Source organism: Pinus tabuliformis, chromosome X (assembly GCF_031772625.1).
Source record: "Pinus tabuliformis cultivar Carrire ecotype Pingquan chromosome X, CPIR1, whole genome shotgun sequence".
Lineage (NCBI taxonomy): Eukaryota > Viridiplantae > Streptophyta > Pinopsida > Pinales > Pinaceae > Pinus > Pinus tabuliformis.
In genome coordinates, this window is record NC_142308.1 from 935,528,217 (window position 1) to 935,600,305 (window position 72,089).

General features: G+C 37.6%; 2 non-coding genes across 2 annotated transcripts; both read left to right on the forward strand.

Moving 5' to 3' along the window:
• Positions 1-38,313: 38,313 nt before the first annotated feature.
• LOC149142756 (small nucleolar RNA snoR97) lies at positions 38,314-38,419 on the forward strand. The gene has a single exon (XR_016265354.1). It is a non-coding gene; the product is annotated as a small nucleolar RNA snoR97 (small nucleolar RNA).
• A 1,249-nt stretch (positions 38,420-39,668) lies between these two features.
• On the forward strand, positions 39,669-39,774 carry LOC149142757 (small nucleolar RNA snoR97). The gene has a single exon (XR_016265321.1). It is a non-coding gene; the product is annotated as a small nucleolar RNA snoR97 (small nucleolar RNA).
• Positions 39,775-72,089: the final 32,315 nt, after the last annotated feature.

Here is a 72,089-nt window from a genome sequence, read left to right on the forward strand (position 1 = left end):
GCTGACAAATATCTATAACACACAGCGGAATGATTGGGATTTGTGAGTACCTGCGGTGCTATGGGCCTATAGGACAACCTGTAAGAAGCTAACAAGACAAACGTTGTTCAAATTAGTCTCCAGGGTCAAAGCAGTAATGCCTATGGAATACATTGTGTTGAGTTTGTGCATAGCAACCTTGATAGATATGGTGGATCACAAGGGCTTGGAAGAATGGCTCGTGCAGCTCATGGAGCTAGAGGAGGATCGATTTTTGGCAGGATTCCACCAACAAGTACAAAAGGAACGTGAAAAAGCATGGCATGATCACCATATTAAGCTTCACACATTCAAGGTAAATGATCTTGTGTTGTTATATGATAGTAAGTTCACTAAATTTCCAGGTAAATTTCAAATGCATTGGTTAGGACCATATATTGTCAAGGAAATTACAAATGGTGGTGCAATTCAGCTCGTGAAGCTGAATGGGGAGCCCTTCCCGGGAAGAGTGAATGGAAGTAGGTTGAAGCTATATATGGGGGATCCTGCACAATGACTATATGGCAGCAGAATAGTCTTAGTGCTCTAGGTAGTTGTAAGGGAGCATGGGACAATAAACTACACTGCCCGGTTTGGAGGACCAGGTAGCGAGTAAGCTACGCAACGATGGACGAGGATGCACTAGATGAAGCTACGCCCAGGTAGCTACGTGAGAGGGAAAGGTACCGCACAACCCAATAAGAAAATGACCATTGGATTTACTATCCATGATGGGATGGCCAGAAAGCGGTTAAGAGGAGCGAGGAGGCGGCAATTAAGGAAAAAATCTATTAAGATCTGCTGCCAAAGTAGAATTTATTATCAGAATTTGGCGAGAACAGTCGGATTTGAATTCAAATCCCCCTATAAATTGAGCATGCTGGTCCAGCAGAGAACACTTTGCATTCTAAGAATTGTTGGAGACTTTTTTTGTCTAACGCATATGAACCGAGTGTTCTGAGAGTGGAGCTGTAGTTGAAGTTGCAGCTGACCACACCACCGAAGGTTCGGGAACAAAGAGAAGCGGCTATCAAAGAATCCATGGCTCACCTAGATGTCATAGTTCAGGGTTTCGTCCAACTTTTCACTTAGGCAATGGTCCTATGGGATACACTGTAGGGGGATCCTACGCTATAGCAGTTAAACACAACAATCAGGGAAGCGCAGAAGCAGTATGATGAGATCAGTACAACAACGCGAATGTTGGCACCAATCCACCACTTCGCACACTTGCAGGAAGGCAAGACAAAATTGATGCAGATCCAAGAGTTGCAGAAAAAGCAGTCCTTGCTCAGAGCCCTGCTTGAGCCTTGGACAGAGGAAGCTTGCTAGTTTTCATAGAACATTCTTGAGAAGCTAAAGGAAATGCAACAGACATAGAGGACTACACAATTGGAAGTAGAGGGGCCAACCATAGAGAAATTGGTCCAGGAAGTCCAACAAGCAGCAGAACAGAGTATCGCGGAGCTTCAGGCATTGACCAAGACATTCAGCAAGCTCCGCTGGAAAGTTGAACAACCAGCTGAGTGAATCGAGGGCAAGTCACGATCTTTGTGTTGGGGGCCTATTGGGATGAGGCCCCTTGGGTCAGTTTGGGGTTAGTTAATCCAAATTTTGTATACATTTTTGTAAAATATGTAAAGTCTCCGTGATATGTGGAAGTGGAGGGCGTAGATGAATAAGAGTCAAAGGGCTCAGCCCCCTGTTTTGGGTAAATTTTGAATTGGTTTTGAGATTCACCCATGGTCCATGAGCCATGACATTGTATTGAAAAGTCGATAAATAGTTGAGTCTTAGCGAGTCTTAGGGGACAAGTTTTGATAGAGAATTGAGTACATTGAAGAGTTTTTTTGGGCAATAGCTAAGGCAGGAAGGCTCTGCTTCCTGTGCTTAGATACAGAAGGGAAGGCTCCTACAGCTGAGTGCGCAAGAGCCCTGGGTAGAGTCCATAGCTAAGTGCGCAGACCCCTATAGCTATGTGCACATGGTAAAGAGTATGTAATCGGCGAACTGAAGATCAATAAGGAAGACCTTTTGCAAAATTACTATGTATTTCCATTGCATATGTTTATGTTATATGTTACTAATTAATGTTATTTTCTATGGAATAATGATTGAATGCTATGAGACTTTACTGTATCTGTCTTAATAATGTATGAAATAAATGCTTAGTTACTTCGGCGAAGTTACATGGGGTTTCTCTGATGTTTTCAAATGAATTAAGTAGATCTACGCAAACTCCAGTCTAGGGTTACTTTTTGATACGCGTAAATAGGTAAATTAATTGTTTAAGGTCCGCAAGGATGGATCATGGACCTTCGCGAAGGTCTGAAGGCCACTTTAACGAGCCCTAGAAGTCTATCGATCTGCGTGGAGGCAGATCCAAGGCACTGGAAGACATCACACTGGTCTCTAGATACAGAAACTTGGTTCTTGTATCCCCCAATACTGCTTCGGGTGAGACTACAACCTGCGCTACGCGGGTTGTTTCCGAAAGGGCCGAAAGTGTAGGGTTTTGTTGGTTGGCGCAACTAACTATAAACTTGGGCCAGGACCCCCTAAGCCAATAGTGATGCAAAAATAAGAATAAAATCATGTAATATCATAGAAAATAATTCAGTTATTGAACTATAATGGTGTTTTGTAGGTTCTTGTGGGTTATGCTCAACTCGAAGGGTCCCTGTAATCATAATATGAAAATATTCAAAAATGATAAACAGGGAAAAATAAATTGAAAGAGTTCAAAGTAACCCAACACCAAAGTGACTTCGACATTTTTAAACATTTTCCTTTCCTATTTATTGACTTGATCCAAACTTCTTTTTAACTATCCACTACACTAATATCTCTTATTACTACTAAGTATCAAAACATCAATTTCCATCTTATATTGTCAAATGTTGTTTAGGATTTGCTACCATATCAAGAACATTTCTATGGATTCTTCCATCAAGTCAAACTTAGTCTTCTTCATTCTGAATAATCATATTGATTTAAGAAATGAACTCACCATTGAAGCCAATGGTTTTCTTCCAATTCACCACCGCTTGAAGAAATTTGGCTTGTGGATTCACATATATTTAGAACAACTTTAACTACTTTCAAGTATAGCAATCCTGACCACATCTAAAGTAAATATGAGAGTAATTTCTCTTACTGTATTTGTGTGCAAGTGCATATGCACCAAGCATTGGCTTATTAGTTTTTAAAAGAGGTCTTCAAAGAGAAATAAATTGCCAAAGAATGGCATGCAAAATTATATATATATATATATAGAAATATCTATATATATATATATATATATATATATATATATATATACAAAGTCTTGTTTGATGCAAAGAGGAAACATAATGCTCACAAAAGCAGATGTGATCACAAGTTACAGGAGTTGGATGTTTGTTACCATTTTCAGACTTAAAAACAACCATTTCAAAAAGGCCCATGTCAAGTAGGGTGTCCCACAATGGCTCAGAATACTTATCAAACAAAATAAAATACAGTGAAAAAATAAAGTTTAAAAAACAGTAAGAAGAAAGAAAGAAAAGTTTAAAAAAAATATCATTTGCATTCTGCTTTTCAGGTGCTAGATCTAGCAAGATATCATTTCTCTTCTACATGTACAATAATGTCTCCCTTAGTTAAATGGCAGGTCCAATGGACTTTCATGCCTATGAGTCTTGTTAACATTGAATTTGTCAATTTTGGCACATTTGTGAGTGCATATTTTGCTTCTAGTGTTTAAGATCAAGTGTGTTCTACTTCCATAGATTGGCAGACTCACATAAGGGCCATATTTAGTAATTCAGTTTTATTTTAAATAGTGTTCCCATGCATGCACATTACATGCAACACTTGGAGCATACATGGGACACTGATTACATAAAATGTGTACTTTATGATCTTGAGATCTACTATTTTGAGATAGTCAGTAGAAACTTACTATTTTAAAAAACTCATTACAGTTTTGGATACTCTTTTGGAGGAGATAGATAACATAATTTTATCAATGTCCAACAAATCACATATCAATGGGATGGCTACATACAACAATGTTGATACAATTTGGAAGCACAAAAGAAACTCCTTTATAAAGGAAAATGAAAAATGTAAAGTATTGATATAAGCTAAGACCTTAACACTAAACTTGGAGCATGCATGGGAGACTGATTACATAAAATGTGTACTTTCTGATCTTGAGATCTGCTATTTTAAGATAGTTTCTACTATTAGAATCTTATTGTTTTGGAAAAATCATTAGGATTTTGGATAACCTTTTGGAGGAGATCGATAAGATAATTTTATCAATGTCCAAAAAATGACCACAAAAGAAGGTCAATGGGATTTCTAAGTACACAATGTTGATACAATCTGAAAAAACAGAAGCAAATCCTTTATAAAGGAAGATGCAAAAGGTACTGATGTAACCTAAGACCTGAACACTAAACACTAAACACTGAAAGTGGAGAGTGTATCTAGAACACTAAATACTGAAGGTGGATTGTAAATCTTGTGATATTCAGGATAGTTCCTTTGTATTGATCCATTCTTGCTCTATAAGATTATTTTAATTCAGATAAGGATTGGTAATTCTCTAGTCCTCCCACTTCTATTCTCCAACTTGCATTCTTCTCTAGCTCATTGTTATGGATAGGTTTAATACTTTAATTTGAAATCTGAATTGATAGGCTTAAAGTGACATTTGCATCGTAAATTATCTTCTATTCCCTCCATGCCCATTGGAGAAAAGGTAATGGTCCAAAAAATACATAAAAGGAATAATTTACTTCGCTGAGTTTTGAGTATTTACTTGCAGACCTAAACTTTTAGTCGCAGATCTGAAGTATTTATTACATATTTGAAAGGGAAAAATGTTTATTTAACATTATTATACGTGAATATGATATTTACTTGATGTTCTCAAGTGTTTAGGGGCATAAATATGCATAATTTTATAGATTTCAGAAAAATATATAATCTACAACAAGGGGAAAAGGTTGATTTAACATTAGTATATGTGAATCTGATCTTTACTTGATGTTCTCAGGTGTTTTGGGGCATCTTTACAGATTTTAGAAAGTATATATTGTAGATGTGAAGTCTTTTGCATGGTAAACTTGAATAATGTTTTCCTTTAGATTCCTAGTGATTATGTTCTAAGGCTAGAAAGCACTAGCTCAAAGCAAGAGGGATTATGTGAGGTGACATTGGCCATTTACCTAAGTGTTCATTTGATTCCCTTGGAATTAAACTCCCCATGAGCCAATCCCATTGACCTATCTTTTTCCTTCTCAATCAACTTATAAGCACTTTAGTGCATTCTAAGGAGCCTTCTCTGGTGTAAAAAAACAAGGGGAAAAGGGACTTCCTTTGGTGGCTTGGGATATAAGTACCTTAACCAGAGATCAAGAGGGCTTGGGCCTCTATAACATAGAATCCCAAAGGGTTTCCCTTGCTAGAAAATGGGTGATAAGAGTCTTTTCCCCTGGGTTGTACCACTCTCTCTCACTCAAGGTCTCAATGCTAGGACAAGATGTGCATGAGCACTTTCCTGCACCATTCTAGGCCTTCAAGCAAGTAATTGGGACAAAGGAGGTGTAACCTCCTTTATCCTAAAGTTATTTTTGCTAGACTATCAACCTAGAACAACTTTTTCCAATGAAGCTTCAACAAGATTTATTGCAAAGATAAATGTTGCATGAGAACTAGCTTTACAACTATGTTGATTTATATTTATTTTAAAAAGGGTGAATGGGAAAAACAGTTAAGAGACTAATGAAGGTAGTGTTCATTAACCCAATGTAAAGGGTTCCTTAATCATGACTCCATATTCAAAAGACAGTGCTAGAAAATAAACATTCATCATAAGAAGAAGCCACAAACTACTTTCTTATTTATCAAGTTCATTTAACACTAAAAATCAAATGGGAAAAGCAAGCACAAATCCATTGATTCATTCAATACAAAATATAAGATAGACATTGGAAGACAACATGAATAACTTTCTTGAGTTTCATTATTTCACCAAGGGTAATGTGCCTCAGTCCTGATTACACAATAAATTCAATAATTCTTTGAATTATAATGACAATACCAGATGGAGACCATGAAACCTCGGTCTTGGGCCTTTACTGCTTCTTCCCAAGAGATGGATCTTACAATGGTGCTTACAAAAGAGAAATAAAGAGAATATAAATAATATATACACAAAATAGGCCTATCATCCTAGCATGGGGTCAAGGAACAATACAAAAATCGAGAGGGATAACTCTCTCTCAAAATTTCAACAACCTAGCATTATCAATATTTCTATTCTTTTATTATGTTTCCAAGGGCTAATTATATAGATGTCAGTGAGCCTACTACTATGAATTCTTGATATTTTCTCACTTAGGTCTCCATTCTTACCTTTTTCGACCTCTCTCCCTCAATCTCACAAATTTAAGGGCACATGTGGGAAGTCTAACCAAACTCAATTGCGTCCATTTAGGTGACCCTCATTTAGTACCACAACTTTTTCCAGTTTGTCGATGGGGCAATACCTAAGATGAAGTCACTACTAGAAGTGGCTAAAAAGGTACTTACTGACAAAGTGGCATTTGAAAAAGAGGGGGGGGATTTACTAAGGTGAGATTCTCTGGGGTTTTTTTTATTATATGATCATATACGATATTGATCATTCACCATCCTATCTCACTAACTATTTTACCCCCCTTATGATTCTGAAAGAATTATTAAACATTGATTTATCTATGTATTCATCTAGGCCTTAGGAGTGGGCAAGGCGTGCACTGAGGTTCCACATGGTAATTGAGGGATACACCTGATCATATACATCCTAGGGTGAAGAAATGACCCTTGTGTCATCTACATGTGTTAGTCCAGATGCAACTGCTTTTATCAACCCCTTGTACTTATCTAGTGAGTATACTCTCAGTTAATAATCCCATGAAAATAGAAGGTCATGCCTAATCATTGTGCTCATGGTAGTCATGAAACTCTTGATTGGATGGTCTACAACTAAGTCCTTTTTATTAGTGATTTTCCAACTCTTAAATTTGTTGGTACATGCATCACCATCCATGGAAACAGATGTCCAATCCCTAACCCCTAATAATTCCAATGCTTCAACTAGTATCTTCTTTAGGGCCTTATCTACTCTCTCCACCACCCTGGCCCTGTTCTCCAAGTCCTCTCTCTTATCATCAATATATTTCCTCCCTTGCTTATGGAGGTTGTCAAACTAAATAATATTGCAAGTGATCTATAAGTTTGGGATGTCATAACCACATAGCCCAAAACTGTGCTTTCAATATTTTAAATTATAACTAGCAATTTAGAATCTTCCAAGGTCTTTCAATACCTTGTCCTTGAAGCATCTCTTCTTCTGCTAGTGTTGATGTAATTTTATTCTCCTCATACCATTTCTTCTAAGTTTCATCCATCTTTAAACTTTCTTTTTTGCTCTTCTTTTCTTTTATAAACTAGGTTTTGGGAACTAGTAAAGTGGGTTGTCTTGGTGCATTGGTCTCCTTTCTTCGAATTTCTTAAAAAATTCTCTACCTTCTATTGTAGCTCTACAACATCATCTATTTCTATTTTTCTATCTCTTACATTAAAGAACTAGAAGCCAGCTTTTTTTTAACTTCTCCTACACAAATTAAAATTGTAAATTTTTTTTTCTTTCATTCACCTCACCTAGTTATGAGGATATTTCTATCACTTTGATCCATTCAAACTCCAAATTTGTTATTATTTCCTCCATGGTTTTTCCCTTAGCATTGAAGATGACATTTTTTCTCTTAACTTCCCCAATTAATTGGTGTTTCTCCTCAATCATCTATTGTCTAAAAGGGAAGACAAGGATCATTGACTGCTCTCTAGAAACTTAATCCTTGCATCCTTCTCCTTGAGAATGGTTATAGCTTCAGTGAACACCTACAGGTCCCTTTCTAAGGAGGCCAATCTATCCTGCAACTACTCCTTTTCCACCTACAAATCCCTTTCCATGCCATTCTTGAACAACCCTTACACACTTGTTATATACCATGCTACTAGAGTTGTTTTCCATTTAAACATTATCTTCAAGGAGAAATTCAATTGTTTCAAATGTGACTTAAGCAGATTTCTAGTGCTTAGGACCCATTTCGAGTATGGTTTTTTCAAAAAGGCTCTAGAGTAGTCATGGTATATTATTTTGATTGGTCATCATACATAAGGAGGAGAATTGGTTGAGTAATTCCCTCTGAAGAACTCAAGGTAGTCTATGCATCCCTGTTTGATTTCCTCCTCTTTTCTCCCCTCACTATCTCTAGATGGTCACATTGGTCAAGCAGCTGAATGATGTCCAGCCATAAGTACCAACATTGTGTATACTAGGCACCCCATCTATTACGACTAGAGAAATAACCTAGGAGAAATTGAGGGAGAAAGGGAGATAGTGTTACACAACATTTTGTCACAGTTGTCCCTATACTCCCTATTCCTTGATCTTGGAGGACCTCTACAGTGAAACCTGCATGCTTTGCCTTCATGAAGAAACTCCCATTGTATCCTTCTTCATGAGCAAATAAATTCCCTTTTGCACCATTTCCCTTGAAACTTCTGTTTTGCCCAGTTTACAAGACCAACGCTAATGGCCTTTTTCTCCCCCGCACCGATGTGCAGAGATTAGCACTACTCCTTGTGCCAACCAGAGCGACTGAGCTATGTTCTAGTCACATCGGTCTTGTTTTGGAAAGTTTTTTAAATTAGAGCCAAAGCTTCCAGCTCTAGAAGCTCCGTAACAGAAGTTTGGTAAATGGTTTGGTCGGATGGGGTCGAGGATGACAGTTTGGGCTCCTTTCCCCTATAATGATGGAACTACCTCAAGGGATAAGTCTTTCTCCCATGAGAAGAGGATCCATCTCCCATCCATATTTCCTATATAAACCTCCCTTCTTCCCAAGCACAAACTAGTGTTATAGTTGCAGAGTTTTGGTTGAGTGTTGATGCAATTTTGGTTTGGAGTAGACAACCAAGCTATTACTAGTTGTAGCTATCTAGTTGTGTGAGGGAGAAGTGTGTTTTGGTTTGCAGTGAAGCCTAAAGGGAAGAGGTTTAAAACTATTGTGGATTGAGGCCATCATGGAATGCTAACAAAAGTGTGTGGGAACCTTGTCTTGTTAGAGGAAGACTGCAACGTCAAGACGAATGGTTGTAATCTCTCTTTGATATTAATATATGCAACTATCGATTGCTTTCCTACATATTTTGTAATATTACATATTCATGGCTTAATGTTTCTTGACTTGTTAGGTAGGTTGAATTACAATTTGTTTATTATTATGTTTGTCGTGTGTTGTTGTTTACTTGTTTCAAGTACTTGAATAAGGAAACGAGAGATAACTAGAACGAGCAAGCAAGGACATCATCAAGTGGGATAAGAAGATCAAGAGGTAGGCCCTCTTGATTGGTTCTAACCTAAGGAAATCTTCCATAGAATGTATCTATTGTGGCTAGACCCATTATCGGGCTAGAGGAATTCGTTCGTGTCTGCACGTACAATTTTACTTCACCACAAATTGGCGACTCCGCTGGGGAGGAAAAATGACCAAATGAAAGCATATAATCAGACAAAGAGATGGTGGCGATGGAATGAAACGACCAAGGCTCATCTAGTAGAAATTAGCTGATTAAAATGGCAATCACGAGATGTAAATTGGGCATGGGTTCATTTTTACACAAGCTTGAACCATGGATAACTCTGCTTGGATTCAATTTCATGTTTACACAAACTTGAAACGAAAAACCATGTACCTCGATTGAGTCATTAGGCTGGGGGCATGCGAACTTATTAAAGGATGCGAAACATCATACACCCAGTATAAGTTTACCCCGTTTTTGAGTTCAAACAATAAGGCTCGGCTATCTTTTCGCTTTTAAAGGGTCAGAAAAGAGCTTGAAAGCAGACCCCCCATTTTATTCTCTTTAACGAGTCAAAAAGGGAAAAATACTCAGCAACCTTTTCATTTTTTACGAGTTAGAAAAGAGCTCAAAGGTGACTCACCCTGGAGGAATGAGTGGTATAAAGGGTAGCAACTGGTTCCAGTAATGGTGGAACTGCTCAAAACATGTAATGGTCAAGAGGTTGGCTAATAAAACCACTCATTGTTGCGATTCCTCAAGAAAGGAAAAACAACCAAGTGAAAGCATATAATCGGCCAAAGAGATGGTAGCGATGGAATGAAACAACCAAGGCTCATCTAGTAGAAATTAGCTTATTAAAATGGAAATCACGAGATGTAAATTGGGCATGAGTTCATTTTTACACAAGCTTGAACCATGGATAACTTTGCTTGGATTCAGTTTCATGTTTACACAAGCTTGAAATGAAAAACTATGCTTGAGATAAGTTTGCATGCCCCTATCATAATGACTCAATCAAGGTACATGCCCCCCAAGCTTCATTTCGATCAACTAGGTGAATGGAATGAAGGTTCACTTTCGAGATCTTGGAAAGACTCGACTGGGATTTTACGAGATCTTAATCAAAGACTCGATTTGGACTAGGGATGTGTTTCATTTTTTAACGAGGTTGACACAGTAAAAGAACTATCCTCGAGACCCTTGTTTCATTTTTTAAATAGCTTGACACAATACAAAGAACTATGCTCACACCCTTTGTTTCATTTTTTAACGAGGTTGACACAAGACCAGGAACTATCCTCAGTGATATGATCATGGATCATACAAGAACATGGCTCCCAAGAGGTTTTCACTCTATGGAAGAACCACTCTCTGGGAAGAATACATGTCATTTGGTACCAAAGACAGATCGAGTTCCAATGCCCCCAGTACATAATGTACTATACCATCTGTGTGATCATCCCAGAGTCTACTAGTCAAGGATTCTCCTCAGATTGAAATCCTGGTCCTTTTCCTTCTTTTGGAAATGCTGGTGCTCCTTATATGGCAATGTTGTCCCTCCCCAGGTTAACCATTGGTTTACCTGTATGGTTATTTTCGACCTCGATGGTCCCAAGTGTCCCAACTCCTGCCCTACCATCTCCTTCATTCGAATCACGTCACGATGATTCTAAGGTTGACCCCTCGCCTTCTTCCCCTATTTCTTCACCCTCCTCTTCTACTTCGCTTGGTGAAAGTTTGAAATCCAGTAACCAAGAGGCTAAGAAGAAGAAGAAGAATACGAAGAAGAAGAAGTCAAATAAGTGAGAGGTCAACCGTGCAACTATTACTCCAAATGCACCCCCCGTCGACAAACCTTCTGATCCTTCATGGAAGGTAAAATTCCCTTGCAGGCTGTGTAAGGGTGACCATCTCCTTCGAGACTATCTTGGCATTCCCAAAGTCTTAGAGGTATGGTCTCAAAATCTAGATCGAACATCCCCATCGACCTCTGGAGATCATGTCGATGCTACACCTTCAACTAATGATGGTAAGAAGAAGGGAAAGATTAGATTCCCTTGTAGGTTATGTGAGTAGAGCATCTTCTTCACCTTTGTCCTCTTATGGATAAAGCTTCCAAAGTTTTGGAAAACCTTGTAGCTCCTCAACCCCAAGTTCTTGTTGGTTATCAGAGGCTTTCTCCTAACCCTCTCCCGGTTGTTAAAGAGATTGACTTGGATTCATATTTTTCCCATCCTACTCTTCCTGAGTGAGACTCTCTTGTGTCTGTTCCTGACACACCATTGGTCAAAAAGAGTGTCGACATGGTTCCGCCGCCAATAGCTCACTCTGTTCTGGAGGAGAGTGGTGATCATACTGCTCATGTTCTTCTCGTCTCCTCAGATTCTCATGAATTGAAGCATGACCCTCCCGTCCCGATTTTCAGGAGAGTCCTTATCCTATTCCTATACAATGTGGGGGAAATCATATGATACCCCCACCAAGTAGTTCTGTCGTATTTTTCGATTAGGGTCCATTGACTTCTTTCCGCCTCCCATCTTATGTGCCTTTCCAGATCACAGTACAAGCTTATAATATGGTAGTACTTGGCACTATATTAGATGAAGGTGCATCTGTTAGCATCATGTTTTCTACTACTTGGCAAACTTTGGGTTCCCCATAGCTTGTGCCTGTCACCCAGAATCTGTTGGCTTTCAACGAAGGAACCAGTCAACCTTTAGGGATCCTTTTGAAGTTCCCTATTACTTTGGGAGGAAATACCGTCTATATAGACGTGATGGTAGTCCAAGGTCCCTTATATTTGAATCTTCTCCTTGGATGCGACTATGTTTATATCATGGGAGCTCTTGTTTCTTCACTTTTCCGTGTGGTTTATTTTCCGCGCAAAGGGAGAATTGTGACTATTGATCAAATGTCGTTCATTAGTCACCAGGTGCCTCCCTTGCAACCATCGTCCCCTATGGACTCTGGTTTGCAAGCAGTACCTTCCCCACCATAGGTCAGTTATGTGGCTACCTGTTCCGTCTCCACATCTGCTGATGATCACGCAGATGGTATAGTACATTATGTACTGGGGGCATTGGAACCCGATCTGTCTTTGGTACCAAATGACATGTATTCTTCCCAGAGCGTGGTTCTTCCATCTAGTGAAGACCTCTTGGAAGCCATGTTCTTGTATGGTCCATGATGAGATTACTAAGGATAGTTCCTGGTCTTGTGTCAACCTCGTTAAAAAATGAAACAAAGGGTGTGAGCATAGTTCTTTGCCTTGTGTCAAGCTCTTTAAAAAATGAAACAAGGGTCTCGAGGATAGTTCTTTTACTATGTCAACCTCGTTAAAAAATGAAACACATCCCTAGTCCAAATCGAGTCTTTGATTAAGATCTCATAAAATCCTATTCGAGTCTTTCCAAGATCTTGAAAGTGAACCTTCATTCTGTTCACCTAGTTGATCGAAATGAAGCTTTGGGGGCATGTACCTCGATTGAGTCATTATGCTGGGGGCATGCGAACTTATCTCAAGTATAGTTTTTCATTTCAAGCTTGTGTAAACATGAAACTAAATCCAAGAAAAGTTATCCATGGTTCAATCTTGTGTAAAAATGAACCCATGCCCAATTTACATCTTGTGATTTCCATTTTAATCAGCTAATTTCTACTAGATGAGCCTTGGTTGTTTCATTCCATCGCCACCATCTCTTTGGCCGATTATATTCTTTCACTTGGTTGTTTTTCCTTTCCTGAGGAACTGCAACAATGAGTGGTTTTATTAGCCAGCCTCTTGACCATTACATGTTTTGAGTAGTTCCAACATTACCGAAAGCAGTTGCTACCCTTTATACCACTCGTTCCTCCAGGACAAGTCACCTTTGAGCTCTTTTCTGACTTGTAAAAATTGAAAAGATTGTCGAGTACTTTTCCCTTTTTGACTCGTTAAAGAGAATAAAATGGGGGGTCCGCTTTCAAGCTCTTTTCTGACCCTTTAAAAGAGAAAAGATAGCCGAGCCCTTGTCATTTTGAACTCGTTAAAGGCTGCGAAACATCGTACACCCAGTATAAGTTTACCCCTTTTTCAGGCTAGGAGGCACTATTTATGAAAAAGGTACTCCTTAACTGAAATGGTCAAGTGGTTCTCTCAAGTATTGTTTTCTACCTTTTTGGGCTCGAGAGACACAAACATACGAAAAGGGACCATGTGGAGTTTTCTTTTATGTGTCTTTTTCAAACTCTCTAAACATGAAAAAGATACTGAGTTACACCTTTGTCGGACTCGTTAAACTATTAAACGACATCGGATTCGTCACCATGAAGAACGTGAGCTTCTCCTTCCTAGGGCTCGTTAAACTTACTAGGTTGGATTCATCCAAAGGATGGACTTAGAGTGAAAGCATATGCTATCTCCTTCAAGCTTGCGATTAAAAAATAATCGGGGTACCTGCTAGAGATGGTGGGAGAAAATTTGGAAATCTATCAGTTGTGTCGGCAGCTCACTCTTGAACATGACACTTTCTGTTTCGTGTCAGGTTGGGACATCCTCCTTTGTATCGTTGACTTTCCTGGGTTTGGGCTATTCATTTTTGCCTTCCATTTGATCTCTACCCCATCATCATGACCACCGATACTATGGATCCAAAAGCTGCCAAACTTCCCGCTGTGTCGCCGATATGTTCAAGAGTTGTCCTTCTGTAGTTACGATTACCTTTGATTCTCTGTATCATCCAAAATCATTTTTCATCCTCTCGTCTCGTGTCGATGATGTGGGATTCATTATGGCCCTCCTTCGACATGATCGCTTTCCATCGACTTCAACTCATTATCCGAGAAGTTGACCGAGAGACTCCCTTCCAGTACCTTAGAGCTTGCATGCCCTAATGGCAAGTTCACATCATTGGCTTTCGATCGAGTGATTTCGCGGATGTTCGACTTCAGTTCCTCTATTCACATTCCGTGGATTGTGCTGATAGTACCTTGAGGATCATTGTCATTATTGGTGGTTTCTCTCGCGCTTGTTAACAGTTTACATCATTGACTGGTAATCAAGCGACTTTCTAGCATGTTTGACGTCAACACATCTATTCACATGTTAGAATTTGTAGTTTGTTTGGGTCGTGTTGGAGCGCAATACCCTGGACTCCGATCACAAAAGTCCACATTGCGAAGTGATGTGACATGGTTATGATGATATGCATGTCTCTTTCAGATGGTTGGCTGCAACCAGACCATGAGTTATCATATGTGATCCTTCTTATTATTGGATGGTTGTGACCATACCTTGGTTTCGTTATGATCCTCTTTGACGGATGGCTACGACCATACCTAGATCCATTTACATGATCATTCTCTGGATGGCTGCGTCCATGCCATGATTCATGTATCATTTAACAGAGCTTACAGTTATGTATATGTATATGTACTTGCTTGCAGGTTTTCTGACGGTAGACCGATTCCCTACACTAATTTATAAAGCATTTCATCCCTCACTCCAGCTCGGCCTTCATGCTTTAGGAGGCATCTGTTACACAACATTTTGTCACTGTCCTTGTACTCCTCGTTCCTTGATCCTAGAGGACCTCCACAATGAACCCTACATGCTTTGCCTTCATGAAGAAACTCCCATTGTGTCCCTCTTCATGAGCAGATAAATTCCCTTTTGCACCATTTCCCCTGAAACTTCTGTTTTGCCTAGTTTACAAGACCGATGCTAATGGAATTTGTCTCCCCATGCCGATGTGCAGAGATTAGCTCTACTACTCACACCGACCGGAGCGACTGAGCTGTGTTCTAGTTGTTCCAATCCTATTTTGGAAAGTTTTTTAAGTTAGAGTCGAAGATTCCAGCTCTAGAAGCTCTGTAATGGAAGTCTGGTAAATGGTTGGCCGGATGGGGTCGAGGATGATAGTTTGGGCTCCTTTCCCCTATAATGATGGAACTACCTGAAGGGATAAGTATTTCTCCCATGAGAATAGGATCCATCTCCCATCCATCTTTCCTATATAAACCTCCCTTCTTCCCAAGCACAAACTAGTGTTATATTTGCAGAGTTTTGGTTGATTGTTGATGCTATTTTGGTTTGGAGTAGACAAGCAAGATATTACTAGTTGTAGCTATCTAGTTGTGTGAGGGAGAAGTGTATTTTGGTTTGGAGTGAAGCCTAAAGGGAAGAGCTTTAAAACTATTGTGGATTGAGGCCATCATGGAATGCTAGCAGAGTGTGTGGGAACCTTGTCTTGTTAGAGGAAGACTGCAACGTCAAGACAAATCGTTGTAATCTCTCTCTTATATTAATATATGCAACTATCATTTATTTCCTACATGTTTTGTAATTTTACATATTCATGGCTTAATGTTTCTTGACTTGTTAGGTAGGTTGAATTACAATTTGTCTATTATTATGTTTGTCGTCCGTTGTTGTTTACTTGTTTCGGGTACGTGAATAAGGAAGCGATAGATAGCTGGAACGATCAAGCAAGGACATCATCAAGTGGGATAAGCAGACCAAGAGGTAGGCCCTCTTGATTAGTTCTAACCTAAGGAAATCTTCCATAGAATGTATCTGTTGTGGCTATACCCATTATCGGGCTAGAGGAATTCGTTCATGTCCGCACTTATAATTTTACTTCACCATAGATAGAGATATAAGGGGAAATTCAAATATGGAGATATGGCCTTTTCAACATCCCCTTTAGTTTATCCCCATAATTTCTCAGCTCTAGGTTTCTTATTTCCAACCCCTCCTTTTTCTTGTTGATCCTCTCTATTTATTTTCTTGTCTTCGGCCAGCTCATTTGCAACCCACTCTTCTGCTTTCCTCTTCTCTTCGTCATCTGAGAGGCTTCTTCAGTAGTTATTTTCACTTCCTTAGATTTCTAGTTAGATTCACTAGCTTTTTGATCAAATTCACTAGTTGTTTTCTTCTATGTTGCCTTCCTCTCTTCCTCTACTTTGTAGTGAGCCTATACAATCCTTTCTTCCTTAGTTCCCTTCTTCTCTTCCTCTACTCTCCAAGAAGATTCTCATGTAGATTTATTTTCTTCTTCTACTTTCTAAGAAGATTCTACTTGAACTTCCTTTTCTTCATCCACTTTCTAAGTAGACTCTTTCTAAGTAGAAGTCATTAATTCCCTGCCAAAACACAACTTTGAGGGAAAAGTTGAACATAAAAGAACTAATCCTAAAGATGACAAAGTATGACTCAGACAATTCATGTGAGGATGGCTTTGTAGAAGCTGGTACATAGAATACATGATTTGTTTTAGCTAAAGATGCAATTTGGTGCATTTGCTTTGTTCCTTGCATGCACCATTTCCATGTATAGTGCATTGACAAATGGATGAAAATTAATGCATCTTCTCCTCTCTACAAACATGAGACTGGGATGATAACATTATAGAGGTAGATATTATGGTTTGACTGATTCCATTGTCTTTCATATGTAAGATCTTTTCAAGAAATGGAATTAATGAGGTTAATGGTAGCTTAGTTTGTACATTGCGTAGATATAGTTATTAGCAAATAAAATTCACATTGCAAACACAAAACATACTTTGAATTTCAAGAAACTCTTCCAAAAATATTGTGAAGGTAACAACATAATTGTATTGTACAGAGCTTAAGTAGTGAAGCCACTTTTGTGGGAATAGGCTTCAGGGACACACTGTAAATAAGCTAAATTGTCAAGTCTGAAATATATTTTGGAAACAAAAATACTAAAGAATGTTGAATGTTAATAACAAAACATAAGAAATTTACCTGGAAACCATATACAGGAATATAACCAGTTACCTTGCAGATAATTAGTTACGAGTTTAGGAGTGTTAGTCTAGAAAATGAATATAACCAGTTTAAGAGTGTTAGTATTGAAAATGCAAGGTAGCATGTTACATCATTATGTCACAGGCCAAGGATGCAAAGAATAGAGAAAAGATTAAATAGCATGGTGCAAGTCGATTGTAGGTTCTTTCGAAACGGGTGTTATCACAAAACCTAGCCCTGATAGGTTGTTGTTCAGGTAGACCTTGAGTAACTGTTTCAAACCAAACTTTTGGCTGAGGCTTAGCCTCCTCAACCTGAGAGGGCTCTCTCACTAGGTTAAAGATTTTGATAAAGATTAGATGGCTAACTCTATGAAACAAGTGAAGAAATATGAATGGTTGAACATGATCAGTAAACATCCATTGGGCTTATGGAGTCAAGAAATGCTTCAGTATGACAATAATATTAACTTTGCATGGAATTCAGGGCATCTGGAGTTCAACATATTAGTAACACATCAGAAATATGTAGGAAGACATAGTCTACAAATACATGAAGGAAGTTAGAGCATAGCCAATGAGTTCTAAGTAATCATGCATTCATACTACTGCAAGAAATAAAATGAAGACAACCATAGGACAATTTAAACATTGAACTCCTTCTGAATCCTGAGGAGCAAAGCCAAATCATTGTATTACATTAAAACACAGTCTTCTACAAAAGCACAATATGAGTGTTCTTTGAAAAATTTCCAACCCTTGGTGCATTACATCTTCTCCAATATATAGAGTTCATTACATGACTTAGATTCCTCCTCCAGCATGAGGGGAATTCAAATTCTTCCTACTATGACACCTATTGATACTTAAAACTAACTATTAAATGTAACTGACTGTTAACTGGCAGTTCTAGAGACCTAAAACAATTAGGAGTGTAACTCCTCATTATGATTAAAACAACCTTATCTAGGAATTAAACATTCCTTTTGACACCTATAACTCCATGAATTCGAATTTGATGGTGCTCATAACCCTCCAGCTGGCCCTTGATGCCTCATCCTTTTACTGTTCCTGGAAACTGGGAGACTGTTCCTTGCTCTGTTTTGGTTGAAAAATAGGTGTTGGGACATAGCTTGTATCTTCTTGTAAAAAATGTATTTTGAAAAACTGAAGGAGGCTTTTGTGAACTAATCCATGTTGAACAAAAAAATATCTTGGTTTTTTGAAATACCTTTCCTACTACCCAGAATGTCTTTGAAAAATAGGTGTAAAATAGGAGAAATATGTTTGTGAAAAACTGCACCTACAGCAATTTCGTAGTGCAAGTTTGGTCATCCATTTCTACTAGATCATAATGGATTTGAAGAAAATGGAAGGGGTTTTTGTATTTCAGTATGTTAGGAATGAAAACCTCTTTCACTTTTCAGAGATGAGCTTTCAATTGCTCAGGGATCCCCTTGGAAGTTGACTGCTAAAAACAAGGAGACAGAGTTCCTCCTTTTTAGAGTTTCATCCTTATGCTTGTCTTCGAATCCTTCTGCTGACCATGTTGTATCTTTAATCACATGAAATGCATTAAATCAACCATAGACTCTGATCCTACACTTGCATTAATACACATAACTCCTTTAATGCTACCTGAAGCATCATGAACAGTTCTAGCTACGAAATAATGATCCTTTTCATAACATAAAGCTGGGAGTTCAAGAATGTCTTTCCTGTCTTTGTTTTTCCCTTGCTTGATGTTTATACCTTGTAAGTAATCCCTTTCAGCTACCCATATTCAAAAATATTTCCTTTTTCTTCTCAAAATTGGCCCACAAAATCATTATATGCAGCTACAACAGTTTCGTAGCGCGCTACGAAACTGCTGTGTATTAGGCATCACCTACAGCAGTTTCGTAGCGCACTACGAAACTGCTGTGTAATTTCAAAAACACAGTTTAAGGCCAAAATTTAACTTCCTTGAGTTTTCTTTCCTTTGAAATGACTCTTCCATATGACATGAGGCTGTTCAAAACTAAATAACTTGACACCATTCTTCAAGGTAAACTTCAAAAGGTAGTCTATATCAAAATTTATGATTAAGCCTTACTTGCTATTGAGTTTTTCTTGGCTGAGGATGGCCTTTAGGCTGGTTTAGTTGTATCTTCAGATCTTCTATTTGCCTCTTCATAATTTTGATCCCAGCTCTTAGTTTTCCATTGACCCTTCTGATGTGTCTTGCTTCTTTTATTGCAGGGACTGTCCAAGTGTAGTATTGATCATGACTACTCACTACTTCATATCTTGGAACTTTCCCATCTTCTCAACTAGCTTTTACTCTTTTGAAATTTTCCTTTTCAATTGCATGTTTTCTTGCCCTTTCCTTGAGTTGGGCAATCTCAAGATTGGCAGACATCAATTTCTTTTTTAGTTCCTCAAAGCTACATTCTTCTTCTTGAGTGCTAATTGTCTTGCTTGAGCCTTCAAAGAACTCTGATGTATGTTGACCCTGAGCTTGCCAAGTGCTTCTTATGCATGAAAGGAACAAGAAAATGATCAAGACCAATTCTTCCTTACCTTTCCCTTTTTCTTTGAAATTTTTTCAGTGATAACAACGGGAATGGAGTTCTCATTGTGCAAATTCTAATGATCTAGTGGGTATAACTTTAAATAAGAAACTGATAGTTATGGGGTTGGAATTGTCTCACAATTCATAGAAAGTCCCAAAGTTGTTCACTAGAAAGAAACAAAGTGAGTCGTCAGGTTTATGAAAAGGAACACCCTGTTTACCAGGAAATAACTTTAAATTAGTCAGGCATATTATTTCTCATATTCTTGTACGTGTGTTCTTTGAAAAGCTAACCACCTCCAAATACTCAAGAACAACTTTGGTAAAGTTGATAGGTGTGAAGAACTTTTGAGAAAACCCATCGCTTAATGACAATTGAGTGAGAAATATTTTGAAGGATTTAATCTTACACTCAGTCATAGAAAGGAAGTTTGGATATCTAACATCTTGCCAACAAACCAACTCAAGTGATAATGTGAAAGCCAGGTTAACTATGAAACCTATTTCCCACTTTGTAGTATTGTTGCCTCTTGAATTCCAACATGTATCTGGCTACTTAGATCCACAAAGCTTGTGCCAGGTAAACTCTACATTATAAAATTGTGACATACAAGCTCGACACACGTTCTAGTTTCCCTTTAAACAAGGGTAAGTCAAAATATTATGATAGGATTAACTGTAATTTGATCATACACTGTTGAGGTATTGCATGGAAAAAACAATATACTATCAATGCACTAATGAAGAACTCAAAATAAATGAGTTTCTTGTTGCTACAATAGCACCACTCTTGGGATTCTCCAAAGAGCCACAAATTTAGACACATTTGGAATCTTTACTTGGTTTGCAAAAAGATTAAGCAACAATAGTGATCACTCTTTGCCCTCCCATGGCAGGTCTGTACAGAGTCAGCTATAAATTGATTTTAAAATGAGGTATATGCCCGACAAATAAGAGTCTGACTCTGCAACACTAATTTAGTGGCAAGGAAATATTCAACCGTTAATGCCCGATCTCATACACTGCAAATTTCTAGATAAATGGCTAGCCTAAATCTATCCATTGTTCACATATCCCAAAAAATCATGCATGTCTAGACTCTAGCTATGTGTGAGAGGGGAGGTCACATAAATAATCCATTATCAAAAGAAAAAGTTAAAGCAAAACATTCTATGGAGATTTTAATAAAATTTTGTTACAGACCTTAGAAAGTTTGAAAGGCCAAAACTAAAGCTTCCCTCTCCTTCCACACTTCAGTAAATATGCCCCTTTTCTAGTGTAGATGTGGCCTGTAGAATCAAAATCAGCAAACAAAATATGGAAAGTAAGTTTAACAAATTAAAGTAGCTTTGTTATACCTCTAACAAATGGACTCTGAGAAATTGGATTCATGCTATTCAAAAAAGAAAAAAGAAAAAAACGTAAATTGGATTCATTCTTTACAATAGAAGATATAATGAGATCTAATCACATTTTCCACTGAAATAAAGGTAAGTTGAGTTAGCTCAAGCTCCAAAATGACGACATCCAACTTCTAAGTGGCAGTGACTATATATATCTAGATAGAGGCTATAACATAAGGATATATGTTACATGTGAAGAAAAAAAAATGAAAAGAATGTGAAATTTTGACCATCAACTATAAGTTCCTTTCAAGGACTAGATCAAACCACAACATTGCTATCAAGATAGTAAACTCACCCATGCTAGTACATTTCCAGTAGTTTCATGATAAAACTCAAACTTAGTAAACTTAAAACAACATAAATTATCCAGTGATATGTCTAAGGTTGGTTACCTAAGGATTAGATCATACTAAATTTAAGGTAGCTTTAGTGGAACCATTGTCGACCTGTTGAAGCTTTTGAATGTTTTGAGGGAGATATCTGCTAATTTTATTCATCCCAACTCAATGGCCTATAAAAATGACTAGATCTTTGTAACTTTTAAGAGATATTGAATCACAAAACCGGGAAGGAAAAAATGAAAAATAAATAAATCTAAATGATAATGTTGGTGCAGAAAAGAGTGGGAGTTTTTATTGGGTAGCCAGACACACTGATGTTTTTATTTGTTTATTTGAAATTTTTCCAGCTAGTCATAACAATAATTATGAGACTATGTTTTTTCAACAAAATTTGAGTGAGGTAAGTGATAATTATGAGATTTTTTTTTGGATGATCCTATTTTTAAGGCTTTTAAGTAAAATATTTATTATTTCAGGGTTTTTAGCTAATTGAGAATTTTCATTTTCCCAATGTCTATGCATGAAAGAAAGGAATCTTGTTTACAATGTGGATCAAGTTTTGATAATTAGTTAGTCTCTGCCTCCTTGACAAAGTTCCATGACCTTTTGGGAACCCAGTTCTTAAATTTTTTTCATAAACATGAGTCATAGAAGATCTGAGTCTAGAATATTTGAATCCATTTCCAATATTTCCTTGCAAACTGAATACAATTATGGATCTACATCTTGTGTATCTTCCTAGGAGATATAGAGACCAACCAATTTTTTGAAGAAATGTTTGAGCTAGGACCATGTCAATTTGCACCCTATGTATGAATACAACTAAGAAATACATTCTGCTACACAACATTATAATTGGAGGAATCAAGAGAGATTTAAGACCTAATTCTAGCAGATAAATGAACATGAATACACAACATGTGGAATCATAAACACAATCCCTTTATTTATTAGCTCCTCCTCTAATCTTTAATGTAGAACACAGGTCCAAAACATGGTTTCCAGCCAATGATTAATGCCACAGGCATACTAAGGCTCCTCTGAGCACATTATCTCTCTGTCTTTGTTACATAGAGACAGACTTGTCCCATTATACACACAGATTACAATCATTATATCCTAAATTTCTTGAAATAAATACCTCTAAACCCCCAAACACCAACGCTTCACATTTTTTGGGTGTTAGATACCCACTACATAGTGCATAGGAATCTTGCTTCATGGTCTTGCTGTAATTTCTCTTCTTTCCATTTGGTTCCAAAATCCATTCCTATCTCCTCATGATTAACAAACCCAACAACTCCCATAAATGGTTCAATAATTTGGAGGTGTCTCATGCTCTATTGCCCATGCATCGAACAGAAATCTATATAGACCCGTGTCTGAGATGAACTTCCCAAGTTGTGAAGCTAGAAGTTGCATATCTCCTATTTCTATATTTCATAACTCAATGATTTTTTTTCATTTGATGGATCCTCAAGCTTAGGAACCCCAGGTCAATATCAAACCCGAATCTATATGGGTGTGTGCAAACATCATATTCATGCAGTCAATGCGTTTCCATATTTAATGTTCCATCACTTGGACATACAAACACTACAATTTCTACCCATGTCTAGGCTATTAGCATGGAGCTCAACTCTTTATTATTGCAACTAAGGTGGATGTGATCCAATTTCCATCTCTCCAAAAATACACAACAAGAATTACATCAAATAAGATTTACCACTATCCCTGAAAGGACAGACTATTTGGGACATTGTGGCATAAACATATATATGTAAAATGGTTGGAGCTTCAACATAAGGGATCCAACTCAATTTCACAACAACAAAAGAAGATGTGGCAAGCTCGATTTTACAACTTCTGTAGGTTGAATTTCACTAGATGATTTAAATAGATCAGAGGTTAGTCCAAGAGATGGGAAAAAAAATACTACACAACGTGCCTTAATTCTATTTCATTCAACTGAATGTACAGGGTCCAGTTGATCTCCAATTGTAGAAAATATTTAGAAAGACTACAATAGGTCACAACTTGAGTAGAAGTTCCTTGGAACTTTGATGTACATGGTACTAAGTCTCATGAGAAGGTTGGTGTTGGTATGCACAAGCCTCATGAGCAAGGTGGTGTTGGTATGCAATGTTGGGTTTTCAGCCTTAGGATATTAGGATTTTCCAGAATTCACAGCAACTTGGCTTCTAGAACCTCCAACAAACCCATCCTAAGGCTACATGTTATTTTTAAAATTTCAGGTACTCCCCTATGCTAAGCACCCTGAAGTCCTTTGTCATGTTCGCCAAAATTTGTGGGGTGTCTCTACATGTCCCTCAAATGGATCCATACATTCCTATATCCCCATGTCCTGGAAACTTGGCAAAACATTGGAGTAAGAATTCCTCCATCAAACAACCAAAAGAGACCACCATGACACGTGTCCTTCTCTCGTAAAGTGGCATTTTTTTTAATTGAAGACAATTCCTTGTTTCCTTAACTTCCTTGTTTTCTTCTTACCATGAACTCTAGGCATGTCTGGTATATCCCTCTCATAAGAATTTTTGTGATGATTTGTACTCCAATTAACCTGTTACATTACAGTCATTGTTGTAAAGAATCAAGAGCTTGGAAAACATGGCACTTCAACTTGTAATACCAACCTTTTTTCATGTCTCCTACATGCACAAAGTAACACAAGATAGACATGATAATATGCACAAACAAGAGAGAAGGGGTACTAAAATACACTTCAAAACATCACAGGAGGATTATACGAGATGCCATGTAGTAAAATAAAACAATCTTTTAAAAACACTACATATGCCTCACTCATTTACCAAATGCACTCCTCAATTTTATACAAACAAATTAAATACACAATATAATTACATGTGTAGCTTCAATGATTACAGAACTGAGTCAATTACAGTTTACACCTAGCAATATTGGCATGGTATTGAGCTAAATCCCCCTTTCTCTACACATTTGATTCTATATTTTGATGTCTTAAAGAAATCCAAAAAAATATTGCATCACATTTTACAGAAAACAAGCAGTTTTGCATTTCTGAAATCAAGATCTCCATTGATAAAGTAGATCTAAAATGCATTGTATGTTTATACATTAAGCTACAAACAGAAATCTGAGACAAGCCAAATGCAAACTATAGAAGTGAAGCAGTACTTGATGGTAGAATGAGCTAGGTGAAATTAAATAGAATGAGAAAAAGGAAACTCACTGGATTCCCAATTGCATACACTTTTTGGCCTACTAAAAGATCTGCGGAGATTCCAACTGGCATGGGTCTCAATTTATCTTTTGGTGCATTCACCCATAGCACTGCTACATATTTATCTTGATCATATCCAACTACCTTTTCCTCATATGTCGATTGATCACCAAGAGTTACTCTATGGGAAAATTAAACTGAAGTCTGTCAATCATTGAATTCATGCTACTCTTAATTTTTTTAGGAAATTAAGATTAAAAAAAAATTCAAAAAGTACAATGTATATCCATGCGGCATGTTCTTTCATTTTAAAGGAATCTTTAGTTTTTTAATTAAATAAACATACATCTCTTTTAGATTTGAACTGGAAAAGGTGTATGACCTCAAATATAACAAGAAATGCCTCTTGTTGGTTGTTTCTTCTTTTCTTCATCATATGCTTGAATTAGCTCTCACTTCAAGGTCACCACTCTTTCAACATGTTACCTCAAATCCACTTCAGTGTACCTCATCTTTTTTTGCTAATTGTGCTCCATCATATGAACAGATCTTGTGCCTATCTTGATGATGTCAGGGTACAATGATAAAATGTGCTATCACAATGACTTGTATTATTGTATCATGATCAACCAAAAGTTTCACCATCGTATATGATGTATTGTACTAAGATAATGCTTAAATGATAAGTACAATATTTTTTTCAATTAAGTGGTTTCTCTAAACCCTTCGTGGTTTATCATGGTCAGTCCTCTTCATCCCCATTTCAAGATAGTCCCTGCTCCTATGGCTCTATTAACTACCTTTGGAGGTCATTTATGGCTGGAGTATGTACATAGAGGTCTTAGAGTGGATCTACCATAGCACATGACTTAGGAAACCCCTAGGTTTTTTCACTCTTCCCTTATAAGATAAGATAATTTTATTAATGTCTATGTCCAAATAGAAGTAAAATTGAAACCAAGAGAGTAGGAAGAATGTGGGCACCTAATTAGCAGAATTTTATAGGTGCCTTATGTCTGACCAGCTCCAAGTCAAATTAATGATATATTTCATAAAATATTACAACATACAACAAACTTATGGCATACAATAAGAAAAGAATCAAAATTTATTCCAAGATATTAATGACAACAATCTAATCAAAGTGGAAGATTGGAATCCCAAGATTTCCATCAAAGTAAAATGAAGTTCCCCTTGTAGATACATATGACATCCATGAATTTTCACTTACATTACAAATGCAAAACAAAATAAAAAGTGATAATACATACCAGATCCAAATAATTTGATCATCAACTTCAATGTATTCATGACACTCCATATGGTCTTTCCAATCCTGTACACATAAATATTGACCCTTCCCATACAACATTAGATCAAGATCTTCAGGTTCTAAAGCTCAAAGAAATTGTAGTGTTGAATTCCCAAGCAAATTAAAAAACCCTTGGGCAAAGCATTTAACTTTCTCTACAACTAGGGTCACAAAATGACATTGAATCAACAATTTAACATATCAATGTCAATTCATACTATCTAGTATTTACAACCAAGTCCCTGCCTCCTTGACAAAGTTCCATGACCTTTTGGGAACCCATTTCTTCAACTTTTGTCACAAACATGAGTCCTAGTAGATCTAAGTCTAGAATATTTGAATCCATTTCCAATATTTACTTGCAAATTGAATACAATTATGGATCTTCATCTTGTGTATCTTCCTAGGAGATAGAGACCAACCAATTGTTTGAAGAAATATTTGAGCTAGGACCATGTCAATTTTCACCCAATGTATCAATACAACTAAGAAATACATTTTGCCATAAAAAATTATAATTGGAGGAATCAAAAGAGATTTAACACCTAATTCTAGTAGACTTATGAACATGAATACACAACCTGTGGCATCATAAACATAATCTCTTTATTTATTAGCTCCTCCTCTAATATTTAATGAAGCACACAGGTCCAAACCATGGTTTGCAACCAATGATTAAGGCCACATGAATAATAAAGCTCCTCTGAGCACATTATCTCTCTGTCTCTGTTACATAGAGGCAGTTTTGTACCCTTATACATAGAGATTATAATCATTATATCCTACATTTCTTGAAAGAAATACTTCTAAACCCCCAAACACCAATGCTGGCATATTTTATGGGTGTTCAATACCCACTACACAGTGCATAGGAATCTTGAGTCATGGCCTTGTTGTAATTTCTCTTCTTGCCATTTGGTTCCAAAATCCATACCTAGATCCTCATGATTAACAGACCCAACAACTCCCATAAATGGGTCAATAATTTGGATGTGTGTCATGCTTTACTTCCCCTGCATCAAGCACAAATCTATATAGACCCGTGTTTGAGATGCACTTCCCAGCTTGTGAAGCTAGAAGTTGCATATCTCCTATTTCTATATTTCAGAATTCAGTGACTTGTGTGCATTTCATGGATCCTCAAGCTTAGGGACCTTGAGGTTAATATAAAACTTGAATCTAGATGGGTGTGGGCGAATGTCATATTCATGCAGTTAATGCATTTTCTATATTAATGTCCCATCACTTGGACATACAAATACTACAATGCCCACCCATGTCTAGGCTATTAGCATGGACCTCTGCTCTTTCTCAGTTCAACTAAGGTGGATGTGATCCAATTTCCATCTCTCCAAAAGTACACAGTAAGAATTACATCAAATAATATTTACCACTATCCCTGAAAGGAAAGACTACCAGGGACATTGTGGCATAAACATATATATGTAAAAAGGTTGGAGCTTCAACAAAAAGGATCCAGCTTGATTTCACAACTTTAGCAAAAGAAGATGTGTCTGGCTTGATTTCACAACTTCTGGAGGTTGAATTGCACTAGTAGATTTAGATAGCTCACATGTTAATCAAAGAGATGGGAAAAAAAAATACTACACAGCGTGCCTTAATTCTATTTCATTCAACTGAATGTACAGGGTCCAGCTGACCTCCAACTGGAGAAAAGATTCAAAAATCCTTCCATAGGTCACAACATGAGTAGAAGTGCCTTGGAACTTTGATGTATGTGGTGCTAAGTCTCATGAGTAGGGTGGTGTTGGTATGCAAGGTTGGGTTTTCAGCCTTAGGATATAAGGCATTTCCAGAAGTCACAACAACTTGGCTTCTAGAACCCCCAACTAACCCATCTTAAGGTTGTGCACTATTTTTAGTATTTCAGGTACGCCCTTATGCTAAGCACCCTAAATTCCTATGTGATGTTCCCTAAACTTTGTAGGGTGTCTCTACGCGTCCCTCAAATGGATCCCTACATTCCTGTATCCCCATGTCCTGGAAACTTGGCAAAACATTGGAGTAAGAATTCCTCCATCAAACAACCATAAGATACCACCATGATGCATGCCCCTCACTCGTAAAGTAGCATTTTTTTTAATTGAAGCCAATTCCTTGTTTTCTTAACTTCCTTATTTTCTTCTTACCATGAACTCTAGACATGTCTGTTATATCTCTTTCATAAGAATTTTTGTGATGATTTGTACTCCAATTAACCTGTTACATTACAATCATTGTTGTAAAGAATCAAGTGCTTGGAAAACATGGCACTTCAACTTGTAATACCAACTTCTTTTCATGTCTCTTACATGCACAAGGTAACACAAGATAGACACGAGAATATGCACAAACAAGAGAGAAGGGGTACTAAAATACACTTTAAAACATCACAAGAGGATTATACAATATGCCATGCAATAAAGTAAAACAATTGTTTTTAAAACACTACAAATGCCTCGCTCATTTATCAAATGAACTCCTCAATTTTATACAAAATATAATTACATGTGTAACTTCAATGATTATAGAACTGAGTCAATTACAATGTACACCTAACAAGATTAGCACGGCACTGAGCTAAACCCCCTTTCTCTAGACATTTGATTTTATATTTTGATGCCTTAAATAAATCCAAAAAAATATTGCATCAAATTTTACAGAAAAAAAAAAAAAAAAAAAGAAAAAAAAAAAAAAAAAAAAACAGTTTTACATTTCCAAAATCAATATCTCCATTGATAAAGTAGATCTAAAATGCATTGTATGTTCATACATTAAGCTACAAACATGAATCTGTGACAAACCAAATGCAAACTGTAGAACTGAAGCAGTACTTGATGGTAGAATGAGCTAGGTGGAATTAAATAGAACTAGAAAAAGTAAACTCACTGGATTCCTAATTGCATACATGTTTTGGCCTACTAAAAGATCTGCAGAGATTCCAACTGGCATGGGTCTCAGTTTATCTTTTGGGGCATTCACCCATAGCACTGCTACATCTTTATCTTGATCATATCCAACTACCTTTTCCTCATATGTCGACTGATCACCAAGAATCACTCTATGGGAAAATTAAACTAAAGCCTGTCAGTCATTGAATTCATGCTACTCTTAAATGTTTTTAGGAAATTAAGAGTAAAAGAAAATTCAAAAAGTACAATGTATATCCATGTGATATGTTCTTACATTTTAAAGGAATCTTTAGTTTTTTAATTAAATAAACAGATATCTCTTTTAGATTTGAACTGGAAAAGATGTATGACCTCAAATATAACAAGAAATGTCTCTTGTTGGTTGTTTCTTCTTTTCTTCATCATATGCTTGACTTAGCTCTCACTTCAGGGTCACCACTCTTTCAGCGTGTTACCTCAAACCCACTTCAAAGTACCTCATCTTTTTTGCTAATTGTGCTCCATCATATGAATAGATCTTGTGCCTATCTTGATGATGTCAGGGTACAATGATCCATAGCCATTAATAGATACCTCTTAGACTTGAAATCAAGAAGGGAGTTATATTCAAGTAACCAAAAATGGGCATCATGCAATGGTAAATGTTGAATAATATTGTTTAAATCTAATCGGCATGCACTTACCATCGATAGAAAATCTTCCATGTCATCTTTGGAAATATTGGGAATGGCATGAAGGCCCTTCAGAATGAAGAGGAATGGAGCCCAACCAAAAGGGAAATCCTCACATGTGTTTCCTTGGACGTTGCACCAAAGGCTAGACTTGCCTGAGGGATCATTGCGACAACCTCAACTGACAACATCTCAATGAAAGGCACCCTCAACTTATCCCTCAGGCAAGGGTCGATCTACTTTCACTCTTCTGGGAAGAGGTTGGCAATGGATTCAACAAGCTTGAGGATTTTATCGGAGAGAGGAGGCCTCAACCCATATGGATCACAATGTGATGGTAATTTCAATTTTTGGGATTTGGTTTCCATAGAAAAATAGTTTGGAGTGTCAGATTGGGCTCCAAATGGAATGTACAAAAGTGATCTTTGCTATTTATCTGTGGCTTCATGTTTGGAAGCAAGAACGAGATAGTTTTTACAGTATAAAGCAAACCCATCTGTACCAAAATGGTAGTCTCATGCTTTTAAATATGAACTAAAATCTGGGAATGGACTCACCAGGTTTTGAATATATTCAGAGGAGGATAGTTTCTTCAGGAAGATAGATATTTCCAACCACAATGAGAATATATGCCTCCACGTTTTTGAACCTACAACCACTAGACTTCATAAAGCCCTGAACCTTAACAAGTGTTCTTTGACTTAAACATCTTCTCTTGCTCCTTTAATATGATAAATGTCCTCCCATACTCATCAAATTCCAATGTGATCCCTGCAAATAGTAACATAATGTAGCACAAAGATTAAATCCTAAACATAAAAGCTTGGCTGCAAAAAAACCAATGGATTTTGAACCAGAGCGTTGAGGTGCCTGTACTCCTGTATGTGTGGAAGACTAAATGTGGGGTAGAATTGCATTGAAGTTAAAAGTGAAAGATACCTTGGCGCCATCAATGGACTGAAGATTCGATGGTGGCATTAGATATTGGGTCTGCTCATAATTCAGAACTCTATCAGATGTCTTTTTCCCGCGGTATGAAAAGTTTGTGGTTGGGAGGGGTATTGTAAAGCAAAATTAAAGCTTAAATTTTTAAAAAGTGTTAAAATTTTATGATGTGAAAAAAAAATAGATACAATATTTTATTTTCACTTACATCTGATTTTAGTTGTATTTGAGAAACTAATACCTTTTACATGTTTTTAGGAAAAAAATAGATACAATATTTTATTTTCACTTACATCTGATTTTAGTTGTATTTGAGAAACTAATAGGCTTTTACATGTTTTTAGGTTGTGATATTAGGTGGTATTTATTATAATAATAAAAATAATAATAATCTAACTTTAAGGTTACGTTTTTATGCAATGATTTTTCTATTAAAGTTTATGGAGGAAAAATGTGAGATGTTGGAAGGAAACAAGTGCTTTTAATTTGGTTGTATTGAAAACATTTAGGTGTTCTTGCATATTAGGTGGGTGAAAATAAAATAGAGTATATAGTAAATGGATTTGATAGTTAAAAACAAGTGTTAGTTTCTTAAAATTCATATGTCAAATTTGGAAGGAGTAGGATACATATCCTTCTTTAGGTTAAATATATTCAAATTGTTGCGTGAATGGGGTTGTAAGACCCTATGTTTTCATCTTGTGAAAATGGAGTTATCTCCTAGTCACTCGCATAGTTTAGGTTGTTATAAGAAAAGTAGATGCTTTTCCTTAAGATGTGAACATTTAATTTTAAGCAGTGTGATAATGTGGCTTCAATGAGGCATTAAAAGAAGGAATGAGCATGCACATTCAAGATGCTAGTGTTATGTTCTTCTTCAGGCATGAGTGCACGTCTAAGAAGACTCTAACAAGGGTTGAAGAGTTTGAATAGTTAGAGATGTTGGAGGGTTGTAGTCTCAATTAGAGGTTTATACAAGTAATTTAAGCACCATGAGAAGTTGTGAAGAAAACTTAAGACATTTGACAAGTTGCAAGAAGGAAACTTGGTAGTGGTACTAAGTGAACATTCCTTGATCAAAGTTCATACCCTCTCCTTGGCACTACCACTTTGCAAGACGAAGAAGAAATATGAAATAGATGTGCAACCCACTAAATAAGTTGGAAAGGTTGTTGCAACATATATAGGTGGTCATGTTGTGTTGCAAAAGGAGGTGTTGGCCCACTCCCATTTTCGATAAATATTTGTCAACCTTTGAATTTAATTTCCTAAGAATGTGATCAAATGATATAACCGTAAAGATTTTAATAAGCTCCATAATTCTAATCATCCTCTGATCCAATAAATAAGTGTATAACAGAGTATAACCTTTCATCCAATCTATAACAACCTTTGAATCCCCTATCACTTATAAGTTTAGATTGTTGAAGTGACACAATTAAAATGACTAACATAAACGACTAATTCATATTATTGTAGTTCTTGTTAGGTAGTCGTATTTTTATTCATAGACTAAATTAGCTATTCACGTTAGTCATTTTTAGTAGTATTACTTATTAGCTAGTCGTATATTTTAACTTGGGACTAAATTAGTCATTTATGTTAGTCGTTTTTAGTTGGGTCTCTTAATATTGCTAATTTTTGGTAGTATTTCACTTGGAAAAGTTGTGGTGACTAACGTTTTTAGTCACCTAGTCACTAATTTCACCATTTTCTACTAGTGAGTGTTGTGGAAATTTGATCTTCTTCAGATGGAAGGGTGTGCTAAACATTGGACACTTCCATATCCTCTTCTTCATTCTTTGATAGATCCACCCAACTTTTGTGACCAGTTTTAGGGGCAAAGACGCTTGGATGAATGGTCTAAATGGAGACGGTTAGGTATAGTTAGGGCCTTTTACTCTAGGGGCGATTTTCACTGATGGTTTCTCTCACACTGGTGAAGATGATTTGGGTATTTCTAAGGCATTGAAATAGAAGGGTAGAGCCTACTATAAATATAATATTACATCCTTGCTAATTAAATGGTGGCCTTATTTGACCTCTTCCCACCAGGTAGGTTTCTTATCAGGTTTCTATATTTTCTAGATCTTTAGCCATAATGTAATGTAATAAGATTTTTTTTCAAAGAAACATGTATGAGAGTTTTATTAAAAAATAGGGCTAGGATCTGGTCCAGAACCGTTACATTTCTTTAAAATTACCAATATTCCTTGCAGGATTGATATTGAGCATGAAGGTTCAATCCGATCCCTCAAGCAATTACCCCGTGATATGAAAATTCCAATCCCATTCAAGTGATTTTTTTTCAAAAATACTCCCAAGATCCAAATACATATACAAATTCTTTTTCACTACTTTTTTATTTAATTTTGACATGCTTCTGGTCTTCCTTAGTGAAATATTTTTACCCTTCTTCCTGAATTGAATCCAGCCCACATTTTCTATTGTATCTGATGGTTTTTTTTTTTTTTTTTGTAGCTTTATTCCTTGGGGATTCAACGAGGGATCTAAATTTTACGGGAGTTGTTGCGCTGCCATTGTTACTAAACCTAAAGTATCTTCATACACTTCTTCTTGACCAATTTTTGTTTCCTTTGGTTAATATTCTTTGATAATAACATCTTCCTATTTTTCCTTTACTTATTTCTTACCCTAAGTCTCTTCTTCTTTGTATACCATATAACGTTCACTCTTAGCTCCTTCCCACCATTTGGGCCTCCAATTATTTTTCTTGACTTTGTTATTCTACAAGTTCTTGGGGAATTTTTTATTACATGCCCTGTTTCATAACATGCTTGACATCGAAAATAAACATTTTCGTAATCAAGCTTATGAAACCACACATAGTTTGGAGCTAACAGATTTATCTCAGTAGGAAAACCCTTGCTGAAATCCTTCTCGACACATATTCAATCAAAAGTGATTTATTAAAAAGTTTAGATTCTAAGTTGTGGCAATAAAACTTCCCTAATGCATTACCAATGGAAGATAATGTTGGGAGGTTCCAATGATGCAGGGAAAGGTTCAAAATCCTTACGTAAACATGAGTCATAGAGATCGATGTCATAACCAAATCAAAGGTGGGAGACTAGTGCTGCATGAAAAGGCCAACTCTTCCCTAGAACCAGGGTCAGGATTCATAAATAATTTACTTATCCTCAATATTATCAAAAAAGACAACAAAAAAACCCTAAGCCAAAGGGTAAATATTTAGATCGTCAATCAAGAGGGGTTTCCACGTATCATAAATCCACTTGTGGAGATTGATCATTCATGGCAAAAACTCATTAAATATATAAACATTAGAGAAATTTTGAGGTCTAAAATGGGCCTCAAAACAAAAATGTACAACCAAATTCAACTTTATAAGAACCAATAAGATTCAAGAAGATGATGTCAACCATGGGGGATGATTCATCATTTTTGGAGTAAAAAGATTAAAAAATAAAAAATAAAGAAAAAAACCACATTTTTCAACTCATATTTTCATCTTATCTCCCTATGACATTACTCAAATTTTGAGTGGGAGTACTCATTGTATGCAAAATTTAACTCTTCATCCAAAAAGTACCCATGTTGCATACTTTTGATGGACCCTACTACCCAAAAAAATGAGAAATACAAGAAAAATGTGATTGCAATCGTGTTTTTTAATGTATTTTCTCAGTTTTTGTGTAGAAGGGTCCATCAAAAGTATGAAACATGGGTACTCCTTGGATGAGGAATTAAAATATGCATCCAACAAGTGCTCCTACTCAAAATTTGATTAAAATCATAGGGAGATGAGTTGAAAATAAGAGTTGAAAAAGTAGTTTTTTTGTTCTCCCTTTCAAATTTGATGATGTCATCTAATCTTATTTTATTATTTCCACTATTATTTTACAAAATTCCTTAGTAATCCCATTTCAAAACTCAAAATTTCTTTAATTCCAAATGCTGATCTGAAGAAAAAAAATAAAAAATAAAATCACAACTAAAGGCATCCTCTTTCAAAAGATCATTAAAGGTTCAAACTTCTAGGACAACCGGAAGAACCGATCCATATTTCATCATGGCACTATATAAAATCGTGGCTTGAGCTACCATTCCTTCTATAGAAATTCATTTCTTCTTTGAATCACTAGAATTCACCATTGGTTAGTGATTTGTGGAAACCCTAGTCGCTGCTCATAAGAGCATGAGCTTCGAAATTATATTTTTCATTAAGCATTTTTCAAAGTTTGTTATATATTTGATTACAAGTTGCACAGAGTTAAGGCATTAGGTCTGTATAAATTTTGAATAATAAACACTTATTCACAGAGATTATCCCGATTATACACTATTGCGGAATACATGCATAATACATAACCTCCTCTACATTGATCATCAATTTAGCAACATTAAAAACAATGAAACATCAATCGCATGCGCACATTAACACAGTGTGTAACCCGGGGAAAGCATACAGCTGAAAACCCCACACTATCTGTATATTATAATGATTGAGAACATGTAACAATACATAGTACAATACTCCTCACAAGTACTCAGTACTATCTCCACCTGTTACACACAAAACTAGCTCAGATTCGAACAAGTCACAGGTTCAAATCTTCTCCACTGCTTTGCCTGCCTCCACTACACAATCCTGCAAGAGAATCACATGAGCACAAGCTACAATTGCCTAGATATTGGCCCTCACTACGCAATCCTCATTGGCATAACTCAATCCCATGCATGTGCAAATCTCATGCACAACTAATAGTCACAACTCACCCTTTCACTTACCTCTAACACCTATCTCTGTTGAACTGTCTATGCACTGAGTTAACTGATGTATTCTTTAGTTTCTTTATGAGTTAATAATTAGTGAATTAATTAACAATCAATTCACACAACTCATCACTAGTGTATTCTTTAGTTAGACTAAAATACAACTAGTTCAACCAAGTCAAACTAAACACAACTCCATCAACTCCACATCCAACTCCACAGAACTCACATGCATGAGTTCTAACTGAAGTCCTCCATGCAATAGCTCAACTAACACATAAGAAACCATGTGATTCCTTCTGTCAGCTGCATGTGCCACATCCGTAGCTCGAACTAAAGTGCTCCAAGAGAATAAGATAATGTTTAGAGTCCAAATATTACTAAGGGCTAATAATATTTGACTGTTTCTATTTTTAGCCTGGCATTCTAAAAATAGACTCTAATCACTCCGCTATGAACCAAAAATAGAAGTCCATCTATTTTTCCCTACATGACCAATTATCCATAAACAGCATCCTGCAACTCATAGACCATGATCCATATGTCTAAAAATAGACTTTGCGCCAAAAATAGCCTGCGGGCCCACTTAGTGAAGGCGACTTCTTTTCACTAAGCTCCATCATCTTGTTGCATTTTCAACAAGGTCCAAGTGTAGTCTTCAATTACAAACTCTATTTCTATTAGGTATCTTTGTTAAAATTGAAATCCAAGAATATGTGTGAAAAGGTATTGATGTGCCTTCTTTGGGTTTCAACACTTCTTAAATAGAATTTTCCTAGAGAACTTCCTATTTCCTATAATGAATCAAAAACCTAAAAGTACAAGAGGAGGTTAGGCATTTTTACCCAAAATAGAGCTATGTAGAGTGTGTCCAATGCAAAAACAAATGTTAGAGTCCACAACTTCATGCAAAGCCTCTCTTTGCCCCAAAATGAAGGTTCAAAGATGATGATTTCTTCTCTATCCTTTACAAGATCAAACTCCGTAGTAAAAAATCCTTTAGCTCATAGGTAAATGTTGACTTATTCTTTATGATTGAGGATCCATTAATGTAAATCAATTAGATTTTTGCAAAGCCCATTAGATTTTCATACCACCACATTCTCTTATAAGATATTTTATTTCCAACATGTGACCTGGACCACTCCAATGAATGGAGATGACATTTCATTTATCATTTGAACTATGAGAGAAAAAGAATTTCCATTGTATTCGTTGTTAATACTACATATTTAAAGAAAGTCTCTATGATAGTCGATGATGGGACACACCGCGGAGATAAAGGAGTTAGGTGAATGACTACAATGGGAGGAGTTGGGCCCCATAGCTACAATCTAAATCATAAAGGAACTAAGGGATGAAGAGTTGTCGACATGTATTGATTCCCAGGATTTGACTTCAAATCCACATTTATGGAAATATATTATTTCAAAGCAGCAATTTGCTATAAATCATTAAGCTAAACACATTGTTCTCAATTTTCAGTTTACGTTTACAATCATTTGTATTAGTCCTTGCCAAGGTAAGATTCTTGCAATTGATTTGCTTGTTGACCATTATTAGTTTAGCGTTGACCAATACAACTTATAATGTTTAACTTTGATTTTTTTTTTTTTCAATATTATTAAAAAAATATTTTCTAAAAATTTGATTAAACCATAACTTAAAAGTCTTATTGCACCTTTGCACAAGCTAATGTCATGTGGATGACTGCCTCACATATTTTATGCCATAATTTATGGATATGGTTGCAATACTCATGCATTATTTTTAAATATGTAGTGATTTCTTATCCTTAAGATTTGAAGGAAGTAAATAACATGTTTACCACCATTTACTTCCCACCATAATTTAGGCAAGCATTTGCATAAAACATGGATGAGAGTAAGATGTAATTAAACATATTTATTAGGAGTTATTTCTCACCATTATTTATGTTTTGTTCAACTTTTATGTAGGAGTAAAACTGTAAATGTGACTTACTAGTGATTACTACCCACCAAATTTATGCAATTCCATGTGCCTGAAAAATCAATTAATTTATCCACTTAAAATCTCAATTTATTAGTTCCTTCCAAAGAAAGACTATAGGATTCAATTTTCCTCTTAACCACTATTAATTTAGCAAACATTGAACAATGTAGATTATAATTTTTTATGCAATTTTTCCTATAACATAATTTTAACTTGAGTAATATGACTACGCTGCCCTGCAACACTTGTTTTTTTTTGGTTTTAATAAAAAAATTCATTTTGATACGACTTACTTTATGTTTTTATATTTACGTTGTAAGGCATCCCCCTTTGAAATCAACTCCCGTCTGAAGGTACGTGTACAATCATGGGCCCTTGATTTAGGTGTTAGACGATTAAAATAGTTTCAACCATTCGATTGATTCGACTGGTATTAAATTAGTTACAATTATAAGCCTCGCGACCTCGCTATGTAGCAAGTCGACCACCCTTACTCAACACTACTTCTTGCTCAGCACTACTTCTAGGTGCTTCTCAACCGATTCAAGAAGTGAGGATCGATCCACTGGGTGGCCACAACAACAATCCCATGGCTGGTGCTCAGTTTGCGAGGGATGATTCCAATGATAGGGATTTGGAAAAATATGTGTTGCAGATTGGGTATGGGCATCTTTCAAAACCCAGTTCTGATATAGAGAGAGAGTAAGCTCTGAGGTGGATTCAGACATGGAGATTATTTTGGGAAGAAGCCCTGTTGATTGTGGCAGACCTGTTGGAGTGGTTAGAATATACATTTCCCTTCAATCCATTGTTAAATTTCTTTAGTAATTTCATGTAATAGAGACATATCTTTAAGGTCTTTAATCCCTCGATGAATTTCTTCATTAAATTCATTTAAATTAACAGAGGCGTAACTTTAAGGTCTGAAAAAGGAATGAATATTTTTGAAGGAAAAACCCCAATCTCCCAAGTTCTTTCTGCATATAAATATGTCGTGGGCTTTGATGTCTACATCGAGTTTCAAATATCCACAATCTCCATTTCAATTAGAAGTGTGGTTGTATAAATCACAAATTTTGTGATGTCATCAGCTTCGTATCTCGGATCCCTATGAGATTGGAGTTAAATAACATCACAAAATGCAAGTCTTCATCTTTTTTCATTTGTTTACTAATATTTCGTTTCAGTGGCTACTTCAACACTGATGTATATGTTTAGGGTTTTCTTTCTCAAGAAAAGGTATCTGAATTTTCATTTTCATTCATTGTCTTATTTGGGAATTTGTTGTAGCAATGGCTTGTCTTCTGAGGTTTTTTTCAGTGTGATTGAGAGGTTGTTGTTGAGGGTTTTTCTATTTATATGTTCTTGCTAATAGTTTCCAGTAAATTAACTTCTGAGAATTGAGAAGTTTGGAAACTCTGCTTGTATAGCATTTTTGTGGGCAGTATTAAGTAAAATCCAAACCTATTTTGATATTATGCATTTTTAATGATGCCCATTTCCGCTGCAATTCTATAACTATATTTAGTGTGAAAGAGGCATTTGGTGATGTTTCTCTCTGTATTTTCTAGCAATTTGAAGTTATTTTAATAAGATCTGTAAGTTTAATGACCCTTTTTCAGGGTGTCAATTGTCTCTTATGGATAATGGATAATTCTTTCAGTATCATTATTTGATATTCATTCTACTCTGTTTAGGGCATGAAGCTTTGTTCATGCACTTCAAGTCTTGAATAAAAAATATTATAGTCATGCAAGAATCTCTGAATAAGAATAATATGTGGACAACTATCACCGCAAATATCATTGTAAAACATGAAATAGGTTTTTACCCTTACAGGGCTCATTAAACAATATACAACCCTTTATTAAGTTGCGATTATCACACTATGTAATTTCCTTTATTCTATAATTTTATGTCTTGGGACTCCTGTAAATTTCTGTTCGTTATTGTTCTTGTAGTATTAAAATCCTTTTAACTAATTAAAATCACGACTTGGGCATTGGAGCCTGGCACTGAGTTTTAACTATCCAACCCAGTTCTGATACAGAGAGAGAGAAAGCTCTGAGGTGGATTCGGGCATGGAGATTATTTCGGGAAGAAGCCTTGTTGATTATGGCAGACCTGCTGGGGAGGTTAGAATATACAGTTCCCTTCAATCCATTGCTAAATTTCTTCAGTACTTTCATGTAACAGAGGCATATCTTTAAGGTCTTCAATCCCTTGGTGAATTTCTTCATTAATTTCATTTAAATTAACAGAGGCATAACTTTAAGGTCTGAAAGAGGAATGAATCTTTTTGAAGGAAAAACCCTAATCTCCCAGGTTCTTTCTCCATATAAATATGTCACAAGCTTCAGTGTCCGCATCGAGTTTCAACTATCCACAATCTCCATTTCAATGAGAAGTGTGGTTGTATAACTCACAAATTTTGTGATGTCATCAGCTTCGTCTCTCAGATCCCTACGAGATTGGAGTTAAATAACATCACAAAATGCAAGTCTTCATCTTTTTTCATTTGTTTACTGATATTTTCATTTCAGTGGCTACTTCAACACTGTTGTATATGTTTAGGGTTTTCTTTCTCAAGAAAAGGTATGATCTGAATTTTCATTTTCATTCATTGTCTTATTTGGGAATTTGTTGTAGCACTGGCTTGTCTTCTGAGGTTTTTTTCAATGTGATTGAGAGGTTGTTGTTGAGGGTTTTTCTATTTCTATTTCCTGACGCAGGAGGTTGACGAAATGAAATTATAATCAGAAAATAGACTAATGGTTAAGTTTATAACCAATCAGCTTCACTTTAATGGATTTTGTACGTGGCTTTCTTTTTCCTGAGGGTCCCACTTTTCCTCATATTCACTACTAGTCCCACCTAACTTTTCCTCAGAAGTGAGCACTTCGATCTGCACCGTTGATTTCACCTTTCCAGATCCAATGGCTATCACACTGTATCACGCGCCAACTACCCATTCGATCACCACCGTCGATTGACCCCACTTGATCCAACGATCATCACGCAATCCCGTGCGGACTCTAGCACAGTCGTTATCAAATTGAGAGCACGCAAGAAAATTTATTTTGGCATGTTATGTGTCGAGTGCTAAGGCTAACTGTTGAGCTTTGAAATTACACCTCTCCTACACATTTTCCCAGAATTTTTCCCCTCACCAGTACTCCATAAGCTATCAAAAATCATTGCATATTGATTTTAAAAGAGCATTTAAGTAGTTTTCTAACTATGTTTTTGTGTTTGTTGTTTGACTTCGATTTTGCTCATTAGCTGCGGAATGCAGCCACTTTCCGCAGCTGATTCAACTTTCCGCAGCTGTTTTTGTTAAACTCTAGGTTGCAGGTGTCATCAGGCAAAACAAGCCACATGGGCAAGTTAGAAATGACCTAGACATGGATCAGGTCCTATTGGTTCAGCCAGATTCATCAAGGAAAGTTGTGGTCAACGGTGGTCAAGCGGTGGTCAAATAGAGGAATCCTACAGCAACAGGACTCCGTCTTCAAGCACGTGAAGGATTTGTGGCCATTCCTAGATCCTTGGGGTCATGTCGATAGCTATAGACTGCCCCACGATGCGAATCCAACAGCCACAGTTGATAGATTTAATAGTCTCGACAACCATTATGCTAAATCCATGGACACTGTCTTTTACGTGTCTCCTGTTGACGTAGTTTCACAGGAAAATAGTTATGAAATTTTTGTTATAAATAACGCGTTTCTATACGCATAGAAGTTAGTTCTTGTTAATGTAATTTTGTTGTTAAAGTTATTGTGTCGTGACACTAGTTCCATTGTGTTAACGAGAGAATTATTCATTTGTTTTGACATATAAAGAAGACTCTATTTCTACATGATTGCGTGAACATAATTTTGGATTGATAGCCTGTTGACCGAGGTTGTGCAGAGGGCCCTTGTACGCTGAGGTTTCGTTTTCGTTGTTGCTGTACAGTTTTTATGTATCATTTCCTTATTTTCACTGCACATGTTTCATAGTTATTCACCTGTGTATATATTTCTAACATTTCCTTCCTGTTTATGATTTTACAAGCTTTGTATATTGCTGTTAACGCTGATCAGTGTGTGTATGTTTCAGGACAAAGTAGGCCCGGGCATTTTTCATGCAATTTTTGTAATAACTAGTGACATGGAATTAACCTCTCTGCTGACTTTGCTTTTCTTAGTTTTTTTAATTCCAGTTATGCTTTGATTCCAGTCTTGTTCACTTGCTTTAGTAGTTAGTTTAGATATCAGATTGCTCATGTCATTGATGTTATCTCCGAAAGCCATAGCTTAGACTACCTGGCGAGGTATCAGACCATGATTGATGTGATTTGATTTTAGTTTTACTTTTCTGCAATTAGATATCAACTTGCTCATATCATTGATGATTATCTCCGAAAGCCATAGCTTAGACTAACTGGCGAGGAATCGGATTATGAATGATGTGATTTGATTTTAGTTTTACTTTTCTGCAATTAGACATCAACTTGCTCATATCATTGATGATTATCTCCGAAAGCCATAGCTTAGACTAACTGGCGAGGAATCGGACTATGAATGATGTGAATTGATTTTACTAGAATGTAATTTTTTATTTATTTGAGTGCAGTAGCTTAATTCATTTTTTGTATTTAGACAGTAGCAGAGATAATGGTTTCATGATCAGTAGTTCATTACTTGCTTGATTTGAATAGCAGCACATTTTCATTTTTGTTCAAGTATTAATTTCATCACTAGTATGTTCTAAGACCCTCTGAAGTGTTAAGTTCTGGAAATCATTATAGAGGACATAATTGCCTTAAAATCTATATCCATACTTGCCTTCTAGAGTATTCTTAAAACTCAGGAATAGGATTTCCATTCATATTGGAGATAAACAAAGATAAAAACCCCCAAAACAAAATAAAAATTGAAAACGACAAAAAGGTAAGAAAGAGGCTATCTTGCACATATAGTGTGCCACACTTAATCAATTTACGACTCCCAGATTGATAATTAATGTAGCAATTTAGGACACACTAAATTGACCAAACACTAACCGCGCAGACTCAAAACAATACTACCCACCACTTTTTTAGCACGCGAGATACCACTTCCCGCTCATCAAATACAACCCATGTGCTTATTACTTAACTTTAAGAAAGACTTTAAGTAAGGTTTAATGCTTTAGCCCCAATATTCACCTTAAACACGAATCGACAGTGATTAATGATAAAACACATAAACGACTGTGATTTATAAATAATACATTTATACAGAGGAAATTACCCGATGAAGTATTTGAACATTGATACACAGATATAAATGACCTTCTGTACCAGGATTAACACGCAACACCACTCTTCATCCTTTATTCAATAAAATGTAAATTACAGAGTCTTGGCCCTCTCAACCCGATTACAACAATTTCCTGACTTCTGTTCTATCTAAAACCCTATCTATGTCACTCAAAACTCTCGCTTACACACTCTGTTCTCAATCATCTAATCCCTCTCATTACATTCTTTTTCTCTTTTATGAATCGAATCCTATCCTAACTGAATTAACAACTCGATCCCTATTTTAATCAGTCTAACAATTAAATCTCTATTCTCAAGCTTTGTTACACACCTATACTAACAACTTATCTCTTAGTATAAAAATAATACAATATTCCAATTATTACAATAATGAAGTAAAGATCATTTTCGAGAGGTCCAACCCTCTCTACTAAAACTGACTTTGACCACTCAGGTCAATGAAATTCATATCATTTTAGCCACAACATGTGAACATACAATCACATTGTTGGCTAAGTCTGGATGCTCCTGCATCAGACTCCCGGGGAAGAAAAGAATCATCCCTCAGACTTTCAGGGTTTACTCCATACTTCTGCAACTCTGCTACTGTTAACCAACTAGCATCCTCTACTGGCTGTCCCTTCCGTTTGACTAAGTACTGAAAATAAACCTGTCCTCTAATTCTTTTGGATACTCTTTTCTCCAAAAGAGCTTCCACCTCTTTCTTGATCTTCTTTGGCATTTGTTATTCCCAGTTTAAAGTTTGAACTTCATCTCCTACAGGTTCCTTCTTTAGCTCTAACTCTGTCTCCTTGTATGGATATAAATATGCAACATTGAAGATAGGTGATATTCCAATTCCTTCTGGTAATTCAATTTCATAAGCATTAGTTGAAAACTTCCTCACAATTCTGCATGGTCCTATCTTTTTCATATTTAGTTTATTATAAGTCCCAACAGGAAATGTTTCTTTTCTCATGTATACCATTACTAGATCCCCCACTTGGAATTCCTTTTCTCTCCTCTTCATATTATCTCTCTATTTGTATTTGCCAATGGTTTCCTACAATATGTCTTTGACATCTTCTTGTAGTCTCTGCATCTGCTCCGCAAACTCTTCAACTTTTGCACTTCTTGTCTCCTGTTTACCCAAATTCCTGAGTTCATACACACCTCTTGGATTCATTCCAAAAATAATCTGAAATGGACTCATTCCAGTACTTCAGTTTGGAGTGTCATTATAAGAAAACTCAGCTTGAGCAAGTGCTAAATCCCACTGCTTAGGATTTTGATACACTAAACTTCTTAATATGTTTCCCAAGCTTATGTTTACCACTTCAGTCTGTCCATCTGTTTGAGGGTGATATGCTAAACTGAAACTAAGGTTGGCACCTAGTTTCTTCAAAAGAGTTCTCCAGAAATGCCCAACAAACTTTGTATCCCTATTAGACACAAAACTTATAGGAAATGCATGTAGCCTTACTAATTCTGAAAATAATAGATTAGCAATATGTGTTGCATCACTAGTCTTTTTACATGCAATGAAATGTGCCATCTTGGAAAATCTATCTACCACAACATAAATGGAATTCCCTCTTTGAGTTCTAGGTAACCCCAAAACAAAATCCATACTAACTGCATCCCATGGTCTGTCTGGTATTGGAAATGGCTGGTACAATCATGTATTTTGGCTTCTCCCTTTAGCATGCTGACTTATCCTTCACTTCTCAACAAATCTCTTAACATCAGTTTTCATCCTTGGCCAATAGTAAAAAGCATTTACCTAAGCAAAGGTTTTGTCTTGTGAAAATTGACCAGATAATCCTCCACTGTGTTTTCCTTGATTATGTTTTCCCTCATAGAACATTTGGGAATACACAATTTGTTACCTTTAAACAATAAACCTCCTTGGATAAGATAACCTAACCACTGACTTCTGTTATGAATTGTTGGATTTTGTACAACTGCATAAATATCTTTGAATTCTGCATCATCTTTATACATATCAACCATTTCTTCAAATCCTACAATACCAACTCTTAATTCTTGTACAATGAAATTTACCTTGTTCAAAGCATCAACAACTTTTTTCAACTTACCACTTGTGTGTTTTATCACAAAAGTGAAACGCTTTAAAAAATCTACCCACTTGGTATGTTTCTGGTTCAATTTTGGTTGGTTGTTTATGAAATGCAATGCATGATTGTCAGAATACAATATAAACTCCTTTGGTAGCAAATAATGTCTCCATTTTTTTAAAGCTTGCACAATAGCATAGAACTCTTTATCATAACAAGAATACTTCTTCTTAGCTTCATTTAGTTTCTCACTAAAGTAAGCTATTGGTCTCCGTTCCTAACTCAAAACTACTCCAATTGCAACTCCAGTAGCATTAGTTTCAACTTGAAAAACTTTCTCAAAATTAGGTAAAGCTAAAACTGGTTTCTCTATGATTTTCTTCTTCAGCAACTTAAAATTTCTATCTACTGCTTCTGTCCACTTGAATGGCTGATTAGTCTCTTTGATTGTCTCAATAATTGGTGCACAAATCTGACTAAAACCTCTGATAAATTTTCTATAAAAACTTGCAAGACCATGAAAGCTTCTTACCTCAAATATGTTTCTTGGAGTAGGCCAGTTCCAAATTGCTTGGACTTTCTCTGGATCCATTTTCAAGCCTTCTTTAGAAACTACAAATCCCAAATAGATTAATTCTTCTTTCATGAAACTACATTTCTTCATATTTATCAGTAGTTTCTCTTTCTGCAGAGTTTTTAAAACCAACTTAAGATGCTCCAGGTGTTCTTCTTTGCTTCTACTGAAAACTAAAATATCATCAAGGTAAACAATAACAAACTTGCCTGCATATTCCTTCAAGACTTCATTCATTAATCTCATGAATGTGCTAGGTGTGTTAGTGAGTCCAAAAGGCGTCACTAACCACTCATACAGACCATTATTTTTTTAAATGCAGTCTTCCATTCATCTCCTTCTCTAATTCTTATTTGATGATATACACTCTTCAGATCTATCTTAGTAAAATACTTTGACCCACTCAAACAATCCATCAAATCATCCATGCATGGTAAAGGAAATCTATACCTGATAGTAATCTTGTTTATGGCTCTGGAATCTGTACACATATGCCATTCACCTCCTTTCTTTGGACTAAGTACTGTTGGTACAGCACATTGACTGAGACTCTCTCTGATCAATCCCTTATCCATCAGTTCTTGCACTTGTCTTCCAACTTCTACATTCTCTTGAGGAGTTAATCTATATGTTGCTTTGTTTTGCAAACTTGCTCCAAGTATTAGATCAATATGATGACTAATACTCCTTATTGGTGGTAATGCATTTGGTATCTCATCCACAATAATATCAACACAATCATTCAATAGAGTTTTGATTTCTTCAGGTAAATCATCTAAGTTTGTGGAAGTTAAAATTACCTTAGGTCTCCCTATGACAGCAAAATGCATTTCTTCACCTTTTCCAACTTCTTGCAACAGCTCCTTTCCACTCATCAGCATAACATTGTTTCCAGGTGCCTCTTTTCCTGCTTCATCCTTCAATGGCAGTAGTGTGTGTTTATTTCCATCCTTCTCCAAAGTGTAAGTATTCCTTCTCCCATCATGAATAGCTTTTCGATCAAACTACCAAGGTCTTCCTAGCAACACATGGCATACATCCATTAGCATTACATCACACAATATCACATCCTTATAAGTACCAATCTGTATCTCTACCTTGCATTGTTTTGTCACAATAATCTGATGTCCTTTTTGCAGCCATGACACTTTGTAAGGAGTAGGGTGTGTTGTTTTCACTAATCCTAGCTTGTCCACCATTTCTGTAGAAACAAGGTTATCAGTGCTTCCACTGTCAATTATCACTTTGCAACATTTTCCCTTGGACTTGCATGTAGTTCTGAATAAACTCTTTCTCTGAGCTGGTTCTCCTGTCTCTTTCTCTGCCTTAAGCAATACCCTTTTCAACAACAAGGATTCTCCTACTTCAGGTGATTCTTCCTTGTCTGCAATTTGAGGTTTTTCTTCCTTTTCCTCAACCACATTCACATTCCTCTGACTTGTTGCTTTATTATGAGGACAGTCCCATGATCCATGTCCCCATTCTCCACATGTATAACACCAAATTTCTCTTCCTCGGCCCCTTCCTCTGGGTGCAAATCTTCCTCTATTAAATTCTCCTCTCTGTGGTGGTCTACTACTTGAACTTCCTGCTTCACTCTAATGGTGCTGAAATCTTGGTCTAGTAGTTCCTCTACCTCTTGCTGAACTTTTTCCTCTATTCCTTTGATTTTGTTTCCTCAACATCTTCTCTTCTGCCTTCAAAGCTACTTGACAAGAATCTTCAATTGTCTTCAGACTCAGCAAGATGATCTCATCCTGTATATCATACCTTAAGCCATTGAAATACCTGACTACCTTCTCTTCATCATCCTCTACATGTCCTACTCTAATGTTCAGCTTGTAGAACTCTTCTGTGTATTCTTTGAGAGTCTTGCCTTTTTGTCTCAAAATTTGCAATTGTCTAAAAAGATTTAACTGCTAATATTTTGGCATCAATTTGTCTTTCAATTTACTTACCATTTTATCCCATTGTTTGATCTTAGGATTCCCTTTTCTTGCTCTGGATGTTTGTAATTCATCCTACTAGATATCCACATGACCCTTGAATCTAGTAACTGCAAATTTCACCTTATTTTTGTCATCAACCTCCTCCTCATAGTCAAAATACTTGTCTAATGAACTGATCCAGTCCATCAACTCTTTTACATTGAGATTCCCATCATACAAAGGTATTTCCATCTTTGGTCTTCCACTTGCTTTGGCCAACACCTTGAGAACTTTGGTAGCTTCACTTTCAACCTCTTCTTCTTCCTCAGAAAATTCTTCTGTAGCACTGGCATCTCCTTCATCAGTTGCTCTCCTCTAAGCAGTCTCCATTGTCTCCATCCTTGTACGCAGACTCCGGATCTCATCCAGTAGAACTACATTCGCTACAAGTCTCCCCCAACTTATGCCATCTCCTCTCCTCCGTGGCATGTTTGTTGTAGTAAAACTTAATCTTTGTGCTCTAATACCAAAATGACACAAGAGGTTGACTAAATGAGGTTATAATCAGAAAATAGACTAATGGTTAACTTTATAACCAATCAGCTTCACTTAAATAGATTCTGTATGTGGCTTTCTTTTTCCTGAGGGTCCCGCTTTTCCTCCTAATCACCGCTGGTCCCACTTAACTTTTCCTCAGAAGCAAGCGCTTCGATCTGCACCATCGATTTCACCTTTCCAGATCCAATGGCTATCGCGTTGTATCACACGCCAACTACCCATTCGATCACCACCGTCGATTGACCCCGCTTGATCCAACGATCGTTGCGCAATCTCGCGCGGACTCTAGCACGGTCGTTATCAAATTGAGAGCACACGAGAAAAGTTGTTTTGGCGTGCTACGTGTTGAGTGCTAAGGCTAATCGCACGGACTCGGAACAATACTACTTACCACTTTTTGAGTGCGCGAGATACCGCTTCCCACTCATCAAATACAACCCACGTGCTTATTACTTAACTTTAAGAAAGACACTTTAAGTAAGGTTTAGCGCTTTAGCCCCAATATTAACCTTAAACATGAATCGGTAGCGATTAACGATAAAACACATAAACGGCTGTGATTTATAAATAATACGTTTAAACAGAGGAAAATACCCGATGAAGTCTTTGAACGTCGATACACAGATATAAATGACCTTCTGCACCAGGATTAACACGCAACACCACTCTTCATCCTTTATTCAATAAAATGTAAATTACAGAGTCTTGGCCCTCTCGACCCGATTACAATGGTTTCCTGACCTTTGTTCTATCTCAAACCCTATCTCTGTCACTCAAAACTCTTGCTTACACACTCTGTTCTCAATCATCTAATCCCTATCATTACATTCTTTTTCTCTTTTATGAATCGAATCCTATCCTAACTGCATTAACAACTCAATCCCTATTTTAATCAATCTAACAATTAAATCTCTATTCTCAAGCTCTGTTACACACCTATACTAACAACTTATCTCTTAGTATAAAAATAATACAATATTCCAATTATTACAATAATGAAGTAAAGATCATTTTCGAGAGGTCCAACCGTCTCTACTAAAATTGACTTTGACCACTCAGGTCAATGAAATTCATCTCATTTTAGCCACAACATGTGAACATACAATCACATTGTTGGCTAAGTCTGGATGCTCCTGCATCATTTCCTTGCTAATAGTTTCCAGTAAATTAACTTCCGGGAATCCAGAAGTTTGGAAACTCTGCTTGTATATCATTTTTGTGGGCAGTATTAAGTAAAATCCAAACCTATTTTGATATTATGAATTTTTAACGACACCCATTTCTGCTAAGTTTTATAACTGTATTTAGCATGAAAGAGGCCTTTGGCAATGTTTCTCACTGTATTTTCTAGCAATTTGAAGTTATTTTAATAAGATCTATAAGTTTAATGGCCCTTTTTTAGGGTGTCAATTGTCTCTTATGGATAATGGCTAATTCTTTCAGTATCATTATTCGATATTCGTTCTACTCTGTTTAGGGCATGAAGCTTTGTTCATGCACTTTAAGTCTTGAACAAACAAATATTATAGTCATGCAAGAAGCTCTGAATAAGAATATGATGTGGAAAACTATCACCACAAATATCATTGTAAAACATGAAAGAGGTTTTTCCCCTTACAGGTCTCGTTAAACAGTATACAACCCTTTATTAAGTTGTGATTATCACACTATGTAATGCCCTTTATTCTACAATTTTATGTCTTGGGACTCCTGTAAATTTGTGTTTGCTATTGTTCTTGTAGTATTAAAAGCCTTTTAGCTGATTAAAAGCATGACTTGAGCATTGGAGCCTGGCACTGATTTTTAACTATCCACATTCTTCATTCCAATGGGAAAATGATGGTTGTGAGTCGAAGGTTTGAGGAAGTGGTAGATCCATTGCTCGAGGTTAAACCCACATCTAGGGCATTGAAACGAGCATTGCTGGTATCACTGCGTTGCATGGATCCAGATGTTGCCAAGAGGCCAAATATGGGCCATGTCATACACATGCTGGAGGCAGACGAATTCCCCTTTCGTGATGTATGTTTTTTCTTTGAAACAATAACCATGTCGCTGTAGAGTATCAATGGCAGTATAAGTTTATATATAAATGAGCAAAGTATCAGTCATAGTGTTTGTTTATATATAAACCAACTAATATATATGTATACACATATATTTAAATGGTGTATACAGTATATCTATACTCTATTTACTTGTATTAATACTCTGTTGCCCAATTCTTATTATTGTCATTGGAGGCATGCCATAGTAATACAATTTGAAACCTGGATTTTGTAGGATCGTCACCTATGGCATGAGGCTGTTGCCCGAGCACATTGTGATAATCTAGCTAATGACAGAATCTCGAACCCAAACAGTGACAACACTGGTGAAGGTGAAGTCAGCAACCCCAGTCACAGAACGAGGCAGAGATTGTGATGACGATCATGGGATTTTTTCTTATTTTCACCGTAGATTCTGTTGGGCCTCATGTGCCTCTGCTCCCTCAAAAGTAGACCTAGACAGTTTGTTGATCATAGCCAGCTGATATATTATATCATAATTATGGTGCTCATTTTTTATTTGAAGGCCCTGTAACATATGATCAATTGCTAAGAGCACTTAGCATCTATTTCTGTTAGTGTTTGTCAGTGAATTTTTACAGTTATAAAGAAGAATCCTCTCAATTAATTATGACTGTAGTCTAGTGATTAAGATGGGCCATTGTCATGATCAGACCTAGGTTCAAACCTCCGCAGACATAAATCCCTAAAAATTAACTTGTTAACTGGATTTGACAGCCATTCATATGTTCCAGGTAAGAAACTCAGTAACCCCAACTTTGCTAGAGAACATCTGAGTGACTGAAGGCATAAATCTGTGCACATTGAGCTCCAATGATCAAACAAAATATTTGTAAAAGGTAATTGACTGGTCCGTGGACGAAGCAAGCATTTGGAGCCTAATTCCTAAAGCTAATCCAAGAATTTAAGTCTGAACAATGATGCCCTAACCCGACACCCACTAGGGCACAAACAATGGGTTTATTTTGAATCCTCTTAAGGAAATTTGGAAGGTATATTTGTGAGAATGCTTGGCACATTTTTAAGGTTAAAGTCTTGGCATAATTCGTAGGGTAAGTCTGGAGAGTTGTTGCAAACAAATGCAAAGATTTGAACTTACAAATTTAAGGCATCTTCTGTGAGTTGGCAATGTCTAAGCTTTCAACTATCCTTTGGTATGAGTGAATTTTATATGCATAGTTTAATCTTATCCAAGAAAAACAATCCATAACCAATCTGCATTCTTCCTTGAGGATATTGTGGAAGATCTGTCCTACAAAACTACATCATACTTACAGATTGTGGTCCAGGTGTTAACAGTGAGCACTAAATTTATTTTAGCTAGAATGAGTAATGATAGGACAAACAACCTTGTATAGAAAATGCAATGATATTCGGCTTAAAGGTGACTTAATTGTACCACATTGATTTTGACATGACAACATTAGTAAAATGATATAAGTCATTGCATATGGTACACCTATGTTTGGTGCATTAATCATTGTATGAGATTGAAGGAATCTGGTGGCATTCTCGATCAGAACTATTGCTTGATTGACAACAACATGAACATTTTGTTGTACAACATTTGTATTGACTGTGAAGGATTTAAGGAGCAGTAATGTTGTTTTTGCTGAGCCTAGCAAGGATTATCAAATAGACTGTTTATTGGTCCCTGTGGTATACATTGTTTGGATCTTGTTTTCTCCCTTAATTGTAAGTGTATAAAACTATTAGATTCATAGGACAGGGTACCATTAATAATGTGAGCTCTTGGACGTTTTCTTATTGAATTCTTCAAAACTTATTGCATTCTTTTTGTCGATATGGGTAAGCAATATGCTATTCCAATTTATGATGGTTATGATATTAATCATGTAGATTTATGATATTATGTTGGGAAACTGAGTGCTTGTTGGATTTTCCTTACCTTATATTTTGTATCATTGAGCAACTTACTATACTCATAGTTTAGTGTGATCGATTTAACTTTATATCTGTTTATGACAAGTCCTTTTGACAGAAGATCGTGGCTTTACCCAGGCAAGATGTAGTTAAACTGTTGACCAGGGCTGGCATCTCTTGGACACTTACCACTAGGATATCATTCTTAGATTAGAAACATACACCAAGGATAGTACCACCTTGTGCCAGATTGTGTTTGAGAATAATAGAATAAACTATATAGTCTGAAATTCATATTTTTTTGACTTAATAAATTTAAACTTTAAATCTTATTTTTTACGTCATATTTATCAACTCTACAATTCATATTAAATAAACCATATAAATTTTAATTCTTGTATATTTCTCATGATTTATGTTTATGTTTTATAACAATGAATGGAGATATAGCTAAAGAGTGACCTAGATTTCAGACCAGACACTCCCAAATCTTCTACATAAATATTGCAAATCAAAGCCTAGATGGCAGCACTTCATCCGATAGTACAAAACTTAGATGGAAGCATTTCATTTGATAATACAAAACTGAGATGGCAGCATTTCATTTAATGACACAAACTTAGAAGGTAGCATTTCATTTAGTCAAGGCACATGCTTCTATATGGTTTATTGAATATATTTTCTCGACATTTCTTCAACATGTGAAGCCTTTGGTGAGGCGAATCTAATCAGTGAAAATTGTTCAGAAGAGAAGAATTAAATTGCATATAACACTCAGGTTGAACTTGAAGATAGCATCAGTAAATGACTTATCATCAGAATGCAAAGAGAGGTATTGGCACCTTCTTTACAACAAAAACTGAACATTGGGGATGAGAATGTGGTTAGGTAGCAAGTTGGGCAAGGACTCCAGACTCCAAAGTACCAAGTTCCATACTCACTAGCACTGAACAAACTGTCAAAGTTGTTCAAATCTCCTACTACATGTCCCAAGTCACCCCACTTATTAACTCCTAGCTTGTTGAGTGCACTACATGAAGCCATGCTATCTGGACTGAAAATATTCTAAAATTATAGAAACAAACCAGACAATGTGTTTTGGGTTGTAGTCTAGTGATTAAGATGGGCCATTGTCATGATCAAACCCAGGTTCAAACCTCAACAGACTTAAATCCCTGAAAATTAACTTGTTAACTGGATTTGACAACCATTCATATGTTCCAGGTAAGAAACTCAGTAGCCCCAACTTTGCTGGAGAACATCTCAGTGACTGAAGGCATAAATCTGTGCACATTGAGCTCCAATGCTTAACGGGCTATCTGAAAAACCAGGCTATATAACTAGGTCTCTACGACTCACTCCTCTTTTTTTCTGTAACCATTGCTCATTCCTTTCCTGGTGATACAGGTAGTAGCTGGAAGTAGGAGGAGAGGAAGGTAAAGGTAGTAGGATAATAAGTAGGCCCACCACCAAGCACCATAACCACGGATCATTGCTTATTCCCCGTAAGTGGTATCCATCCATGGCAGGCAAGGAATATTGATTGATCAATGCTCCTAAACTAGGGAAACTCCTTCCACCGGCTATGATATTGGGCTTCCACCCACTGTTAGTAGGATCGTGCCCTGCCAGCCAGCCTGCCATATTGGATCATGGGGTTTAGGGTCCATTGTTTACCACCACCTCGCTATCAAATATGAATTGTTATCCTTGCACGTAGTAGCTTATTTTGGTAAAAGGTAATTGAATGGTCTATGGATGAAGCAAGCATTTGGAGCCTAATTCCTAAAGCTAATTCAAGAATTTAAGGCTAAACAGTGACGCCCTAACCAGAAACCCACTAGGGCACAAACGATGGGTTTATTTTGAACCCTCTTAAGGACATTTGGAAGGTATGAACATATGGATTTATCATCTTTTCTTGATGCATAAGGACCATAATGCAAGAATTATAGATAGATGTTGTTGTCACTGATTTAGAATCATGGATGTGTGCAGGTTAGCATATTTACATGAAGGGTTGGAGCCCAAGGTTGTTCATAGAGATATAAAATCTAGCAACATTCTCCTAGATAAGCAATGGAATGCCAAGGTTTCATATTTTGTCGATAGAATATTGGTATTGTCGAATCAAGTTCATACATTTAAAAATTGGTTGGCCTCCTTCATGTTCAGATTTTGTAAATTGATATCCTATCAATAAAGTGTTTTGTGTTTGAACATGAAATGGTACTATTTCTCAAATTGAGATGGCATGTTGCTATGTTCTTAGTCATCTTATGAGCAAACATTTTGTAATTATTGTTTGTACCCTATGGATACAAGAGTAAAGATAAAATATAATACCCTTTCTATCTTTTCAATCAATGGGTCTTGCTTTGTGCTACACAAATCCCATTTTTAGGGACAATATTATCTATTTATAAAGCATCTACTATGCATTCTGGATTAGTCAAATAAATGGAATGAATGTGATAGGGATAGGACCTTGAAGCTTTCAAACATGGCTGAGGTAATATATTTTTCTGAGTGACATTTTAGAATTTTTGTTTTATTTAATATTTTAATTTGACAAAATTCCTATTGTGTGCAATTATATTGCACTGAAGTAAATAAAATATATAATGTTGTGGGAAGTTATAATAATTTGTTATTTATTTAGTGGGCATGAAAGGAAATGCACTTCATTATATATATAAAATGGTGAGCCAGGTTTGTTTGTCATGAATATTTTCCAATTGCCTTACTGTGATGTCTGGCTACTGTGAGCCAGACATCACAGTAAGGCAACTGGAAAATATTCATAACAAACAAACATCAAAATTTAATAACATTTGTTAGGTTGTTGGACTTCTCTCAATTATTAATGACACATTCTATTATTAATTAATAATAACACATACTTCATGATAAACAAACCCCAAAATTTATCAGCATTTGTTAGACTAGTTGGACTTCTCTCAATTATTAATGGCACATTATACTATTAATAACACATACTCTGAATTGTTATAGTCTGCAATACTATGGCAGAGTATTAGCACTAATATAATGGTATTTGACATCCTCATGACAATATTTTAACGTTGCTGGACCCGCCAACATGTCAAGGGATCTCCCCAGTAAGAAGTCCCAAATAGACCTCAGACCATTTGGTGTTAGGAGTCCTAGCAGTGTGTTGTACGATATCGCCTTGACCATAGTTGCACGTAGAGGCAAGCAGGATGTCCTTGTTGGTAGCAAGGGTGTGACCAACACAACAAGCCAAGGAAGGTGCATGAAAGGTTCTAACACACAGAAAGTGGTATGAGTGCGCCCCTTGGAAACCTGTGGAAACACGTGGCTTGGAAGGGAACACACGAGAAAAGATACATCACAAGCTAGAAGGCAGGTGAACCAACGATCCAAAGTGATATTTAAACCAATAGCACATCTCAACAAGATTCATACATACATATATAGAAAGAGTCCATACATACATGCCTAATCAAATAGCTACATATATCGTTAGCGTAACCAAGACAGTTGAATTATAATAATAACATATGCATGAAATGTGCTCACTATGTTATAAGAAGAAATTGAAAGTTCCAATCATACATGCAACCATGTCCAACTACTAGTCCCAACAATGGAATGTTACAGTCACTGCCATCTACTCCTCCAAAGAGATATACTAGCTCTGCAATGTGGAGAAGCCAAGGCTCATTACTATACAGTCCAAGCTTTCGCTAAGATACACCTATCGGAAGCTTGGCTCCCAAAAGCCTGTACAATGAGTTATGAGGTTCTATCAATAGCACAAGGTGGGGTGACCCTTGACATTCCCCTTTGTGACTCTTCACCTACCCTTATGACTCTTCAACTGCTACATGATTGTTACATTCAACTATCGACACTTGTTCTTTCACTTTTACAAGATGTTACATTACAATCTTCACATGTACCCATGTGAGACAAAAATAGGCTTGAGTAAGCCATGCAAGACATCACTAAGACTCGGACAACTGTGGGAAGACCAACTCTTTGACATCCTCACGATGATTGACAGTGGCGAACCGATGTCAAGCTGGGTAGTACGAAATGGTGTCCATGCACTCTGTGATAACATCCTTCTAGAAGCAAACTCTTGTCGCCGTTGCATCTGGGTACACTGATTTGGCTCCTTTGTCCAACTCGTCTAATAAAATGCACATCATAGTATTGAGTGCAGCCAGACCAGCAACATACTAATGCATAGTTTCTACATTGATCTCCAAGTCTATGTTGATGGCTATGCGCATCAACTCGTTGATGTACATGTCTCGCTCCAATTGGACTTGGTTCTTTGTCTTTGCCTCGGCGAGTGTGCCAATGGATGGGATCGAATGCATGTGCACAATGACATCCATGATCCTCAACACCCATGCATGTGATCGAAAACAATTCTCACATTATCTGCTCTGTGCCAGCTACTGGGATGGGTCTATAACCTATATGGGTGCAATTTCATCAGTCTATGTATGTTGCACCTCCTGTTGTACCTATTCCTGCCGCACTTCTTGTTAGAAAATTATATATTACGGAGCAATGGAACACATAAAATATTGCAGAAATATAAACACAGAAAACGCATAAAACAAGAGAGACACAAATATACATGGTTCACCCAATTTGGGCTACGTCCACGGAGAAACAACTAGTCCTTCCTTTTATATTATCTAGCAAACAAAAGAGATACAACCTACAGCTGATTCGTTGTAGCACCCTCTTCTCTCTCAATCTCCTCTCTCTTTCTCACTCAAAATACAGATATACATAGACGCAATACAATTCCCTCATATATAGTGAGGGGTTGCCTTCTAGGGCAAAAAACCCTAAATTAAACATAACTTCTACCATCAAATCATCCGCCTAATGAACGGTCCAGATTGAGTAGAAATTACTAGACTTTTACAAGGCAATCTTACATCTATTTTTAGCTTCAAGGGCGCTGCCCCCGAACTGCCGCCAGGGGACTGCTGGCCCCCAGACCCCCCAGTCGGGGGGGATTAGCCCCCCCGGACCCCCATGGGGGGGACAAGTCCCCCCCGTACCCCCCTATGTGGAGGGGTGTACAGTCTTCCTGGGGTATACATCCAGCTGAGATATTTGAATACAGAAGATAATCAGGCTCCACACCCAACACTTCCTTCGCTCTGTTGCACAGCTCCTGTTCCTCCCTAATTTGTTGCTTCAACTCCTGCCAATCCTTCTCTTTTTCCTCCATCCTCTGTTTCTCTCTTTGCCTTTACGCGATCCTCTTGTCGTGTTGTCGTCTCCTCAACCTCCAAAGCTGCTTTCATCACAAGTGGATCTACTTTCAACTTGCAGCTTTGCTCCACCTCTTCGCTATGAACAACCTTCCTCTTGCCTTTTCCGCATTCAGGTCTACTACCTTCTAATGATGTTGCTCGCTGTGATGCCACTGCCATTTCATCTTGATATCCTTTTATATGAACAACTTGGTGTCTTCATAGATAGGCAAGCTCATAGACACTTGATCAACTCCATCCCCAATTGCGCTCTCAATGGTGTCCTTTGACTTTGCTCTCCTGGAGGCCATTGTTCCTGTATTGCTGAGAGGCAGAAGAACACCTGTGATACTTGGAGACATAGCAACACTCATGGCAAGCAATCTGTCAATTGAAAACCAAAAAAAACTTGAGGACTGACTTGCAACATATATGTGTGATTGATTGTGAAGATTGCACAATTTTCACCAGGAGGCTGGGAGACTAACTGCCAAAGCTATGCAAGGCATAGTCCGGGATGTCAGGAGGCTGAATGGCTACTGGAACTACATAATGCACAATCCCGCCTGGCCTGTTGAGGGCTGAAACTGCGCAATGCGTAATTTCAGTCAACAATGACATGCAAACTAGTAAACTACATTCCGCAATTTCTAGGGCCAACAAAGCACTGCCTCCCGGAATTGCGCAATGAAAGCCTGGAGGCCAGTGCTGGGCTAGATTTGTGCAATTTATGGAGGGAAGGAAAATCCTTCACTTCCATAAATGCACATTTGCTAGCCGGGCAAGGCAGGGTCTAGTTCAAGGCAGCCTAGACCCGTTGATGGGTGACTGAAAACATGAGAAGTCTGAATGCATGGCGAAATTGAGTGAAAATAAGAGTGAATGATCATGCATGCAAACAGTGAGTGCAGGATTTAGAGAATGAGAAAACAAGGATGTGTGTGAAGCGAGACATCACAACGACGACCGTGACTGCAAAGACAGTGTCATGTGTGCGACAATAGTGAGATGCAATGAAAAGCTGAAATAATGCTTCTACAAGCTAACATGCATCAAACCAACAGTAAGCACTCATTGAAAACAAGAAGACAACACTTGTACAAAGTGAAATACAAAAAGTGTCAGAAACGCAACACAAGACATGAAAAGCAGACTTACCTCGAAAAAGTTGAGTTGAATGTGCCGAAGACTCCTAGATGCAATGTGGGATGTAAGAGTTGTAAGATTGATGTGAGGAATGAGCTCTGCAACGTCCGAAAAATAAGTTTTTATAAGATCGAGGTTATGACGCGCATGCCACAAATCTAGGAAAAAGAGACACTTGGCGGGAGGTTTCTAAAATAATCTTTACATGTAACCTCCAGCTGCTAAAAATAAATCCCTAGAATCTGGGGATGCTTTGCCTTTTTCTTTTTCAGCAAAAGCAGGCCATGCCTGCAAATCAGGCTTGCTCAGTCCTGGAGGGAACTAGTTAACTTGACAACACATGCAACAGCCTGCAAGTTTGGGGATTAAATTTGTGCACTTTCTGGGTTGAGCATGGCTGATAGTCCCTCAGACATTATAAAATTTCAAGGGTCAGCAGGTCACTACCTTGCAGAATTATGCAATTTCTGGGCTGAAGCCCAATGTCGGGTTGGATTGCGCAATTTCCTGAGGGAGGGATCCCTGGTTGGATTACGTAATTCTAGAGCACAACAGGATTGCACAATTTATGGAGGGAAGGCTAGTTCCCCTCCAGAATTGCGCAATATTCAAAGGGAACATCTCAGCCAGAGATTTTCCTAAGTTTGGAATGCCGACCTCTGGGTGGGAGACAAACAAGTTGACATGCACAGGCTGGAAAGTCACTGAAACTCAACTAAAGCCTATGTACTTGATAGTGCAAGACATGCTGCTAAGGATGGTTGGTAGGGAGGCTCCAAAATGAAGCTAAGGAAAAATTTTGGAGGGTGGTTGTAGCCGCTACAACACTTGGTGACACACTAGTAGAACTCCAACTCTTTGAATGGACCTGTTTCGTGAAAATCAAGTCTAACTCCTCCGGAAGTATTGCTCGATTCTCAGATCATCTTGATTCTCACACTAGCTTGATTGAAAGATGTGGCACCTGCCATGCTCTTGGTTCGTCAGCACACATTCCAAGCCAAGTCAACACAGTTTTTTCGATTGGGGATGAGAGGTATATTGGGACACAAGCAATATGACAGTTAGAGTTTAAGTTTCATCTCCGGTGTTGCTCTATTTCCAGTAGGCCTAAACAGTACCCTTATGGAGTCATGCAGGAACACAAACATCGCTCCGCTGCCAGTGAGCCTGGTCAGTACCCTGGCGGAGTTACTTGCATCACCTCTCTATGCAGGAAGCCTTTCTCTTCTTTCACCTTATTCATTTTTCATTTTTTCAAAATTTTCATATTTTCATTTTTTTCATTTTTTCAAAATTTTCATATTTTCATTTTTTTCAACAACTGTGCATAGCACTTATTCGCTTCGGAGGCGAAAGAGAGATCCCGACTTATTGAGGGCAGAAGAGGTTGTTCCTTCAGAGAAGTCTTTTGTATATACCTCTGACATAATTGTTAAGGTTTTCCCCCTCACCTTACTCTACTTGGCTAAGCTGACAAGGGTTAACCCAAAAACAACCAACTAGAGTAGGTGATACTAGTTAATGCCCAAGCGTTGTGTTTTCATCAAGGTTCACTTCGAACAGAATTTATTTTCCATTGGTGTATCATGGAATTAAGACAACAAGTTATTCATATAGAGACAGGATGACAAATAACCAATTATTGATAACTAGACGAGTCCTCTTGTACTTTACCCTGCTTGTTTCAAGAGTGCACACGGTTCATGAGAAACTAACCTACGAATGTAAACAAGAAAACAAACAACTAAAGAGTGAAAATCAGGAGAAAAAATGTGAAAGCAAAGTGAGTAAGCATACAAAAATGCAAGCAAACTAACAAACAAACAAGAAAGCAAACATGCATGCAAGCAAACCAACAAGAAGCAAACTCTACTCCTACTCCTAAGCTAATGTTACATGGGCTTGTTCACGTGAAGTGATACTTCCAATGCAGCCACCGGTGCATTGGTCGACCCATGTTAGTGAAGGCATGGTTCATGAACAACACAATCATACGAACCAACAAACGTGAAAGATATAACGATGAAGACAAACACACTCAGGGTTTAAGTGCGTCCACAAAGAAGAAATGAGTGAAAGCGCATGACATGCACCATGTAGACTTGCCATGGTGTTGTGCTACACTGTGTGCATATGTTAATCATACACATTCTCTTGAAAATGACATCCAAGCAAACATGAGAAAGGTAGACCACTTACGTTGCGCAAGTGTTCTTTATATGTAAGATTTCTCCAATGCAAGAGAGATGGGATCATGTGATTCGAGTGGAGGAAGTGAAATCTGGGTGTTTGGTTGATCTTCAATGCAAAGAAGAGAGTGACGAGGAGCCTTGCGTGTTTCAACAATTTCCTGATCATAAGTGAAACCAACATTAGGGTAGCGAGGGCCTGACATAACCATCATCTCGAGCTGAAGTGCCTCGACAACCTGTAGGGTTTCAGCTTCATCGACATGTAGATCATCGGAGACCAGTGGTCTAGACATATTAATAGTGTGTGAATCAACATCGTGATCGAATTAAGAAGCACAAAGGTCATGACAGCCATGATCAGAAACTTTGGGATGTTCGTTGACATCCTCATGATTTGATGAATTGTGCAGAAGGGTAGATGAGAAGTAAGGATGTTCACCCTCTGTGTTTTCATAAAATGACAGATGACAGATTGGATGGATTTTCAGAGGAAGATGTGTCCTCTCCGTGATGTAATGACAGATTGACATTCGAGGTGTCCTGTGAACGATCAGAAGTAGAAACATTCAGAAATGAGTTTTCACAGGGGAAATCAACGTTGGAAGAATCACAAAGGATGTTAGGATAAAGTGGATGAGGTACAGATGGAAGGGAGTCATCCTTCACCATGGGTTCTTCTTTAGATTCCCGCACACACTCATTATGAATAATACCATAGGTTCACTACACAACACCAACTCCGTCGACAACTTGATCCGTGTTCACAACACGTGAGGAGTCCGGAATGGAAGAACACAAGATAGTACAATACAGAGGATCAAAAGAACGTGAGGACATAGGTTGAGGTAACAAGTCCATATGACAATCAACAGGCTTGCAAGCCAAAACTGTGCAAATGTCAGGAGCAGGTGGGGTTGGAGGATGTGACAGTTCAACAAATGTGTGTGCATGTTCTCCCACATCACTCTGCAGTGGTGGAGCTGTTTGATGAGGTGAAGGAGGACATTCACTTGTGACAGCAACTATGCATGCCTATGATTGCATAGCTCCATCACCGAAGTATGCTAAGCAGGATTGGATTGATTTCAAGAATTACAGACTTTCAGATATGTGAAGAAGATACTCAAATCTTCCATCGAGAAATTCCCAATCAATGTCATCTTCGGGAATCAGTATGTAAGATTAGAAAATCATGTGTGAAACTATTCAATGGATTCATCGGGTGCTTTTCGTAGTTTCATAATTTCTTTGTTGAGTGCTTTACAGTCAAAATTATTGAAAGCACGGCCTATCTCTGCGACTAGATAAGAAAGAGAATGAATAGATTTTTCAGGCAGTGTGACACACCAATGCATTGGGTTCCCTTGAAGCATGTATGCGAGAAGTGCGCAAGTCATGTAATATTTAAATATTTCATGTCTTTCGCATGAGCCTACAATGCCAACCGCGTGCCTAACGAATGCTACGTAGCCTCCACCATCGTATGTTTTATGTGACAAGTGATCCCAGAGCTCTTTCGAGATTTCAAAATTGTTTCCATAAGACATACATTCCGGAAGAGAAAATTTGTAGTTAGTCAGGATAGGTATGCGGAGATTCAAAACATATGTGAGGACTCAAGTTGTCATTTGGCCCTCCTTCTAGCACAAAATTTTGATGGTGTTGGACCCGTCAACATGTCAGGGGATCTCCCCGGTAAGAAGTCCCAACTAGATCTCAGACCATTTGGTGTAGGAGTCCTAACAATGGGTTGTACGGTATCACCTTGACCGTGGTTGCACGTAGAGGTAAGCATGATGTCCTTGTTGGTAGCAAGGGTGTGACCAGTGCAACAAGCTAAGGAAGGTGCATGAAGGGTTCTACCACACAGAAAGTGGTATAAGTGCGCCCCTTGGAAACCTGTGGAAACACGCGGCTTGGAAGGGAATACACAAGCAAAGATACATCACAAGCTGGAAGGCAGGTGAACCAATGAGCCAATGTAGTAGTTAAACCAACAACACATCTCAACAAGATTCATACATACATATATAGAAAGAGTCCATACATACATGCATAAGGAAACAACTACATATATCGTTACCATAACCAAGACAACTAAAATACAATAACAACATATGCATGAAATGTGATGGCTCTGTTATATTAAGAAAGTGAAAGTTCCAATCATACATGCAACCCTGTCCAACTACTAGTCCCGACAATGGAACGTTACAGTCACTGCTGCCTGCTCCCCCAAAGAGATATACTAGCTCTGCACTGTGGAGAAGCCAAGGCTCGTTACAATACAATCCAAGCTTTCTCTAAGATACACCTATCAGAAGCTTGGATCCAAAAATCTTGTACAATGAGTTATGAGGTTCTATAAATAGCAAAGGGTGGGGTGACCCTTGACATTCCCATTTGTGACTCTTCACCTACCCTCATGACCCTTCAACTACTACATGACTATTACATTCGACTATCGACACTTGTTCTTTCACTTTTACAAGATGTTACATTATAATCTGCACATGTACCCATGTGAGACAAAAATAGGCTTGAGTAAGCCATGCAAGACATCACTAAGACTCAGACAACTCTGGGAAGACCAACTCTTCAAAATCCTCGCGATGATCGACGATAGCGAACCGAAGCCAAGATGGGTAGTCCATGATGGTGTCCATGCATTCTATAGTGACATCCTTCTAGAAGCAAACTCTTGCCTCCGTTGCATCTGGGTACACTGATTTGGCTCCTCTGTCCAACTCGTCTGATAACATGTGCATCATAGTCTTGAGTGCAGTCGGACCAGCAACATCTTGATGCATAGTGTCTATGTTGATCTCCAATTCTGTGTTGGTGGCTATGCGCGTCAACTCGTCGAAGTACATGTTCGGCTCCAGTTGGACTTGGTTCTTTTTCTTTGCCTCGGTAAGTGTGCCAATGGATGGGATCGCATGCGTGCACACAATGACATCCATTCTCCTGATCATCCGTGCATGTGATTGACAGCACTGCTCACCCTGTTTGATCTGTGCCAGCTGCTGGGATGGGTTTATAACTTGTATGGGCATAGTTTCATCAGTTTGTGTATGTTGTGCCTCCTATTGTACCTATTCTTGTTGCGCTTCCTTCTCTCTGTTGCGTAGCTCCTATTCCTCCCTGAGTTGTTGCTTCAACTCCTATAACTCCTTCTCTTTTCCCTCCATCCTCTGTTTCTCTCTTTTCCTTTGAAAGATCCTCTTTTCGTGCCATTTTCTCTTAGCCTCAACCTCCAAAGCTGCTTTCATCACAAGTGGATCTGCTTTGAACTTGCAGCTTTGCTCTGCCTTTTCACTATCAACAACCTTCCTCTTTCCTTTGCCGCACGCAGGTCTGCTACCTTCTGCTGCTGGTGATGGTGCTTCTCACTACGATGCCACTGCCATTTCATCTTGATATCCTTGTTTATGAACAACTTGGTGTCTTCATAGATAGGTAAGCTCATAGACACTTGCTCAACTACATCCCTAGTTGCACTCTCAATGGTGTCCTTTGACTCTGCTCTCCTGGAGTCCATTGTACCTGTATTGCTGAGAGGCAGACGAACATCTATGATACCTGGAGACATAGCAATACTCATGGAAAGCAATCTGTCAGTTGAAAACCAAAATAAACTTGAGGACTGACTTGCAACATACCTGTGTGACTAATTGTGAAGATTACGCAATTTTCACCGGGAGGCTGGGAGATTGACTGCCAAAACTACACAAGGCACAGTCCAGGCTATCAGAAGGTTGATTGACTACTAGAACTGTGCAATGCACAGTCCATCCTGGCCTGCTGAGGGCTGAAACTGCACAATGCATAATTTCAGTCAGTAATGACATGCAAACCAACAAACTACATTGCGCAATTTTTGGGGCCAGCAAGGCACTTCCTCCCGGAATTTCACAATGCAAGCCTGGAGGCTAGTGCTGGGCTAGATTTGCACAATTTACGAAGGGAAGGAAGAGCCTTCACTTCCATAAATGCGCATTTGCTAGCCGAGCAAGGCAGGGTGTGGGCCAAGGCAACCCAGACATGCCGACAAGTGACTGAAAACATGAGAAGTATGAATGCATGGTGAAACTGAGTGCAAACAAGAGTTACTGATCATGCATGCAAACAATGAGTGAAAGATTCAAAAAACGAGAAAACAAGCATGTGTGTGAAGTAAGTCGCTGCAATGACGACAATGAGTGCAAAGACAGTGTCATGCGTGCAACAATGGTGAGATGCAATGAAAAGCTAAAACAGTGCTTCTACAAGCTAACATGCATCAAAACGACAACAAGCACTCATTGAAACCAAGCAAACAACACTTATACAAAGCGAAATACAAAAAGCGATAGAAACACAACACAAGACATGAAAACCAAACATACCCTGAAAAAGTTGTGCTGAATGTGCCGAAGACTCCTAGATGCGATGTGGGATGTCAGAGTTGCAAGATAAATGTGAGGAATGAGCTCTATAGCATCTGGCAAATGAGTTTTGATAAGATCGAGGTTATGACGCGCATGCCACAATTCTAGGAAAAAGAGACACTTGGTGGGAGGTTTCTAAAACGATCTTTGCATGTAATCTCCAGCTGCTAAAAATAAATCCCTAGAATCTAGGGATGTTTTTCCTTTTGCTTTTCTGAGGAAAAGCAGGCCATGCATGCAAATCAGGCTTGCTCAGTGTTGGAGGGAACCGGTCAACCTGACAACACATGCACAGCCTTCAAGCCTGGGGATGAAATTTGCACTGTTTCTAGGTTGAGTAAGGTTGGTTGTCCCTCAGGCATTAACAGTTTTTGGGGTCATAAGGTCACTGCCTCCCAGAATTACGCAATTTCTAGGCTGAAGCCCAGTGTCGGGTTGGATTGCGCAATTTTCTGAGTAAGGGCTTCTTGGATGGATTGCGCAATTCTGGAGCCCAGTAGGCAGACCAGCAGGATTGCACAATTTCTGGAGGGAAGATTGGTTCCCCTCCAAAATTGTGCAATTTTCAAAGGGATCATCTCAGCCAGAGATTTTCCTAAGTTTGGAATGACTAAAACTCAACTGAAGCCTATGTACTTGACAGAGCAAGAATGCTGCTAAGGATGTTTGGTAGGGAGGCTCCAAAACGAAGCTAAGGAAAAATTTTGGAGGGTGGTTGTAGCCTCTACAACACAGTTCTTTTGGGTATTCTAGTGACATACTCTTAAACTCTAGAGTCTAAACCAATCAATGTTATCTTATTCTTAATTTTTCTATGTAATTATTTCAGATAGAAAAAGGCTTAAACATCTTTCATTTTCTTGGACTTTTCCTATATAATTATTTCAGATAGAAAAAGGCTAACATCATACTGCAATTCTCTTTCATTTTCTTGGACTTTTTCTATAGAATCTCTTAAGAGTTTGCACCATATAAAGTAATAATTGTCCATGATCTTATGAACGAATACTTCTTGAGTTGACTCCAATCAATCAATCAATACAACTACCTGTATTTTTAATAATTAGAGTGACAACCATTGCCACAGTTGTTCTAGACTCAAAGTCTTACTGCTCTATACTACTTTGGATAATATTTAAACTCCTCATCAAATTAATACACTCTAATATTGCTATGGAACTGTGCAACGAATTCAAAAACTCAATTATTTTTCATAACCCAGGAATATGAACTTTAGCTGAGTTTTGTTATTCTTAGTCAGTGCACTTTAGTGATGCACATTCTTCATCTAAATCTTGATGGGAACATGGGTTCCTAGTATGCCTTTTAACATCGATGTTTTGTTCCTGAAGCTTGACTGCAACCAGGAGATTAAGGTCGGTCGATTTTATTGACGTACTTGATGACTTAAGTTTGTCATATTGCTTCTTTTATGACACCACATTTTGTCTATCAAATATTTATGATGCTCCTATTCACTGGTCTCTTTAATGGATAAAGTGGCATTACCTGAACACTCTATTTTTCCTCATGCTTTTTCTCAAATCCATATTTGAATTGCTTGTTAAATATTTCCTTTGTTTGTGATATCTAACATATCTTAAGCTAATGCTTTTGGCAATTGATGTTTTTGGTTACAACCTTTGGCAAAGGAGTTGGGACTGAAGGTTGTGCCCACCTTCAAAGTATTGAAGGGTAAAAATATTGTTAAAGAAGTGACAGGAGCAAGATTAAATGATCTGGTACAAGCTATTGAGACCTTAAAATCAAGTTCATACATTTACAAATTGGTTGGCCTTCTTCATTTTCAGATTTTGTAAATTGATATCTTATCAATAAAGTGTTTTGTGTTTGAACATGAAATGGTACTATTTCTCAAATTGAGATGACATGTTGTCCTCAATTTATGCCTTATGGCATTTCCAGTGCAACATTTGGTGCAAATGCTAGTTTTATTGACTTCAATTCAACCCTAAATAGGGATAGAGAGTGGTAGTTGCATACACAATATCCCAAAAGGTGGGGTCAGGAAAGAATTTCTTATTGCCCGTTATTAGCTAGCATTGACCAATACAACTTATAATATTTAACTTTGAAAAAAAAAAAAAATCAATATTATTAAAAAAAAAAATCAAAAAATTGATTGGGCCATAGCTTAAAGGTCTTATTGCAACCTTTTCCCAAGCTAATGCCATTTGGATAACTGCCTCACATATTTTATGCCATAATTTATGGATATGGTTGCAATATTCATGCATTACTTTTAGATATGTAGTGATTTCTTATTCTTAAGATCTGAAGGAAGTAAATAACATATTTACCATCAATTACTTCCCACCATAATCTAGGTAAGTCTTTGCATAAAAAATGGATGAGAATAACATGTAAATAAATATATTTACCATGAGTTATTTTTCACCATTATTTATGTTTTTTCAACACTTATTGCATCGAGAGGCATTGTCCAACTGTAGAGATGTTGTAATGTCCTGTCTAGTCCTGTTTAATTTAACATTTTGACTCAGTCAAATTACATAAACATAAAAATAATTTATTTAATTTTTTGTCTGTTAAATTTTTTCTATTAGTTCTTCAAAAATGTAGAGTGGATAAACATGAAGACCCTTTCTCTCCCGGCTTCACTCTGATCGTATTTGTTGGCCAAGATAGAAATGCAAAAACTAAGGATAAACTACTAAAATTTACATAGTAACCAAAAACAAAAAGACTAGAATGCCCAGAAAACATAGAGAATGAAAACACAACCAATAATTATTACAACACATGAGGGAAATCAGGTATATTCCTAGCACCAAGAGTAGTTGGAGGTCTAGGATCCCCATGGATATGAAATTCCAAATGAGCTAGACGAGCCTCCATCTCATTTAGGTGGTCATTTCTACGCCTCTAACCCCTCCTCATTTATGAGAATCGGTCAAGTATATCCCATTGATTATGTTGCAAATCGTTCATAAATGTGATGACTTCATTGTGGTCATTGTGTCATTGTTGTCGCGTATCCTCCAACATTGTCGCTATGTTCCACATCTAAAGGTCCAAGGACTCCATGGATGGTGGTTGATCTACACAGCTTGGAGAAGGGGACCTGGTCATGGGCCAATTCCTCCTCCACCTCAACATCCACACCCCCATCATCATCTATTGCTCTCGCTTGACCACCACGTCCCGCAGACTAGCCACAAGGTTCCAACCCTCTCCAGGCCCGACCCCTCTATCTAATCATCACTACAAGAATAATATACCGTCAGTTAAAGAACCCAACTCTAAATCAAGCTCATGTCCCACTCCAACACACCCCGTAGCTGAGACACACAGTTAGAGGAATGACAATTCCCACCCACACACATTGCTAGCTCGACCAACACACTTCCGGGGAAATGATGATACAGACAACGAGAGGGGGCCTCTCTACCCAGAAAACCCCACTCTAGCCAGCCAATTTCCAAACCCCCACTTTTTGGCACCCAGGGTTCCAATGCCAATACTTCCTAGGCTTGGTGCGAGCCTAAAACACAAAGCCTCCCCAACGAAGATTAAATAAAGACTCGAGTAGCGTACTCCTAGAATTCGAGTGGAGGAAAAATAATTACAAATAGAAACCCATAAGGGAAAAGCTTACCAAAGGCCCACCGAGAGTGTTTTTTGTGTCTGTCTATCAGCAATACCCCACAAACTTAAACAAAAAGACATCATCCCCTACCAGTTTGAACTAGAATAAATATAGACACTAGCAAACACTTGCCCTAGGATCCCAAACTATGTGGTTGGGCTTCCCAACAGGGCTACTCTGCAATCCCCTATGACCAAATGCAATGGCATAGACTGAATTCACCAACTAAACGAGCATGCATAGGTTGGTGGCTTGTGCACACTCTATGTTGTTTTTGTCACCTGTTAGTGTCAGTCTTTCCAGCCTTCCTCCAGTGATCAAATATGCTCTTACAAAGTGGTCTCAGAGTGTCAAGGTCAAATTTTGTCATTTCAAAGAGTCTTCAAGCAAAATTTGGTCACTAGGCATTAGATCTAGGGTTTGCTTTCACTCCTTCTAAAGTTGTCCAAATGTCGGTCCATGTCATCATTCTGCTGATTCTATCATTATTCATAGGGTTTTCATTATCATGTCAGTGTCTAATGAGTCATTTTACACCTTGTTCATGCTTCAGCTACGCCTAGGCAAGGTCATTTCCCTCTCCTAGGGTTTTGAAAGCTAATTTCTCTTGGATGGTCAAATCATTAGCAAAACTTGTATCCAGATGTTCATACACCTTCCCCTATCCTTAAAGTACCTTATCAAACACTTCCCATAACTGAGATTCCCCAAATTCCTCATTTTTGCACAAACCCTAGTTTCTTGCCACAACTTGGCAATTTTCTAGGCTAGGCCTGTGTTTTGCCCTTTTGGACCCCTTCCCCTCGCTCGATCTCTGATATTCCACTTTTCCCTGCTTCCTAACATCCCTCCCTACTTCCAAAAATTTCCCCAAGAATTTAGAAGCCCCTTATCCCCTTCATTTTGCTTCATTTCGACAAAATCCCTTGTTCCACACATCGGGATAAGTTTCACTCAAATGATGTTTTAGAGCAATAAAAGATGAATTTTGGAAACCTGAGAGAGGTTTTTGTTCACAACATGCCAAGGAAGAAAAACCTCCTTCACTTTTTACACAGGTATAATGATTTTGGATAAATGTCAAAAATACCGTTGCCTCGGGAGAATCGAATGCACCTCTGAAGTGACCTTGGGAAAATCAAGTTTTCTCCTAGCTTGGTTGGAAAAATGATTTTCTTGATGAGTCAAATGATAACTAGACACAAAAATATTTCCAATGAGCTATCATGAGATCAATTTGGAGTTGAGGAAGGCATTCAAAAGTTGACTGCAACAGCACTCTGCCTTGAGGCAGCCTCATTTGGCACATTTTGACCAGTCTTGGGAGATTTGATTTTTGACAAGGTAAATCAACTCCAAATTGAAAAATTCCACCTGGGTTGGAAAGTAGATGTAGAGACCTTTCCAACGAGCTATCTTGCAACTGATTTGGACACTGGTAAGTGCCCCAAAAGCAGGTGGAAATACACGCTATGCATCAGGGTTTTTTGGCACAATTTGTTTTTTGGCTCAAAATCACAAAAGGTTTGCGTTTTTAGATTTTTCATGATGAAATACACCTTCTCAGCCACTGCCAAGGAATTTCATCAAGGTTTGGGTCCCCAAAAGGTCAAAAAACATGCAAAAAATGACCTCACTGCCCCTTTTTGGACACACAGGTAGCAGCCTTGGGAGAATGCACTTTTGGAGGAGAAAATGGACATCAAATTGGAAAATTCCACTTGGGTTGGAAAGTAGACATCTAGGGCTTTCCAACAAGCCAACCTAAGATCAATTTGGATGCCGGGAAGTGCCCCAAAAGTAGGTGGAAAGGCGCGCTACACATCAGGATTTTTGTACAGTTTTCACCTTCCAGCTCAGGAATTTGGCCAGTCTTGACCAGTTTTGACTTGTGATGGGATTTTTCACCCTCCTTGATGTAATTAATGGAACTTTATGTTGACTTGACCCTTATTTACCTATTCTAGATGATTCATTCATAAAATAGCAAAAGTTTAATGAATGAATTGGTTTCCTAGCTTATAGAGGCAAGTTGTTTTGACTGCCTAGATTGTAGTGCTTTGTTTAGAATTGGTTGAAACAGCTCCTAGGATGATGAGCTCGACCCCGAGAGGCAAGGGAATGTGTTAGCTTGCCTATATTATGTATTTTCTTAGTCATTTTCAGGGTTGGACTCTTGGGAATAGTTTGATACACTATTGTACATATTTTATCCGCAATTTTGGCAAAGGATAGACCAGGGTTTTGCAGCACTATTTGGGATTCATGTGGCCTTATGTGTTGATGGTGTGTTTCTCTCAGTACTTGTAAGTTGTGTATGTGTGCCACTTTCCTTATTTAATCTTCTGCAATTAAACAAATGAAGTGTTAAGGTAGAATCCATAAATTTGCTATGCTCTACCTTTAAGTTTGTTTGATTTTCCATGTTTTCTTCAGTTTAAGGAGAATCCTTGAAACTTCCTTGCTCTCCTTAGCTCCTCACCTGTCAGGTCTATTCATTCAATCACTTTAAAGGCATCAAAACAATCGCCTATCTTGCCCCAAGTAGACCTCTGCAAAAGCTGTGCCTCATCCCCGCACCCAAAATTGCTTTTCCCTTTGATTCAACAAAAACCCCAAAAATCACCTTTAAACCTCTGCACTTAATATCTAACCTAAGATCAGTATTCCTTTTTGGTCATCTCAGCCCCTTTGAAAACCTTTTGCCGAGATAGACCCGGAGAGAGCCCTCTCCTGTCCTCATAGAGCTAGCTACGAGGCTGAGCGTGGTATGATGTTGCCTCGAGTTTTACCTTCCTCAGCCTGAGGCAAATTCGAACGCTAACATAGTGGCGACCATACTGGGGAGAACAAATGGTTTGCTTGTTGATGTCATTTGTTTTATAGCTACAGACGGAGCTTGAAGTTATGCCAGGTAGCCTTCGAAAAGCTTTTGTTTTGCATTAGCGGAAGTAGATAAACGCTGCTTCAGTCAATCTCCGGTCTAGCTTGTAAACGTGACATCTAAATTGTTAATTACCCCAGTACATGTATCAAGTTCAGATCTGATTGTTGATGGTGGACAACGATCAGACACCGCAAGGCTGAAATCATTCACCTGGCGACTTCATTCACTGAAAAATCCAGAGATCAATGCTTCATGGTGACTTCACTGCAGGAAGATTAGTAGCTTTGAGCTTTTCAAGATGGTTCGAGTTGCAAGAAGATACGCTCCCATGAGCCGAGATCACATCCCTGGTTTTCCAAATAAAATTCCGAAGGTAGATTGGTCAAGGAATTTGCCTACATTTAAAGATGATGGTAGGAAGGACGCTGCTCTACATCTGGTTAGATTTCACATGCATATTCGCAAGTTGAAGGTTGATTTTCCTGAAGATTGTTTGATGAAGATATTATTGGCCACTCTGGAAGGTAAAGCCCAATCTTGGTATGAAAGTTTGCCGCCTGCTTGTATTTACTGTTTAAAGGATTTTCATGCTATGTTCATTGAAAGATATAAGGACTCTTATCCATCATTAAATTTAGTTCAAGACTGTTGCAAGCATGCTTATAGTTTATTGAAAGCCTTGAGAAGTTTTATGAAGATGATAATTTCATGGATGAAGAGATCATGGAAGCCCTGTATGAAAATCCATTTCAGCAGCACACAGAAATCTTAGAGGATACTTGTCAAGATCAGCAAACTGAAGATTTCCATATGGTTGAAAATGAGGAAAGAGAAAATGTTGTTTCAGATCTGTCCATAGAAGAAGACAAC